At 43.5% G+C, this 72,089-nt stretch overlaps 2 protein-coding genes across 2 annotated transcripts; both read right to left on the bottom strand.

Moving 5' to 3' along the window:
• Positions 1-9,951: 9,951 nt before the first annotated feature.
• On the bottom strand, positions 9,952-44,200 carry GSTK1 (glutathione S-transferase kappa 1). The gene is made up of 8 exons (XM_073596244.1): positions 44,070-44,200; positions 33,840-33,921; positions 27,266-27,394; positions 22,759-22,859; positions 22,625-22,660; positions 20,362-20,478; positions 20,147-20,240; positions 9,952-10,300 (listed from the first exon to the last, which is right to left on the bottom strand). Exons 1-8 carry the CDS (start codon positions 44,136-44,138, stop codon positions 10,257-10,259), a joined length of 672 nt encoding a protein of 223 aa, XP_073452345.1. The 5' UTR covers positions 44,139-44,200; the 3' UTR covers positions 9,952-10,256.
• Positions 44,201-54,730: 10,530 nt separating this feature from the next.
• On the bottom strand, positions 54,731-55,792 carry LOC141106693 (taste receptor type 2 member 9-like). Its single transcript, XM_073597631.1, has one exon. The coding sequence runs from the start codon at positions 55,700-55,702 to the stop codon at positions 54,731-54,733; it is 972 nt and encodes a 323-aa protein (XP_073453732.1). The 5' UTR covers positions 55,703-55,792.
• Between the last annotated feature and the right edge of the window lie 16,297 nt (positions 55,793-72,089).

The following is a 72,089-nucleotide window of genomic DNA, read 5'->3' on the forward strand; positions in this document are numbered from 1 at the left end:
ACAAACATTCTTCAGGTATTTACAAATGAGAGCGGCTTTGGAGGTACAATTCAGGGTAGGTCCCCCAGCTTGGACAGATGCTGCATTGCTTCAGAGAGTGATTAAACCCGGGAAGATGAAGGGTTTTATTTCCGGAATATATGCGCAACTGTGCAAGGAAACTATTGTTAGATCAGAGCACCTCGGCTGCAGGGAGGGGTGGGAGAAGGATGTGGGGAAGTTAACAGATACACAATGGAGGGAAATTCTGGAGGTGGGACAGGAGGTTTCGGTTTCACCTGCACAGAGATTCTCTCACTTAATGTTGCTACACAGAGCATGCTACACCCCAAAAAAATTATTCCGTTTTGGTGTAAGACCTGACGCCAAATGCCCTAGGTGTGGGGAGGAGGGCGACCTGATACATATGGTATGGAGGTGCCCCAAACTAGTACGTTATTGGCTGGGGGTTGTGGGCTCTATTGGAGGCAAGTGGGGGATTTCCCTGGAGACAGACGTCAGACTCTGCGTTCTTGGATATAAGGCATGGAGCCTGGAGGAGGCAGCGGTTAAAATAGTGGTTTTGAGATGCCTCTACCAGGCTCGGAAGCTTATTATGCAGAGATGGCAATCAGCCCTTCCCCCGGCAGTTGACGAGTGGGTTAAAACAATAAACGACGTAATATGGAAGGCGAGAGCCCTATATATTAGAAGAGGGAATCTTAAAAAATTTGAAAGGATGTGGAACCCTTGGTTAGTAAGCGTAGGGTGTCAGGAATAAAAGGAAGGATCTGGCTCAGGGTGGGAGGAGAGTGAGGGGAAGCTGAGAGGGCTGGGGGAAAATAGTTACCTGTTGCCCTATTGTACCGTATGAAGCTTACCTGTTGGATAGGATATGTAGATATAAGGGGAGTGGGGTGGAACGGATGAGGGATACAAGGCCCCCTACTAGCGGAGTATGTCTACATGAATCTGCGGATGTTTTAATATGGTGTATGTAAAATTAAGAATTGTTAATAAAGATTATTTAAGAGAAAAAAAAATATATATCTACTATGATAATTTACAAGTCAAAAAATGTAACACCATGTGCTCAAAATTACCTATGTACTTTCCCTTTCATGCTCTTTATCTTTATTGAACTTGAGTCCAATGTCTGAATTTATTTAGGCGATTATAAACCTTAATTTTTTAATTTTTTAAAAATAAATAATAAACATGTTATACTTACCTGCTCTGTGCAATGGTTTTGCACAGAGCAGCCCCCATCCTCTTCTTCTGGGGTCCCCCATCGGCAGTCCTGGCTCCTCCTCTTTGGCGAGTGCACCCATAGGGAGCCACTTCCTATAGGGGCACTTGTGGGGGCTCGACCCCAAGCCAAGCTGCTTGTGTCCGTAAATAGGGACTCGCCCCTGCTCCCTTGTCACAGGATTTGCAGTGCTGGATCGAGATCAGGCTCATGTAAGTATGGGGGGAGGGGTGATCTTGAACACAGAAGTTTTTTTTTTTTTTACTTTAATGCGCAGAATGGGTAAGAATAAGGCTTTAAAGCCACTTTAAGTAATAACATCCTTGTCATGCTTCATTCCCAAAAATGAAGTGCCTGGAGAGAAAAAGTGGAAAAAACAAAGTATTCTTGCTGTTCATAGCAGCTAGGTTTAATGTTAACATACAGTTTTAAGAACATCATAAGGATGAAATTGACTGCTACTAACAAAAAGAATACATTTTTTGTACCTGTGCATTTTACCTTGATTTCGCTCCCTTGCTGCTCTGTCCAACTGCTGGGAGTGATAGGAAAGCCCTATGTGGGTTAAGAGTCATAGTTACACAGAGCTATGGACTCTCCATGTGACAGCACTGATTGGCCAAGTAGTGTCACATGTGCCTCTATACCTGGAACTACTGGATAATCCCTTTGGCTCCTGGCACAAAATGTGGTGGATGAACAAAGGAAAGTACATACTGTTGGACATACAGTAGGGGGATGTAAAAATAAGCACACCGTTTGCAACACCTGAATATGGGTGTAACATGTAACATGTTAAAAATGCACCTCTCCTGGACGTGTCCGGTAGTGCAAGCCTTTTGGTCTGGTCTGTTTAGCATGCTCTCTACTCTCTTCAATATGCCCCTTTCCAGCTGTTGCACTTCTAAATTTAAAACCTTTAGAATTGACACAGCATCAATTTAAACTCCTGCAGATCACAACAGCGGCCAAACAATTTTTTGCTAAAGCATGGAAGAACCCTACCCTCTGTATCCTTGCGGTTAAAAATAAGGTCACCTGAGTCATGATACATGCAAAAATAAAAGCAGTTATTACAAATAGAGTGGCTAAATACAAAGCCCTCTGGACACCGTGGGTAACATATTACCTCCCACCCAACTTCAACGAGTCCCTTTTGCTCCCATGATCAGCAACTTCATCGATTCTTATCAGTATGATAATTTAGGTCTCCTCTAGAGGCACCTGGGGTTTTCCTCCCCTCATTCTTCTTCTGACATTTTCTTTCCTTTTATTTCCTCCTACTCTCCTCTCCATACTGTCCTCTCTTTTGGTAGCCAACTGCCAATGGGAGTTTCCACCATTCATTTGAGAGATAACAACTTGTAGGCTCTTCTGCATTATAACCTACCAAAACTACCAAGACCTATTTCATGAATATGCTTAAGCCTAGCTTATGCATTTTCAATTGGTGTGAGCTTTGTTGGTATTGCATACCAATGTACGTCACATACTTTATCTAAGTACTTACTCTCGCTATGATTATATATATATAGCTACCACTGTGCTACTTATTTGTTCCCAGTCATTTTATGGACCATTGTCTGTATCATATATATCTTTCTTAATAAAATATCTGAACAAGAAAAATGCACCTCCCCTGATCCCCTTTTGACAGCGAGCGGGAGATCTTCTCCCCCCACTCACTATCACAATCTAAAAAAAAAAAACCCGGCTGTGTGGGGCTCCACCCACATCATTTATTCAGTGTCCGTGAATGGGAAAATTACAAGTATTGACAGCTTTGTGGCTGTTGGCTTGTAGTTCTCAATGAACTACCTGGGTGCTGTTGATCGCTCTAGGTAGTTCATTGAGCTTCCTGTCAGAGTGTGACTGTCTGCCCATATTGGAGGTACAGACAAATAGCTACACAGACAGTTTGCGGGACTGTGGGATAACACCTACGATCTGCTGATCATGGGCGCAATGCTTTGCAGGTTCCTAACAAAAAAATATAAAATGCATTTTTTTTTACCTGCAAAATTTAAATTTTTTTCTGTAAAGGGTGAATTTATCCTTTAACGCAAACCTGTCACTTTGTCCTTAAAGGACAAAGCACAAAGTCACTTTTTAAGTGCATACCTGCTCAAAGAAGAGGGAAAAGATTTACCTGTCTGCCGTTTCCCAGCCGCTGCAAGTATTTGACGGAATGGATGGGTCAAACACCTGTTTCCAACCAGACATCAGGGTAAACCATCTTGAAAGTTGGGGGGGGGGTGAAGTTATTTTATACACCCAGAAGTGTTATATACTTGCAGCAGTCGGGGACCAGTGAAGCACCGGCGTTTGAAGACACAGGTCACCTGAAAGAGAAGTATAGCACCTCCTCTTTAAACATTTATACTTTTGAATAGAAGTGACCCTGTGCTGATGGGGTCATTTTAGCTATCCATATTCACAAGGCCTTGTTATGTATTATTTCTGTAAAGCCTACCGACTTTCTGTCAGGATAGAAATAGAAGAGCTACCATTGCTGACTTACTATATTTTAGTGGCGCAATATCCATGACCCTCATCTTTATACTCCCTTTGCATGACAAAATGCAGGCCCTCGGTTTGACATTTAGCAAAGTGTTTTGCAATTGATGAGCCATATGTATTATCATATACCCTCTGCCATAGGGATCGTTTGTTTTTAAAATTCATTACATTTGCATGTCAATAAAAGAAATAAAATGTGTGACTATTTGAGGAATGTAAGGGGGTATGCCTATCCCCATTGGGTAGCCTTACATTGTTTGAATACATTTACAATAGCTACATGATCCACGGGGGAGACATTTACATGGGTCCCTCCTCTTTGATGCTGAGTAATGACTTGGGACCAGTCTATTATGTAAGGAGTACCCTTTCCGATAAATATTTGGGACCTCATCAATGAATCTAGAGATCACTGTATGATTCCTAAGAACATGCCAGTGTGTATTTAAAATCTTTCTACGTTGCAGAGCCTTATTCCAAATTGCATGGGTCTTATCAAGATAGAATTCACCAAGCCAAAGAGGGGCGACTTTGAGACGAGAGTATTGTAGAGTAAGGTTAAATAGATTTTAAGGTTAGAAGCCACTATAGCATTGCACCTAAAATTATAAAATGAGCTTTGTCCCTTTCTTGTAGCTATAATACGTTTTTTTGGAGAGGTAGTGAGCCCCAGTAAATTACACTGAATACAATCAATGTTGTAAGATGTATTCGATGTTATTGCAGATAGTGGAGAGATCTGTTATGTTAGCAAGTGAAGTAATCATACAAACAAATGCTGTAGCCAACACATATCACCAGTGTGGCGGTCCTAAAGAAGTGGCTAGTTTGCCGTTAAATGCGTAGATCCATTCGTTTTAATGGCTCTGAGAAAGCACTATGATTTGTAGGATATGTCTGTGATTTTAACTACACCTATATATGAATAAAAGTATATTTGCACTTTGTGTTTGCAAAATGTACTTTGTGAATGCAGAAGTCCTGTGTATATTGATACATTTAGTTTGAAATGATTTCTTTAGGATATCGACACTCATAGAAGATGGGGGTGTTCACCTTACAATTCTGTGAAAAAGTATTTGCCCCTTTCTGATTTTTTTTTTTTTTGCATATTTGTCACACTTAAATGATTTGGATCATCAAACAAATTTGATTACACAAAGATAACCCAAGTAAATACAAAATGCAGTTTTTAAATGATGGTTTAATTTATTAAGGTAAAAAGCTGTCCAAACCTGCCTGGCTTTATGTGAAAAAGTAATTGCCCCTAAACCTAATAACTGGTTGTGCCGCCCTTGGCGGTAACAACTGCAATCAAGCATTTGCGATAACTGGTAATGAGTCTTTCACATTGCTGTGGAACAATTTTGGCCCACTCTTCTTTGCAGAATTGTTTTATTTCAGCCACATTGGAGGATTTTCCAGCATGAACGGCCTGCATAAGGTCATGATACAGCATCTCAATTGGATTTAAGTCCAGGCTTTGACTAGGCCACTCTAGAACCTAAATTTTGCTTTGCTTGAACTATTTGGAGGTGGACTTGCTGTTGTGTTTCGGATCATTGTCCTGCTGCATAACCCAAGTGCACTTGAGCTTGAGGTCACAAACGTTAGGATTTTCTGATAGAGCTCAGAATTCATGGTTCCATCAATTATGGTGCAGTTGGGATGGAAAGTATTCAGACCCCCTTAAATTTTTTACTCTTTGTTATATTGCAGCCATTTGCTAAAATCATTTAAGTTCATTTTTTTTCCTCGTTAATGTACACACAGCACCCCATATTGACAGAAAAAACACAGAATTGTTGACATTTTTGCAGATTTATTAAAAAAGAAAAACTGAAATATCACATGGTCCTAAGTATTCAGACCCTTTGCTCAGTATTTAGTAGAAGCACCCTTCTGATCTAATACAGCCATGAGTCTTTTTGGGAAAGATGCAACAAGTGTTTTACACCTGGATTTGGGGATCCTCTGCCATTCCCCCCTGCAGATCCTCTGCAGTTCTGTCAGGTTGGATGGTAAACGTTGTTGGACAGCCATTTTTAGGTCTCTCCAAAGATGCTCAATTGAGTTTAAGTCAGGGCTCTGGCTCAGCCATTCAAGAATAGTCACGGAGTTGTTGTGAAGCCACTCCTTCATTATTTTAGCTGTGTGCTTAGGGTTATTGTCTTGTTGGAAGGTAAACCTTTGGCCCAGTTTGAGGTCCTGAGCACTCTGGAGAAGGTTTTCGTCCAGGATATCCCTATACTTGGCCGCATTAATCTTTCCCTCGATTGCAACCAGTCGTCCTGTCCCTGCAGCTGAAAAACACCCCCACAGCATGATGCTGCCACCACCATGCTTCACTGCTGGGACTGTATTGGACAGGTGATGAGCAGTGCCTGGTTTTCTCCACACATACCACTTAGAATTAAGGCCAAAAAAGTTCTATCTTGGTCTCATCAGACCAGAGAATCTTATTTCTCACCATCTTGGAGTCCTTCAGGTGTTTTTTTTTTTAGCAAACTCCATGCGGGCTTTCATGTGTCTTGCACTGAGGAGAGGCTTCCAATCGGGCCACTCTGCCATAAAGCCCTGACTGGTGGAGGGCTGCAGTGATGGTTGACTTTGTACAACTTTCTCCCATCTCCCTCAGCCACAGTGATCTTTGGGTTCTTCTTTACCTCTCTCACCAAGGCTCTTCTCCCCCGATAGCTCAGTTTGGCCGGACGGGCCAGCTCTAAGAATGGTTCTGGTCATCCCAAACGTCTTCCATTTAAGGATTATGGAGTCCATTGTGCTCTTAGGAACCTTAAGTGCAGCAGAAATTTTTTGTAACCTTGACCAGATCTGTGCCTTGCCACAATTCTGTCTCTGAGCTCTTCAGGCAGTTCCTTTGACCTCATGATTCTCATTTGCTCTGACATGCACTGTGAGCTGTAAGGTCTTATATAGACAGGTGTGTGGCTTTCCTAATCAAGTCCAATCAGTATAATCAAACACAGCTGGGCTCAAATGAAGGTGCAGAACCACCTCAAGGATGATCAGAAGAAATGGACAGCACCTGAGTTAAATAAATGAGTGTTACAGCAAAGGGTCTGAATACTTAGGACCATGTGATATTTCAGTTTTTTTAATAAATCTGTAAAAATGTCAACAATTCTGTGTTTTTCTGTCAATATGGGGTGCTGTGTGTACATCAATGAGGAAAAAAAATGAACTTAAATGATTTTAGCAAATGGCTGCAATATAACAAAGAATGAAAAATTTAAAAGGGGTCTGAATACTTTGCATTCCCACTGTAAGTCGTCCAGGTCTTGAAGCTGTAAAGCAGCCCCAGACCATCACACTGCTACCACCATGTCTGACTGTTGATGTTATTGTTATGAAATGCTGTATTAGTTTATGCCAAATGTAACGGGATGCACACCTTCCAAAAAGTTAAATTTTTGTCTCATCAGTCCACAGAATATTTGCCTAAAAGTCTTGCGGATAACCAAGATAAATGTGAGATGAGCTTTGTGTTCTTTTTGGTCAGCAGTGGTTTTGGCCTTGGAACTCTCCCATGGATGCCATTTTTGCCCAGTCTCTTTCTTATTGTTGAATCATGTACACTGATCTTACCCGAGGCAAGTGAGACCTACAGTTCTTTAGATGTTGTTCTGGGTACTTTTAGGACCTCCTGGATGAGTCGTTGTCATGCTCTTGGAGTAATTTTTGTAGGCCGACCACTCCTGGGAAGGTTCACCACTGTTCTGAGTTATCTCCATTTGTGGATAGTGGTTCTCCCTGAGGTTCACTGGAGTTTCAAAGCCTTATGCCGCGTACACATGGTCGGACTTTTCGTCTACAAAAGTCCGACGGACGCCGACGGACTAAAGCTGGCTGACAATCCGATCGTGTGTGGGCTTCCCCGGACTTTCAGCGGACTTTTGCAGCCTCAAATCTGACGGACTTTAGATTTGAAACATGCTTCAAATCTTTACGTCGTAACTACGCCGGACCCAGAAATCCGCTCGTCTGTGTGCTAGTCCGACGGACAAAAACCCACGCTAGGGCAGCTATTGGCTACTGGCTATCAACTTCCTTATTTTAGTCCGGTGTACGTCATCACGTACGAATCCGTCAGACTTTTGTGTGATCGTATGTAGGCAAGTCCGTTCGTAAGAAAGTCTGCCGCAAGTCCGCCAAAAGTCCGTCGAAAGTCTGTCGGACAGGCTGTCGGACTTTTGTAGACGAAAAGTCCGACCGTGTGTACGCGGCATTAGCAATGGCTTTGAAACCCTTTCTAGACCGATGCATGTACATTACTTTGTTTCTAATCTATTCTTGAATTTTTTTAGATTGTGGCATGATGTGTGGCCTTTTGTGATCTGTGATTTTGTGTACTTCACTGTCAGACAGCTTCTATTTATGTGATTTCTTGATTCAACAGGTCTGGCAGTAATCAGGCCTGGGTATGGCAAGTGAAATTTAACTCAGCTTTCCAAAAAAAAATTGTGGTTAATCACAGTTTATTCAATTGCAATTACTTTTTTTACATAGGGCAGGCAGGTTTGAGCAGCTTTTTTCCCTTAATAAATGAAATAATAATTTAAAAAAACTGCATCTTGGATTTACTCGGGTTATCTTTGTGTAATATTAAAATTTGTTTGATCATCCGAATCATTTAAGTGTGAGGAATATGCAAATAAAATAGAAAATCAGGAAGGGGGCAAATACTTTTTTCACAGCACTGTATATACTACTTTACAACTACTGGAAGTCTAATATTTATTAGGATTTTTCAGAAAAAAAAGTCAACACTGGAACTGATATATCTGGGGGAGGCTGCAGACAGTGCAACTGGGTATGCATGTCTGGAGGGGTGGTCTATGTTCAGACACTGTTGGTTTGCCCTAAATGGCCAAGGGGACACAACAAAATCCACAGTCACCTACAGGCTTGTATAACTGTATAAAGTTGTATAATCATATAACACTTTGAACAAAACCAAAAGGAAGTAACCAAACATTCAGTGGTATCTACAATGCGGAGAAAGGAGAACCACACATGGACGATGTCACTCGGCTCTAGGAAGTTTTTTGAGCTATACAGTGCAACATGTCTCCGCCTGCAGACTTCCTGACTCTAACATGTTTCACCCTTATGGGTTTCATCACGGAGAGTGTCTAGGTCTTCACTGAATTCATAAAGTGTATTCTATGATTAACCACTTAAAGACCAGCCTCGTTTTGGATTTTAGGTGTTTACATGTTTAAAACAGGTTTTTTTGCTAGAAAATTACTTAGAACCCCCAAACATTATAATTGTTTTTTTTTTTCTAACACTCTAGAGAATAAAATAGCGGTGATTGCAATACTTTTTTTTGCACCGTATTTGCGCAGCGGTCTTCTAAGCGCACTTTTTTTGGAAAAAATGCACTTTTTTGAATTAAAAAATAAGACAACAGTAAAGTTAGCCCAATTTTTTTTAATATTGTGAAATATAATGTTACGCCAAGTAAATTGATACCCATCATGTCACGCTTCAAAATTGCGCCCGCTCGTGGAATGGCGTCAAACTTTTACCCTTAAAAATCTCCATAGGCGACGTTTAAAAAATTCTTGCATGTTTTCCGTTACAGAGGAGGTCTAGAATTATTGCTCTCGCTCTACCAGTCGCGGCGATACCTCACATGTGTGGTTTGACCACTGTTTTCATATGCGGGCGCTACTCACGTATGCGTTCGCTTCTGCGCGCGAGCTCGTCGGGACAGGGCGATTTAAAAACATTTTTTTTATTATTATTTATTTTACTTTATTTTTTTTATTTTTTCACTGTTTTAAAAAAAAAAAAAAAATTGGATCACTTTTATTCCTATTACAAGGAATGTAAACATCCCTTGTAATAGAAAAAAGCATGACAGGTCCTCTTAAATATGAGATCTGTATATATACAGTGGCCGGTCGGTAAGTGGTTAAGCCCCAAATGTTGAAACGCGTTAGAGAGGTGTGGGGGGCATGTTGTAGCGTTTGAATAAAGATTCTAGTGCCCAGTGATATCATGATGCAGCCCTTCTTTCTCCGCATTGTATTTTCATGTATCCTAAACAGGCTCCCCGTGTGCCTGCAGTGTAACATGAGACAGCTAAAGCTTGGAGCAGTGTGCTTTTTATGATCTATATTCAATGGTATCTATTATATTTCAGAAAAGAAAAAAAAAAGACGCACACAATAAGGTCATTGCTTGTGTATTTTAATCAAAAAGAAAAACACACGAAAATGCAACAAAGTAATGGCACTTTTGGCTTGGGTTTTTGGCCCAGATCCCAGAATACATACAAAAATAGTTCAAGATCCAAAAACAACTTTGTATTAAAGAGGCATTTCCTTTTATTAATGGTAATTATATTTACTTGTTTACAATGTTTACAGCATTAGTAATTTAAATACAATTTTACAAGATATTGCCGCAGGGGGCACTCTATGATACATTGGTAACAGGTTAAGTGCTCTTGGATTTTGGTATGCTCTCTTTCTAGACATTACAAACGGGACTTCTGAGGCACTGGTCCATACCATTTTTCACCTAAAAATAAAGAACAGAAACATGCTGGATGAAAACCTTGTTTAAAGTGGTACTGAACCAAAACCCAAAAATCAAATACACTGCAGCTTATCAATCATTAAATGTGTGTGGCTGCATTCATTTTCTTTTTTAATCGCCTCCCACCCGTCGTGACACCGGGTGGGATCCTCTTCTTGTTCTGGGCCGACGTCATAGTGTGACCCCGATCTCAGCAAAGAGCCGATGAGGTGGTTCTTTACCCATGTGAATAGCCGTGTTCAATCACAGCTGATCACATGTAAACAAGGAGATGCCGCTGACCGGCTCTCCTCACCTCACACTGACAGAATGTGAGGCGAGGAGGGCCGATCAGCCGCATCTTCTCACAGGGGAGAGCTTTACAGATAAGCAGGGCACTGATCATCAGTCCAGCCTCAACAGTGACACAAGTCTGTGCCCATCAGTGACACAAGTCTGTGCCCATCAGTGACACAAGTCTGTGCTCATCAGTGACACAAGTCTGTGCCCATCAGTGACACAAGTCTGTGCCTATCATTGCTGCATATTTTTTTTTCAAAATTTTCAGTTTTTTTTCGTTTACTTAGCAAAAAATAAAACCCCCAGTGGTGATGCCACCAAAAGAAAGATCTATTTGTGGGGGGGGGGGGGGGAAGATAAAAAATACATTTGGGTACAGAGTTGCATGACTGCACAATTGTCATTCAAAGTGCGACATCACTGAAAGCTGAAAATTGGCCTGGGCAGGAAGAGGGGTAAAAGTGCCCAGTAGGCGAGCGGTTAAACTTTCTTCACTCTATTTTCACCTGGTGATCCAGTAGGTAACACACCCTCCTGTATTGTGCCCCCCCCCCCCCCACTCTGGATGTAGGAGCAACTGAGACACCTTTGGACAGCAGCATTGTTAATAAGGAGGGAGGGGAGAGTTATGATATACTAGCAGATTTAGATACACTAACAAATCAAAGCCAAACTCCAGCTAGCACAATATTTTTGTTCCTTTTGGGATAAAGGCTTTACATAAATAAATAAAAGCTGATCACTGTAAGCACCCCTGTCAGTGTTATATGGTTTGTCTCAGCCCTCTGCTACATCTGAAGGACAGCTTATTCTCTTGAAAAAGAGAAGACTTATTGGCATGATCCCCAGTTGAAAATAAAGGAAAGAAAGCCTAAAAAAGGAAAAAAATGCAACCATCTTATCTAAGAATATGTAAATTGCAATATAATAAATGATTGCTTGTAGAGCGGAGTTCCAGCCGTTTCTGTGTTTATTAAAAATCAGCAGCTACAAAAAGTGTAGCTGCTGACTTTCAATAAACACTCTCACCTGTCCCACGATCCAGCCGCCCGAAGCCTCGGTTCTCTCCCTCGCCTCTCCCTGGCACCAGCATCACAAGTGTGGGCACTGGGCTGTGACAGCTTGCGGCTTCACAGCCGGGTGCACACTGCGCATGCACGAGTCGCGTCCTGTATGGCCGGGCAATCTTCTGGGATTTGTGACATGTCCTAGAAGATTGCAGGGAGGGAGGGGGAGAGGAAAACTTCAAAACTGGGTACCTGCTCTCCCTGAAAAAATGACATGCCAAATGTGGAATGTCAGGGGGTCAGGAGTCCTTAAAACAGAAGTTCCACTTTTGGGTGGAACTCCGCTTTAAGTTTAATACTGCTTAAGGCCAGTTCATACCACATGCAGTCCAGTGCGTATTTTTCTGCATCAAAAACGCATGGAAATTAGGTTATAGGGTTTTCAATGGCATAGTTTACACTAGTACTTGCCGTTTCAGTGCGTTCCAGTAAAAAAAATAGAACAGGATGCATTTTTCCTGCACTGGAACGCTGTAAAACACATCAGAAATGCACCAAAAACGCACTGGAACACACATGTTCTTATTTAAGGTTAAGAAAAAGGAGAGGGAAAAATAGATTGGATTACAACAAAAACGCACTGGAACGCATCAAAAACGCGCATGCAGAAAAGCATCTGGAATGCATCCGGACTGCGTTTCTATGGTGTGAACTGGCCCTTAAAGCTGAACTCCAGCTGTCACTTTAAAATAGTTAATTTGGACCAAGCTAGTCCAAACAAATTATTACTTTTACTAACAGGTGTGCCCGCTCTGAGTGCTGTATAAACTGTAGCTAGCTACATATAATATACAGGACTGTGTTCTGGCAGCAGGACGAAGACTTCCCATCCAGGTCACAGCAGAACAGAGTCAGGCTGAGCATTGCTCAGCTATTCAGGGGTAGCTTTGTATTTTTATGAATGAATACTAGGCTTCCACTGATTGACTGACATTCAGATGCGGGCTAATGATGCCATGATGTGATGCTGGCATTTGCACTGCGTTTTACAATCTGTTTTGGGGTGTCGTTGAGATAACATTGACACCCGCAGCAGATTGCATGGGCGCCGTGTGATTGCAATGCAGGGCGGGAAACACACAGGATTTGCTGCGTTTCCCACATTGCATAACTGTGAACGAGGGCTGAATATCACTTTAAGAAAGCATTCAGTAGATACTGTAACCTGTATCAGATAGGAAGTAAGGAAAAATCTGCAACAGGGACAAAAGACAGAAATTTACATTCAACCTGGGGTTCAGCCATCCCCTACCCCAGCTCTCAAAATTTTCCACTCACTTACTTACATTTTGCAAGTGGGCTGCCTGGGAGCGGCGGGGGGGGGGGGGGGGGTGTGAGCACCACCGGCAGGTGGGGTTGCATGGGAGCTCTGCTCCCAGGGAGCACCCAGAGGAAGAGAGTGCCGGCCGGATCAGAGCGCCGAGGAACATCGCTGTAGCAGCTGTCATTTCAATTGCTGAGTGTTTCTGCCATTCGCCGTCTCTTGCAGCCCCGCCTCCTGGCACGGGGTCTTTGATAGACAGATCACCCGTCCAATTCTGGGATGTGTGACGTGTATCAAAGTCCCTGGGCCAGGAGGTGGGGCTGTATGTGATGGCGAACAGCGGGAACACACAGCAATTGAAATGAAAGGTATTGCAGTGATGTTCCTCGACACTCTGATGAACCGCCCAGCAATCCTCTTCCTCTCCTCTCTTCCCCTGAACAGGTAAGTTGCATTGAGGGGCGCAGGCAGGCTGCATTGAGGGGAGCAGGCAGGCTGCATTGAGGGGCGCAGGCAGGCTGCATTGATGGGCACAGGTGAAGCTGCATTGATGGGCACAGGTGAAGCTGCACTGATAAAGTTGTTGTTAAAGTGGAACTTCAGTCATTTTTTTCATTTTTGCATCTATTAAATCTTCTGTCCTTGTTGTTTTAACTTTGGATAGTAAAACATTTTTTTTTCTGCCAATAAAAACCTTATACAGCCCACTTCCTGTTTCTTGTCTGGTAAAAAGTCTAGGCTTATGACATGCATAGCTCTCTCTCTCACTCTCGTCAAAGTTTGCCAGGAAAGGGGGGGGTGGCGAGTCATACGAGGGTCAATGAGAGCTGCAGAGCTGGAGGTGTGCCTCTGTGCGTCTGTGTAAATTCAGGAAGTGAACAGGCAGCATCTTCAACTGCCCACAGTTAAAACTGATGAAGCCAGACTCAGTGGAGGGAGATTTCTGCAGCATACTTGGCAAGTACAGAATCAAAGTATATATAAAATAACATGCAAAGTGGTTGGAGGGAAGCTTCAGAATGGCAAATATGATTTTCATTACAAATTATGTGAGCAGACTGCAGTTCTTCTTTAAGATTTATTTTTATACATTAATTCTGCATAAAACATTTAGGTGTCATTTCATGAGATAATTTATGAAGGCGTGTTTAGGGGCAGGGTAGGGGTTGGGTTGGGCAACTGGTGGCGAGTAACTCTTACGGCCTGGCCAGTAGCTCAGGACTTGATAGTTTACTGGTAAAATCCTTTTCTTAACCACTTCCCGCCCGGCCGGATTGATGTCCGGGAAGTGGTTCTGTTATCCTGACTGGGCGTCATATGATGTCCAGCAGGATAACATGCCGGCACGCAGCGTGGCGTGTCAGTCTGACATGCCACATCTCCGATCGTGGTAAGAAGCCTCTGACAGCCTCTGACCACGTGATCAGCTGTGACCAATCACAGCTGATCATTGCGAGTACCAGGAAGTTTCGGTAAACGCCATTCCTCGGTTCGCGCTGACAGGGAGAGCCGATCGGCGGCTCTCCCTGTCAGAGGGGGTATGTGCTGATAATCAGTACACTGATTATCAGCACAGCCCCCATCAAATGTACCCATAAGCTGCCAATCAGTGCCCAGTCAGTGCCCCATCATAACCCCCTGCCAGTGCCCAATAAAGTGCCAATCAGTGCCCATCATAGTGCCAGTGTCCATCACAGTGCCAATCAGTGTCCAGCATTAACACCTGTCAGTACCTACTCAATCAGTGCTGCCCATCAGTGCCATCTATTAGTGTCCATCAGTGCCACCTGTCAGTACCCATCAGTGCCACCTATCAGTGCCCATAAGTGCCCACCAAATCTACATATCAGTGCCTCCTCATTAGTGCCTATCGGTGTCGCCTCATCAGTGCCGACTCATCAGTGCCCGTCATTGAAGGAGAGAAAAGAGGGGGGGTTTGGGACTCAAATGAGGCACAAATTGAAATGTGCCTCTATCCCTGTTGCGGAAAATTGTTGGACATGGCGGGACTTTGAATGAGGTCATGGACACGGTAAAGGAAACTAAGATAAATATACATGTTTATTGAAAAAATGAAATGCATAAAAACCCAGTCAAAAAAGAAATCACATAAAGAAAGACATTATAGTAAACATCATTTCATGGTGAATTGCAAACACATATGTATGTGCATATGCAATAAACGACAAGAACATATCAAACTTGGCGTCCCATAGTGGTCTCATTGATGGATAATACATACAAACATTTCATATATATACACACACAGATGTAAAATACAGCAGCACCGGTGGAGGGAATACAGGTAAAAATAGTGAAGTCAGTCAGTCAGTGAAGGAGAAAACAATTTTATAACAGAAACAAAGAAAAACTTTTTTTTTTCTTCAAAAATGTCGTTTTTTTTAGTTTGTTTAGCAAAAAAATAAAAACCGCAGAGGTGATTAAATACCACCAAAAGAAAGCTCTATTTGTGGGACGAAAGTGATGACAATTTAGTTTGGGTACAGTGTTGTATGACCGCGCAATTGTCATTCAAAGTGCGACAGCACTGGGCAGGAAGGGCCAAAGTGCCTGGTATTGAAGTGGTTAAAGTACACACAGGACACATGGTATATTCATCTCCATTACAACAGGGTTATGCTGTCACCTTTGCGTGATTGGACACTGGCAAAAAAAAAAAAAAAAAGACAGGAACTCCCCTCCTAGGCATAACCCCACTCCACGAGGCAAAGCTTCAGTTTTTGTAGCAAGCCATAAACCACAAAGGCAGACAAGTGGGATCCCTGTGTCCTGTGATGTACTCCAAAAAAAGGATTTTACAGGTAGACCAAAAATCTCTTTTTCTTTACCATACATCCCATGACACAGGGTAGTTTTGTCTCCATTATGATAGGGATGTCCCAAACCACTGAATAGGACGGGAGGGCAACACGGCAACAGGCCCCAAACAACCAAACCAAAAGAAGTTAGACCCTCATGCACCAGCCTTCAAAACTCACCAAATGTAGCGGCCTCAGCGGTGCAAACATCCACTTGGTATAACTATGTAAAATAATGAACCAAAGACCAGGTAGGACACTATACAAACTTGAGCAATCACTAAAAACAAGAAATAAGCTGACAAATCTATTGAGAAATTGTAGGTTTGGATGCTGCATGACCCTTCCTTGGGCCTTCTAGAAGCCCAAGAATTAAACCGACTGACAAATTTCAGCAGTCAATTTCAGGTAACGAGTAAAACCACGAACCACATTCCAAAAGCCTTATCCTTCATCACCCAAGGTTTGGGATGGAAGGACGGCAAGACAATGTCCTGGCTGAGATGGAACAAAGAAACCACTTTAGGCAAAAAAAGGATGGTTGAAGCTGGAGAACCACCTTGTCACAGTGCAGCACCAGGAACAGTTCCATGAAGGAAAGAGCAGTCAGTTCTGAAACTCTCCAAGCCAAAGGAATGGCAACCAGCAAAATAACCTGTGTAAGAAGGACCTAAGACACTAGCAGAAAAAAAAAAACTAAAATCGAAAGCCTTGTGTAGCTGGGCAGGGTTATGCCTTTGAGCAAATGCCCTGTCTTTTTTTGTCAGCATCTAATCACCTGAAGGTGGCAGCAGAACTATCATAATAGAGATGAAAATACACTGTGTTGCTGCTGTATGGTAAAACATTGTTAGCAGATCAGAAATAAAAAATTAAGTCTCCAACACTTCCCCACTCTGCAAAAAAAGAAATGTTTTGGATAGTCTAGGCCAGGGGTAGGCAACCTGGGGCCCTCCAGCTGTTGTGGAACTACATTTCCCATGAGGCATTGCAAGGCTGGCAGTTACAATTACTCCCAGAGGCATGATGGGACTTGTAGTTCTGAAACAGCTGGAGGCCCCCAGGTTGCCTACCCCTGGTCTAGGCATAGGAGAACCTAAAGATTAAACCATATTGTTCCCAAACAATGCAAAAGTTCTGCACCAACTCACTGTACAAAAAGATATAAATGAGCACACTGGGGCTATTGCTAACTGCAGCCTTTGGCCCTTGCTTGACTACACAATACTAAACTGCTGCACTTTACCTATTATGTTTAAAGAACAAGTACAGCCAAAGCTTGTTTGGCTGTTTTCTCCTGTGGATCACAGGAGTGCAGTCCGTTCTGCATTCCTGTGACCCATTTTCAAACAACAGCAGGCAGAAGCCCTCTGTCGTCTGACGTCACAGAGCCGGTCCAAATTAGGAAAAGATTGTGACCATATGGTCGGGATCTGCCCAGATGCCTGGACCGGCAGCTGACCCAGCCTTTTAACGAGCTGCTAAGAGACTGAGCCAGTCACTCCAGCCCCCCCCCCCAGTGATCCAGTGAATGCAGGATGGGCAGACTAGAGAGCCGCTGATTGACAGTCACCAGCTCAGGGAGCACTGAGAACTGTGTGATCAGCAGTCATTGATTGCTCAGTTCTCAGTCTTATAGCCGGCGGGGGATAAATACTGCATCCACCTACGTAGGCAGGGCCAGTGCCAGCATGGGGTGGCGCCAAAGCTAGGGGTTCCCCACGAGGTGCTTATCCTAGCGCTGGTGCTGCTCACACCTGTACACAGTTCAGCATACCGACAGGTGGCACAGCACAGCCCCGGCGACGTTAACTTCACCAGATTGCCTCTCCTGACTCGAGTCCCGGCGCTGCTACCGTACTCCTCCTAAGCAGAGGGCCCAGGAGGCATGCGAGTGGCACAGGTACTACCCCAGATGAATATCTCACCATACAATCTCTGTGGAAGGTAGGGCAAGCAAACTGCTTATGGTGTCAGAATCTGGCTGTGAATAAATTATTGTACCAGTCCTGCCCTTGAGCCATGCCCGCAGTCTCTGACTAACTATCTCTTGTGCCATGTCTGCAGCCTCTGTCCATCTCTTGTGCCATGCCTGCAGTCTGACCAACCATCTCATGCCATGCCAGCAGTCTCTGCCCATCTCTTGTGCCATGCCCGCAGTCTAACCAACCATCTCTTGTGCCAAGTCTGCAGTCTCTGCCCATCTCTTGTGCCAAGTTTGTAGTCTCTGCCCATCTCGTGCCATGTCTGCAGTCTCTGCCCATCTCTCTCTTGTGCCATGCCCACAGTCTCTGCCCATCTCTTGTGCCATGCCCACAGTCTCTGACTGTCTCTCTTGTGTCATGCCCGCAGTGTCTGCCCATCTCTTGTGCCATGCCTGCAGTTTCTGCCCATCTTTTGTGCCATGTCTGCATTCTCTGACCATCTCTAGTGCCATGCTTGCAGTCTGTGACCATCTCTTGTGCCATGGCCGAAGGCTCTAACCAGTCATCTCTTGTGCCATGTCTGCAGTATCTGCCCATCTCTCGTGCCATGCCCACAGGCTCTGCCCATCTTGTGCCATGCCCACAGTCTCTACCCATCTCGTGCCATGCCCACAGTCTCTACCCATCTCGTGTCGTGTCTGCAGTCTGACTGTCTCTCTCCCATGTCATGCCCACAGTGTCTGCCCATCTCTTGTGCCATGCCTGCAGTCTCTGACCAACCATCTCTTGTGCCATGCCCCCAGTCTCTGCCCATCTCTTGTGTCATGCCCGCAGTCTCTGCCCATCTCTTGTGCCATGCCTGCAGTCTCTGCCCATCTCTTGTGCCATGCCTGCAGTCTCTGCCCATCTCTTGTGCCATGCCTGCAGTCTCTGCCCATCTCTCTCGTGTTCCATGCCCACAGTCTCTACCCATCTCTTATGCCATGTCTTCAGTCTCTACCCATTTATTTCTTGTGCTATGCCCGCAGTGTCTGCCCATCTCTCGTGCCATGCCTGCATTTTCTGCCCATCTCTTGTGCCATGTCTGCATTCTCTGACCATTTCTTGTGCCATGCTCGCAGTCTCTGACCATCTCTTGTGCCATGCCCGCAGCCTCTGTCCATCTCTTGTGCCATGCCTGCAGTCTGACCAACCATCTCATGCCATGCCAGCAGTCTCTGCCCATCTCTTGTGCCATGCCCGGAGTCTAACCAACCATCTCTTGTGCCAAGTCTGCAGTCTCTGCCCATCTCTTGTGCCAAGTCTGTAGTCTCTGCCCATCTCGTGCCATGTCTGCAGTCTTTGCCCATCTCTCTTGTGCCATGCCCGCAGTCCCTGCCCATCTCTTGTGCCATGCCCACAGTCTCTGCCCATCTCTTGTGCCATGCCCACAGTCTCTGCCCATCTCTTGTGCCATGCCCACAGTCTCTGCCCATCTCTTGTGCCATGCCCACAGTCTCTGCCCATCTCTTGTGCCATGCCCACAGTCTCTGCCCATCTCTTGTGCCATGCCCACAGTCTCTGCCCATCTCTTGTGCCATGCCCATAGTCTCTGCCCATCTCTTGTGCCATGCCCACAGTCTCTGACTGTCTCTCTTGTGTCATGCCCGCAGTGTCTGCCCATCTCTTGTGCCATGCCTGCAGTTTCTGCCCATCTCTTGTGCCATGTCTGCATTCTCTGACCATCTCTAGTGCCATGCCCGCAGTCTGTGACCATCTCTTGTCAGTCTCTAACCAGTCATCTCTTGTGCCATGTCAGCAGTATCTGCCCATCTCTCTCGTGCCATGCCCACAGGCTCTGCCCATCTCGTGCCATGCCCACAGTCTCTACCCATCTCTTGTGTTGTGTCTGCAGTCTCTGACTGTCTCTCTCCCATGTCATGCCCACAGTGTCTGCCCATCTCTTGTGCCATGCCTGCAGTCTCTGACCAACCATCTCTTGTGCCACGCCCCCAGTCTCTGCCCATCTCTTGTGCCATGCCCGCAGTCTCTGCTCATCTCTCAAACCATGCCTACAGGGAGGGGGGTGGCAGGAGGATGGTTGTGGGGGGTGTTACCAAAATGCACCCTCGCCTAAGTAGACAGAAATCATTGCACCAGCCCTGTATGTAGGCAAGTATGATTTCTAAAAAAAAAAAAAACAACAAAAAAAAAAATCAACCTCAACTTCTCTTTTTTTAACAGCACAAACCCTCTTAAATAACTGCAAGTATATACCTGTCTGTGAAAGTACACAGATTATTAACTAGCAGGTTTAGCACTACGTTGCTAGTAAGAGATGTACATTTCTGAATGATCAGAAAAACTCTGCACTATTATATAAAAAGACACTGAATGTCTATTCTACAGAGAGACTGCCCGTTGGAAAAAAAAATGTGTTTAGTTTCACTTTAATAAAATGGAATAATATGTAAAAATATGTTTAGAAAACCCACCTAGATTGTGTGCTAAAAGTTCGAAGCGATCAGATCCAAAATACAGCTGTGGCTTTCCATTTATGTGAGCCACAATAGAAGGCATACCAAATATCTGCGAGGAAAACACAAAAATTAGGGAAAGGAATGAAAACAGATCTTGCTAGTTTTCTTGCATAAATGCTTCATTTCTGCTTCCTTGTAAGCAAAATCCAGCAGCTATTACTCAAGCTTACCCCATACTTTAATGCATTATCAGTAGTCTCCTTGAGTTTGTTCTTAACCTCTGGTGCAGATATGCTGGCCAAAACCTTTTTAGCAATGTCCTCCGACATGCCTGCTTTTTTAGCAGCCTAAAAGAAAAACCATACATTTTAAGTGTAAAACAAATGTGACCAAAACACCATGAAAAGTATAAGAATGCCCTGGGAGGAAATACAGCATGAACCCTTTAATTGCTTTGACCCTGCTTACATTTTTGGACTTCACGTGCAAAGCCAATTTTCAAATGTATTTTATATTCAGATGAAGCACAATATTACATAAGTTAAAATTTTCTAATCACTCCATAACTATACTATGAAAGAAAAAGGTTAATTGACAGAACTGAAGATTTTGGCTTATTAAAATATATTTTTTGAAGATACCCTGAAGTTGCTATCAGAACACACAATGGCGATCTGCCTATGTAAACAAGGCAGATCACCATTCTGCAAAGGGAACCCGGATCTCTGTTTTCCCCCAATCAGTACAACCCCCCACAGTTAGTAAGCACCCCCTAGGGACAGACTTAACCCTTTGACCGCCCCTGATGTTAACCCCTTCCCTGCCAGTGTCATTAGTGCAGTAACAGTGCATTTTTTTTTTAGCACTGATCACTGTATTGGTCCCCAAAAATTGTCAAAATTGTCAGATGTCCGCAATGTCGCAGTCCCGCTAAAAATCGCTGATATTACTAGTAAAAAAAATAAATAAAAATGCCATAAAAATATCGCATCATATGTAAACGCTATAACGTTTGCGCAAACCAATCAATACACTCATTGGTATTTTCTTTTCCAAAAATATGTAGCAGAATACATATTGGCCTAAATTGATGAAAAAATGATATTACTATTTTTATAGCAGAAAGTAAAAAATATATATATATTTTTTTAAATTGTCTGTCTTTTTTTTTCGTTTATAGCACAAAAAATAAATACCGTAGAGGTGATCAAATACCACCAAAAGAAATCTCTATTTTTGGGAAAAAAGGACATACATTTTGTTTGGGTACAGTATCGCATGACCGTGCAATTGTCAGTTAAAATAACACAGTGCTGTATCGCAAAAAATGGCCTGGTCATGAAGGGGGTATAACCTTCTGGTCCAGAAGTGGTTAATCAATGTGCAGTATGGTTGCCCTCAAATGGCCGGTTGTATCTGGGATGTACTACATACAGTGTGCAGGGTTCAGGATTGTACCATGTGCAGGGTTCAGGGGTACGCTACGCACAGAGTGCAGGGTTCTGGGGTATGCTATGCACAAAGTGAAGGATTCAAGGGTACGCTAGTGCAGGGTTTCAGAGGTACGCTACGCACAGAGTGCAGGGTTTCAGAGGTACGCTATGCACAGAGTGCAGGGTTTCAGAGGTACGCTACGCACAGAGTGCAGGGTTTGAGAGGTAAGCTACGCACAGAGTGCTGGGTTTCAGAGGTACACTACGCACAGAGTGCAGGGTTTCAGAGGTGCACTACGCACAGAGTGCAGGGTTTCAGAGGTGCACTACGCACAGAGTGCAGGGTTTCAGAGGTGCACTACGCACAGAGTGCAGGGTTTCAGAGGTACGCTACGCACAGAGTGCAGGGTTTCAGAGGTACGCTACGCACAGAGTGCAGGGTTTCAGAGGTACGCTATGCAAAGAGTGCAACACCAACACTTCCACTCCACCCAGCCCGGCTTTGGCAACTCCCTATGTAGATGGCTTTAGTTCCGCCCTGTATAGGCGCTCTCTCTACTACTTATGTATTTGGCTCTGTTATACCTCCCTGTGTATGTGGCTCTCTCTACTACCTATGTATTTGGCTCTGTTATACCTCCCTGTGTAAAGTGCATCACTGCATAAAGTCACCCACCAAACAGAACTGCCTAAACAAGGACTTCCATAGTAAAACCTCCTGGTACTCTTTAATCAAATTGCATATTTAAAAAGACAGAGCAAAATATGAAATGATGTTAACATAGCAGATCTTATATGATATTTTAGTGATTGGGTTTAGATCTACTTCATAATTCATAATCTGTACAAGCAATGATCGCCTCGATGTTTCACCCTGCTTGAGTAAACCGTGATTGGCATTGAATATCCATGGAAACAGAAGTTTCAGCTGTCAAACCAACGTCCTGACATTAGAATGTGATTTTCATACAGATAGTCACAGCACATTATAGCAGAGAAGTAATAATAGTACTAATACAAAAAAAAAAAAAAAATAGAAATACATATAATAAGTCATTACCTCCAGTATGCTCTCTGGTTCAGTAATATCTTTATCCTATAAAACAATAACATACTATAAGCATTGATACACCATACACATTATTATATGTCAATTACAGACAAACAAAAATAGGCACATGAAGCAGAACTGACCTCAGACCAGATCCGCACCCAAAGCTCCCTTGAAACTGGTTCTACGAATTCAGGATGCATCATCTGAACAGCCGTGACAAAGCGCATGGCTGAGAGACTTCCTGTAAGAAAAACAACAGGTACCTTATAGTATGGAGAAGCATGCGACTCATTTACCCTTCTAACATGGTATACTGCTGAGTGACTGGCACAGTCCATGGAAGGGACAATTCTCAGCCTTGTGTAAGTTCAAACTACAGCAGGCATGTCAAACACAAGTGGAAAAAAATGGGAAGATTTTTGTGAAATGATACTTCAAGGACAGTCTAGGGTGGCCACACTGCTCCTCCATAGATACAATGCAATGAGTGTGTTGCTACCCTAGGACAAAAAGTGTATTATTGGCAGAATTAACAGATGGCAATACATTTAACCAAAAGGAAAAAAAAAAGCTAATTAATGCAGAAACCATGCTTAATGCCTTCTCTGAGGAAAGGAAAAATGCTCCCCTGCATTGGGGCTGCCCCAAATTGCAAAGATTAAATGCTAATTTGGGGCCAGAGGCAGCAAAAATAAGTTGTTTGTACTAGATCTTGCTCCCCTATGTTCTGACAGTGGGCTGTCCCTCAGCGTCCTTATATCTAATGCAGGGTTATAGGCATTGTCTTGGTCTTGATGACTATAAAGCAGCCTTTTTCAGCCAGGGTGCCCAGAAACCCTGGGGTGCCTTCAGGTTTCTTCAAAGGTGCCTCTGCAAAATGCCTAAAAATTGGCCTAAAGTTTTATACACGCCAGCCGGTGGATGAAGCCTGCCTGTTAGTTACCCAAAGCCACAGGTTTTCCTTGTGCACCATGACCAATCTTCCAGCTGCTGGCATCCTAACAATCAATGACATCATCAATTCATAAGGAGGATGTTGGGCACCTGCACAGCATCCTAGTTTGCCTCTCCCCTGCTCCTCTCAGTCAGCACTGGGGTCATATTAGCTGAGTGAAGGAGAAGAGAAACATTGGAATACTAGTCAGAACCAGTAAGCAAATGTGTATTTGCTTTGGAAAAATAAATCACCTCTAATGTTTGGTGTCTGACCTGTGGATGTAAAACTATTCATCTAGTTTTTCACATTTTGGAATGCGGTGCAAATTTTTAAAGGGTATCCTTACTGAAAAAGGTTTGAGAAATACTGCCTATGAGGACCTGCGTCCACCAGAATGCAGAATAGAAGAGGCTGCAAGCACTGGCTTACAACCTGGAGGAAGCCTGCATGGACTGGCGATCAGGTCATTAAAACTGCTTTTTGGGGCCCCATAGAGCTAAACAAGAATTTTACTCTTGAAATGAAGGGGCAACCCCACTGTAAGGGAGCTTTTTTTTCCCTCCATGTTTGAGCTTTGAGTAATGGTGTCTAGAGACAAAATTCTACATGTTACCAAATGTGACAATATTCACTTTGAGCTTGTTGCCATCTACTGGACGAATCAATTATAGCAGCCATGTAACAAGCACGCTTACAGTTAACTGTACTTTTAATTAGTTCCTCCAACTAGGGATCGACCAATTATCGGTGCGGCGGATATTTACTGACCGATATTACTTCAAGGGGTTTTACCATGCATCACCCCGGTACCGTTCTTTAGAGCCAATAGTCGGTTTTATTGTAAAAACCGATGCGGGTCAGCAGCCGCTTGGCTGTAATTACAAGCAGCGGGAGGGGACGTTCCCCTCCCACCACTCGCCCGGGCTCTCCTGTACCAACGGGAGGCCCAAGCAACCAGCCAGCACGTCCGCCGGCTGGCCGAAGACCCGAACAAAGCTGATGCTTCGTTCGGGTCTCAGATCTAGTGACTCGGAAGCGATGTCATGACATCATTTCCTGGATTACTGGCATTTTAAAAGGCGCCAGTTTTAAAAAATAAAGTATTAAAAAACACCAATCTTGACATTTTGAATACTTTGAAGTGCAGAGGAGAGGTTTGGGGTCTTATAGACCCCCCCAATCTCTTCAAAAAGAGTACCTGTCACAAGGGATGTTTATGTTTCTTGTGACAGCAATAACAGTGATAAAATGATCCCCATATCTTTACATGTGAAAAGTCCAACTTTGGAAAGCAGACACTTTACCCTTACCGCGGACTCACCACCACTGCAAGAGTGAAAGGCTTGCCTAGTGGGATACAAATAAGCAGAAATACTTTTTCTGTTTTTTTCTCATCACATACAATAACGGATTAGCAGTCCTGCATCGATGGCACAGACCCGCCAACATCACAGGATGTCAGGGAGTGGAGAAGAGCGCTGGCTTTTGGGGTAATGTTGAATAAAGTCGATTTAACTGCTTATTTTAATCCCCTAGACTAAAAATTAAAAAATGGATTTAACCCTTGCAGTGGGGGGTAGGGCATAATGCAAGAGTCATTTTTACAGGGGAATTTAACACCCCTCTATAACTTGAGGCAGATTTATAAAGCAGTGAATATGACATTTACCAAACATTCACTGAAGGTAAATGTGTTTTAATATACAACAAATAATTTGCCACTAGTAAATGTTTGCCTAAAGTCACATTCACTGCTATTTGGAGGAGTGGTCAACTGGCACCGATGTGTCTCAGCTGGAAAAGCCCAGAAAAATTCCACCCAAAAACTGTGACCAGGAGGCAGGAGACTATTTTATTTGATGTAAAAATTGGATAAACTTTATAAAATTGGGTAACTGACCCTGCCACCAAATTATTAGTGCTACAAAAGGGGTGCTTGGACTCTTCCTACTGAAATCCATACCTCTGCACTTGGAAACAAATCTTTCACACCAATCTATGAAAATTATGTAATTGATGTATTGTGGCCCTTCAATAAAATCCTCAATTACATAAAATGTAATCTATACTTTAAAAATATGGAGGCTGTTACAGATGACCTTTTCAAAATACTAGCTGCTGGCTATCATGTTATGTTCTGACCTGGAACAAGTATGCAGACTAAATAGACAAAATAGGAAGGCAATTCCAAAATAAAAGTGTCTCCACTCGACAGTGCTGTAAATCCAAATGTCCACCACACCTCAGTGACGTGATTCCACTCCCTTGTGCATTTCAAACTCACCAGCTGTAAAGGCCTCCCACTCTCGTGTTTGGCCAAAATAAGCCTCAACCCACTCTTATAGGGGTTAAACAGCGACCACTGTTATCCACTGCTATATATTCCGGACCCTCTCCTTAGGATGATGTTTCACATAAAGGATGAGAAGAAATGCTCCAATAGTGTAGTACCGTTTTAAAAGGATTTATTCAAAACAAACGCTAATACACTCACATGGTAAATAAAATCAATGAGCAGATCGATACATAGCAGCCAGATATCACAGCGAAACATGCAGCAGACAGTGATTCAACAATGCATGGCCACGGCGGACCCAGGGAGTATGAACGCCGACGATCGCCTCACCAGCCCGCAGCAGACAGTCCTCCGTGCTCATACACTGACCCTCGCTCCGTGCCCGTCTCTCCTTCCTCCTTCACTCTCCCTTCTAACTCACGTACGAGATTGCCGTGTAGCCACGCCCCGACATGTTTCGTCACTGGGACCTAGTCATGGGGTTCCCCCATGACAATGCACCCAAACTAAATTTTTATAATTTTCTTCCCACAAATAGAGCTTTCTTTTGGTTGTATTTGATCACCACTGGGGTTTTTATTTTTTGCTAAACTAAAAAAGACCGACATTTTTGAAAAAAATAAAGTTTTTCTTAGTTTCGGTTATAAAAATTCTGTTTTCTCCATCACTGACAGGCACTGATGAGGCAGCACTGATATGTAGAATTGGTCGGCACTGATATGCAGCACTGTTGGGCACTGATAGGCAATGACAGGCGGCTGTGATGGGCAGCACTGATGAGGTACTGACAGGTGTTACTGCTGGGCGCTGATTGGCACTGACATCCGTTTCTGATGGGGCACTGACTAGCAGCTGATGGACACTTATTGGCAGCTGTGGTGGCACATCTGATGGGGCTGTGCTGATAATCAATGTGCTGATTATCAGTACAGACCCCCCCCCCCAATTTACTGGCACTTCCTGGTTCACGCGATTGGTGATTGGTCACAGCTGATCACATGGTAAGGTGCCTCCATACCATGATCAGAGATGCAGTGTGTTAGACTGATATGACATCCAGTCAGGATATCAGAACCACTGGCCGGCCATCATTCTGCTATAGGCCGGGCGGGAAGTGGGTAAAGAATGCACAGCACCTGCAGTGCATTGAGGTGAACTATTCCATAAGATTTAAAAGGAATACATTTGTCATGCATTTCTTTCAGCTTTAAACACCTAAAGCGCAGCAAAAATGGATCAGTGTGAAAGGACCTTAAGACCACATAGTGGGCACTAAAACCTCTGAATAACCATAGGTAACCTGATTATTTGCCATGCAAACAAAATTGCTGTATTTGATGCAGATTTTGTGCATTGATCGCCTATACGATTATTTCTCAGAAAAAGCACTGACCAAAATCGGCAAACGACTAACCTTTTCTAAACATTACATGAGCGAAGTCACTTGGCTCTTTCAGAGGAACCTCACAGAATTCAGCTTGTCTCACCAGATCATGGTGCATGTATATTCCTTTTTTGGGAACCATTGCAGGTGGAGAATTACCTATAAAAAAAAAGTTAAATAGATATATAATAATAAAATGTATATCTTATACACATAGTATTTTCACAGTTTTTGAATGATCTGACGTAACCATTACATGAAGTATTCACCTACAGTATCTCACAAAAGTGAGTACACCCCTCACATTTTTGTAAATATTTTATTATATCTTTTCATATGACAACACTGAAGAAATGACACTTTGCTACAATGTAAAGTAGTGAGTGTACAGCTTGCATAACAGTGTAAATTTGCTGTCCCCTCAAAATAACTCAACACACAGCCATTAATGTCTAAACCGCTGGCAACAAAAGTGAGTACACCCCTAAGTGAAAATGTCCAAATTGGGCCCAATTAGCCATTTTCCCTCCCCGGTGTCATGTGACTCAGAGTTACAAGGTCTCAGGTGTGAATGGGGAGCAGATGTGTTAAATTTGGTGTTATCGCTCTCACTCTCATACTGGTCAATGGAAGTTCAATATGGCACCTCATGGCAAAGAACTCTCTGAGATCTGAAAAAAGAATTGTTACTCTACATAAAGATGGCCTAGGCTATAAAAAGATTGCCAAGACCCTGAAACTGAGCTGCACCACGGTGGCCAAGACCATACCGCGGTTTAACAGGACAGAATCCACTCAGAACAGGCCTCGACATGGTCGACCAAAGAAGTTGAGTGCACGTGCTCGGCGTCATATCCAGAGGTTGTCTTTGGGAAATAGACGTATGAGTGCTGCCAGCATTGCTGCAGAGATGGAAGGGGTGGGGGTCAGCCTGTCAGTGCTCAGACCATGCGCCACACACTGCACCAAATTGGTCTGCATGGCTTTCTTCCCAGAAGGAAGCCTCTTCTAAAGAAGATGCACAAGAAAGTCTGCAAACAGTTTGCTGAAGACAAGCAGACGAAGGACATGATTACTGGAACCATGTCCTGTGGCTTGATGAGATCAAGATAAATGTATTTGGTTCAGATGGTGTCAAGCATGTGTGCCGGTAACCAGGTGAGGAGTACAAAGACAAGTGTGTCTTGCCTACAATCAAGCATGGTGGTAGAAGTGTCATGGTCTGGGGCTGTGCCAGGTGACCTGAGGCCAGGTAACAGATGCACACCGTTGGAGTCAGGAGTGCACCGTTAAGGTAGTGGACCTTACGGCTGACTGCTGCGGATGGCACTCTGGGTGGTTCAGGAAGGCAGGTCCACTTGAGCACCAACACGGACGCCACTGGGAGCTAGAGCAAAAGATTCCCCAGGGTGCGGAGTATAAAAACCAGCAGGTGTTCACCAGAGCCTTTAGTGGCGAGGATGGACTGCACTGCAATTGGCTCCAGGTTGCGGCCCCCAGGGTCACCCAGCTCACGCACACGGTAGGCTACTGGAGGATAGAGAGATAGAGAGGAAACAACAGACCGGGACAGCAAGGGATAGTCAGGAGATAAGCCAAAGGTTGGAGCAACGAGCAGACAGAGGTAGTCAAAGAACACACTAAAGGTCAGGGTATGAAGCAGACAAGGATAGTCAAGAACAAGCCAAGGACTTTAAACAAAATCAGCCATAGCGCACACAGCAGGAAGCCAAACACACAATATTGATCAGCAAGGCTGGCTTGCAGTGCACAGGTTAATATAGTGTTTCCAGTTAGAGGCTGGGGTGGAGCAATGCTTGAGGGAAGATTACTTAAGCAGACAGGTGTAAGAGTGCAGCCCTAAGGCTGATCCACAACCAGAGGTAAGCAGACAGACAGGGCATGAAAATATTACTGCAGATTCATGACAGGCTGCATAAGTGCTGCTAGCACTGGGGAGCTACAGTTCACTGAAGGAACCATGAATGGCAACATGTACTGTGACATACTGTAGCAGAGCATGATACCCTCCCTTTGGAGGGCAGGGCTGAGGATAAAGGTGATGGACTGGCCAAGCATGTCTCCAGACCTAAACCCTATTGAGTATCTGTGGGGCATCTTCAAACGGAAAGTGGAGGAGCGCAAGGTCTCTAACATCCACCAGCTCTGTGATGTCATCATGGAGGAGTGGAAGAGGACTCCAATGGCAACCTGTGAAGCTCTAGTGAACTCCATGCCCAAGAGGGTTAAGGCAATGCTGGAAAATAATGGTGGCCACACAAAATATTGACACTTTGGGCCCAATTTGGACATTTTCACTTACGGGTGTACTCACTTTTGTTGCCAGCGGTTAGACATTAATGGCTGTGTGTTATTATTTTGAGGGGACGGCGAATTTACACTGTTATACAAGCTGTACACTCACTACTTTACATTGTAGCAAATTGTAATTTTTTCAGTGTTGTCACATGAAAAGATATAATTAAATATTTACAAAAATGTGTACTCACTTTTGTGAGATACTGTATAAACTATATCACAACCAGGGTCAGGGCTGAAGAAATCGAAGGAGCTAGGTAATCAATGCACCATTAGACTTGGCAACCAAATGTTTTCCACCTTCACCTCCCAGCCAGGGTGACTTTGACCAGATCCATGTCAAGCACTTTTGAAAACTGAGCCAAACTGAACCAAAAGAGAAAAAAAAGCAGATCCAAAATCAAAAGCAGTGTTAGTACTGTTTATTGAAAGAAACATAACCTCAGATGAGGTCTCAGCAGGGAAACCTAACCAGTCAGCATTAGGCTACAACTGAATGTGGTTTTAACATTAAATATGAAAGGTGGAAAACCGCTAAAAGCTTTTTGCTATTGTCCAAATTAACTGACTTTCAAACTTTTTCTTTAATCTCTAACTAATGTTGCTTGTCTGTGTTTGATTTGCCAGCAGTTTGGGTGGACAAGCCAAAAATCAGCAAAAACACCAAGCCCAAATCTAACCTCCGCTGAAGTGCTGGGATTTGGGTGGGCTGTTGCTAAATGACAGATCTAGTTGCAGTAATGCTGCATGAAATCCTAGGTGACATCACTTGGAATTCCTGGAGGTAACATTTTAATTAAGGCAGCAGGGAATCTGTCATTTAGTGGCAGAAGCGTGGTGTGTACACTGTACACCTCAGTGGGCGATTGGTCATCGTGATGGACGTGGACTACCTAGCTGAATAACGTGACTGGTACTGACTACCTTTACTTCAGGGGACATTAAAAAACCTTTAATTTTTTAAAACCTGTATGTGTATATTTCGTATGTATGTGTTCATTTTCTTTTTAAACTTTGTGGGAATGGGTAAAGGGTACTATTGTACCTCTGTGCTCATTCCCCTGGGAGGAAGTGTCAATAGTGTCAACGAGTGAGTAGTCTTTTTTTTAACCACTCAACCTCCAGAGGATTTTACCCCCTTCATGACCAATCCATTTTTTGCTATTCGGTATTGTGCAACTTTAACTGGCAATTGCGCGGTCATGTAACACTGTGGAGATATTTGCCAGCACACCATGGATCGACTAGATCGACAAAGTGCACTGCTTTGTGTTGTGATTATGTAATAAAATCCGTTTGGATGTTGATCCATGGTGTGCTGGCAAATATCTCCATTGTGACTTTCCGAACCAGTTCCCAGGTGGTTGTTGCTGCAGCACCCAAATCTTTTAGAGCTTACCCAGGAACGTGTCCGATGGGAATATGGATTAAGTCATGTAACACTGTACGCAAATTACATTTTTATAATTTTTTTTCACACAAATAGAGCTTTCTTTTGGTGGTATTCGATCACCACTGGGTTTTTTTTTTTGCAATATAAATGAAAAAAAAGTTTTGCAGTCCATTTAACATGGTTTCCTATGGATGTAGTTCACATCTGTGCATTTTATGGAAAGGGCCAGGGACTTTTTTCTGGTTTTTGGTTCCATAGACTTCAATGGATAAAAAGCATGTATTTAAAAATGCAAAATGCACCTGCAATATGCAAACTGCAACCTGCTAATACACTGTCACTAAAATTGTAATGTAATGTAATGACACAGACTGTGAAAGGGTTAACACCTAGGGGCGATCAAGGGGTCAAATGTGTGCCTAACAATGTGTAATGTGTGTGTTATGTGGTGCTTGTACTAAGCACCCTTGCTGTTTTTTCTCTGCTTTGAGGGGAATAAAAAAAGAACAAAAAAAACAGCAAGATTGCCTGTCAGTGATCGGAGCGCTGTGTTAACAACACAGAGCTCCCTTCCATGAATGATGGAGGCGATTAGCAGGTCCCGGCGATCAATCATTAGTCGGGAGTTAGGGTATATTGGCGCTACCTATAAGCATAATATACTGGGATAGCCTAACAGTATATCCCCCCTTACTTAAAGTGATGAATCTATAAGGTGTGTGGGTGATCTAAATTCCCCTTATGGTATAAATAATACCCCAGCAGCCAATTATATGCCTACTAATCAAAAATTATAGTATATATGTAACACACGTCAAGTGTCGCACACCATAGAGGGTCCTACAGCGTCTAGAAAAAAAGCCAGAGGCTATATTCCACTGTGTGCATTTGCTAAAAATCATATATCAATGAGGTGATGTGCATATAGATTGCATATACTATATTCATACCATATGCGTTTTAGACATAACTTAAAATTGCATGCAAACAGAACAGCTAGTAAAACCATAGAGCATCCAGCAGTCAGATCTCCAATATATAGTATGACAGTCCATATACTGATGTTACTATGACAATATTCAGATTCCCAGTGGTGACTTAGGTGATGACTCAATTTGTCAGGTGACTCTCGTGCTCCCCCTATTGGTTGCCTACTCACCAGCTTTCAGAACCCCACCGGGGGTATAGCGCCTGTGGTGTAGTATGCTGGGTCACTTCACTTGCTGCTTCATCTGGTAGATATTGCTGTGATCAACTTCCCAGACCCCACGCCGGGGGAATGCTCCTATGTTGAAAAATGGGCCGTCTAGCTGTTGTATATTATGCTGGGTGACTCCTATATTTTTCAGTCCATAGAGGCGTTGCTTCCCCTGTCATATGGAAGGTCCTCCTCGAGGGGTGACAGCAATCCGGTTTCTCAGCGTTCGGCGGTGTTCATGCCTGTACGGGACACTGATTCCAAAGCCGGAAGTGAGGGGAACCTGGCTGCCTGGCGTGGAGCGCACGGAGGCAAATTAAGTCACCCAGTGGGTGGACCTTGGTGTAGGAAGGAAAGGGAAACTAGGCTACGCACTCGAAGCATACAGCGCCTTCTACTAGCCTATAGAAGGCGCTGTATGCTTAGAGTGCGTAGCCCAGTTTCCCTTTCCTTCCTACACCAAGGTCCGCCCACTGGGTGACTTCATTTGCCTCCTTGCGCTCCACGCCAGGCAGCCAGGTTCCCCTCACTTCCGGCTTTGGAATCAGTGTCCCGTACAGGCATGAACACCGCCGAACGCTGAGAAACCGGATTGCTGTCACCCCTCGAGGAGGACCTTCCATATGACAGGGGAAGCAACGCCTCTATGGATTGAAAAATATAGGAGTCACCCAGCACAATATACAACAGCTAGACGGCCCATTTTTCAACATAGGAGCATTCCCCCGGCGTGGGGTCTGGGAAGCTGATCACAGCAATATCTACCAGATGAAGCAGCAAGTGAAGTGACCCAGCATACTACACCACAGGCGCTATACCCCCGGTGGGGTTCTGAAAGCTGGTGAGTAGGCAACCAATAGGGGGAGCACGAGAGTCACCTGACAAATTGATTCATCACCTAAGTCACCACTGGGAATCTGAATATTGTCATAGTAACATCAGTATATGGACTGTCATAATATATATTGGAGATCTGACTGCTGGATGCTCTATGATTTTACTAGCTGTTCTGTTTGCATGCGATTTTAAGTTATGTCTAAAACGCATATGGTATGAATATAGTATATGCAATCTATATGCACATCACCTCATTAATATATGATTTTTAGCAAATGCACACAGTGGAATATAGCCTCTGGCTTTTTTTCTAGACGCTGTAGGACCCTCTATGGTGTGCGACACTTGACGTGTGTTACATATATACTACAATTTTTGATTAGTAGGCATAGAATTGGCTGCTGGGGTATTATTTATACCATAAGGGGAATTTAGATAACCCACACACCTTATAGATTCATCACTTTAAGTAAGGGGGGATATACTGTTAGGCTATCCCAGTATATTATGCTTATAGGTAGCGCCAATATACCCTAACTCTTTACTTTTATATACTGTGCAAAGAACCTTATAGGGACTTTGTGGAAAGGGAGGCAGCAACCTGTGCTTTCTGACCTTATAGCCAGTCCCTAAAGCGCAGTTTTGTCACTATTTAATCATTAGTCTGGACCCGCTGATCGGCTTGAACTGTATCAAATCACAGCACAGCCGAGGAGGCAGGCCCCCACGCCCCCTACCCGAAAGTGCTGATCATGTACCAGATACGTGATCCAGCGCAGAGCCCTCCTGCAGCAGTATATCTGTGTGGGGCAGTCGGCAAGCGGTTAAAGTACTTTGCTCAGCACTGATTTGCATACCTGTTGCATTCATTATTCCTCCGAGGAATCCAGGCCGAAGCTGAACATCTACATTCCATATATTTCTATATCGGCACATGATCTAATATAAAGAGAAATGTAACATTTATTTCATGCATACGTATATCTTATCACATACCCATACATATCTGATGTCTAAATAACATCTTTATGCTTTGTTTCACAAATGCATTTTTTTCTGTAAAACGCTGCACTGTGTAGGAAGTTAGTCCAGCCAGGCCTCAAACACACTTTTTGGCCCCTGTGCATTAAATCCCAGACAGGCTAAAAATACACCACGGCTGGACATTATACCGAGAGGTACTTGTGTTTAGGGCCCTGTGTGTTCAGGGACATGTGCCCCAAACACATATATGGCTGTGACAGACTGTAGGTAGTGGGGCTGGATGCTGCACCTGTGCCTCCTAGAAGTAGAAAATGCAGAAATTTGCTGCACAGGGGCCAAACACCTAGCGTGCATCACTGTTAAAAACAAACAAAACAACAAAAATAAAAAATACACTACGGGGCTTTTTTTCAGCTGGAACTCCATTCCGGGGACCTACGGGAGCCCTCTCCTCTCTAAACTTTCATTTAGCATAGAAGCCAGTAGAGGAAGTTTCTTACACAGCTGACTTCCTTTACCGACTTCTCTGTACTAGTGATGGGCATCCAGGGCTTCTGCCCTGGTCAGTGCCTCGGGTCCTCGAGCAGCAATTTCATCTGCCCGTTTTGATTTGGAAGGCAGCTTCTGGCCTGGTTCACACTGGTGCGACATGTGCTCCAACTTTAAGAGCATGTCACATAACATGTAAAAATCAATGTTTTCATATGAGAGCCATCCTAACTGGTCTGACTTGTGTCGGTCCGACTTTGGAAAAGTTTCCTGCACTAATTTGGTCTGACTTCTGTATTATATCAGCCCATAGAATTGAATGGAAGTCACAGCCAAGTCGAATCCTCATCTTAATTGATGTGATTTGGATCCAACATTAAAGAAAGATTACACAGGCAATTCTTGAAGTTGCGTCAAAGTTGCACGACTGCGACTTTCATGTCGGGGCAGTGTGAACCCGGCCTCTGTCCCCAGAAGGGAAGTGAATTTGTGCAGAGAGAACAACTGGGAAAGTGGGGGGATTTTAGCAGAGAGGTGAACTGGGAAAGGGAGACATTTGAGGGGAGAACTGCAGAAGGCAAGCTGTGCAAAATGAGAATTTGTGGAGGTGAGAGCTGTGGGGGAAGCTGGGGGTGCAAAATGAAATATGGGGGGGGGGGGGGGGGTGGCAGAGGTAAGAGCTCTGTATTGGGGGGAGCTTTAGATGGGGGTGCAGAAGTGAAATGTGGAAGGCGGGCAGAGATAATATGGATGGGGGTGCAGAGGTGAGTTGTGGAATGGGGGTGTAAACTTTGGCTGGAGGGGTGCAGAGGCTAGATGTTGACAGGGCGGCACAGGTGAATTGCGGATTGGAGGGTGCTAAGGTTAGTTGTGGACGGGGGGTGCTAACGTGAACTGTGGATAGGGGTGCAGAGGTAATCTGTCGATGGGGGATGCAGAGGTAAGCAAAGAGATGTGCAGACATGAGCATTTAATGGTTACTTTGGAAGAGAGGGAAACTTGAGGGAAGAGGGATTTTTGCTTGGGGAAGACCAGGGAAATTTGCTGGGGGACAGTAAAGCATACAGAGTTCAGTGTCCAAGAGTATGGAATGTCGCAGCATGTAGGTTTTGTAACATACTTTGTACATTACATACTTAGAACCGCTATATTCTCTATGCTGTGCTGTATGTTACAACGCCTCTGGATGGTACTCCTTAATGCTATACTCTGTACAATGGGTTTTGCATTGCATATTCCTGAGCTCTGCATTCTGTATGCTGGACTGCATAATAAATATACTTTACTACTGCATTATGAGTAATGTTACATATCCCTGACTCTGTACACAAGGGCTAACCCTTCTAGATTGTAAGCTCTAACAAGCAGGTCCCTCCGATTCCTCCTGTATTGAATTGTATTGTAACTGTACTGTCTGCCCCCATGTTGTAAAGCACTGCGCAAATGGTTGGTGCTATATAAATCCTGTATAATAATAATAATATGATGCTTCACATTGAATGTAAGTGTTTATTTTTTTTATTATTTTTATTTTTTTTTATGCGCCCCATGTGATACACACTTCTCACCACTGCACAATACACATTCCTGAACCTTGTGTGTTACACATCCCTGAACTATGCACCTTGTGCAATACACAGTTCTAATTCCTAACTTATGATTTTTTGGCACCACTATTTCTTTCCTCTAAGAAAGGTGTGGCCAGGGATGGGGTTGTGGGTGGGGAATTGGACTGCACTTCTTCTCTGAGAAAAAAAAGCCCTGCTCACAACTTTTCCTCCTGCAAGGTAATGTTATGCCCTGTACACACGATCGGACATTGATTGGACATTCCGACAACAAAATCCATGGATTTTTCCCGACGGATGTTGCTCAAACCTGTCTTGCATACACACGGTCACACAAAGTTGTCGGAAAATCCGATCGTTCTGAACGTGGTGACCTAAAACACGGGACTATAAACGGGGCAGTAGCCAATACCTTTCATCTCTTTAGTCTGAGCATGCGTGGCACTTTGTGCGCTGGATTTGTGTACACATGATCGGAATTTCCGACAACGGATTTTGTTGTCGGAAAATTTTATAGCAAGCTCTCAAACTTTGTGTGTCGGAAATTCCGATGGAAAATGTGTGATGGAGCCCACACACGGTCGGAATTTCCCACAACAAGGTCCTATCACACATTTTTCATCGGAAAATCCTATCGTGTGTACAGGGCATAACAGTTAATACATTTTGTTAAAAGGCAGTAACACCCAGGAGCCAACTGAATTTGAAGTACTGTTTATGTTTGCTTATTGTTATGTGTTTTGTATTATTATTATTTTATTTTTTTAACAGTAGTAGAGTTTAGTATCAAAACAACTCATATCAGGTTATGTTATTTTTATTCTGCGTGTTTGTGCCAAGCTGAACTATTTTTACATACCTCTTCTCAGAGGACATAGAACCAGTGTCTTTCTTGCGCACAGTTCTATAGGGCTGATATTGTATGTGTGGTACAAAGTTCATAGGGATAATATTAGTTGATTACAAAGAAGACTGATCCATTCACATTCAGAGTTAATAGCCCACAGCAATCAATCAAACCTCTTCTAGTTAAAAGAAAAGGCTGATTGCTGTGGGTTACTGCTAGGTCCTTTTTGAATAAGCAATTTGTAACATGCGCTGAGCACATACAGTATATCCCCCACACATCCCATGGAGAGTAGAACGCTAGTGCCCATTCACACAACAAAAATGCCCTCCATATCCGTTCCTGAACACGTTTCTGCATGGTCATTTTTAACACTTTTTCAATGCGTTTTACCGCATTCCAGTACAGTTCTGTGCAGGAAAAATAGCATTTCTAAAACTGAAAAGCAGTGGAACGTACTGTACTGGTGTGAACTATGCCATTGGAACCCATATAACCTACTAGCACAAGCAGCTGTGACGGTTATCACTCAGAGTATGCATGTTTTGGGAGACATTTAAATTAGGGATCGGCCGATTATAGGTGAGGCCGATATTCACTTTTTTTGAAGTATCGGTCACAAACGTACCCGATATTACTGATATTGTTTCAAGGGGTTTCTCCGTTCTTTAGAGCAGACGGTAGGCTTTATTGGAATAACAACCGATGCGGCTCAGCAGCCTCTTGGCTGTTATTACAAGCAGCTGTAGGGGATGCCCCCCCCTCCTGCCCGGGCTCTCCCGTTCCACCGGGATGCCCGAGCAACCAGCTGGCACATCCGACAGCTGGCCGAAGACCCGAACAAAGCCGATGCTTCGTTCGGGTCTCAGATCTAGTAACCCGGAAGCGATTTCATGACATCACTTTCCAGATTACTGGCATCTTAAAGGCGCCAGTTTTAAAAAATATAAAGTATTCAAAAACGCTGATCTTGACGTTTTGAATACTTTCAAGTGCAAAGGAGGGGTTTGGGGTCATATAGACCCTGATCCCCCCATAAAGAGTACCTGTCACCACTTATTACTGTCACAAGGGATGTTTACATTCCTTGTGACAGCAATAACAGTGATAAAAAAAAATTAAAAAAAATAAAATTTAAAACGTTTTCTTTTTAAATGTACAGAATATCGGCATACAATATCAGTTATCGGCCTGAGAGGTGGCCGAAATATCTGTATGGTATCGGCACCGAAAAAACGATATTGGTCGATCCCCAATTTAACTCAGTCTGTTTAGTTCCACTTTAAAGCGGAACTTTACACATAACAACTTTATAAAAATAAATGTTTTTTAGCAAGGAACATACATTCCAAATTATTAGTTATGCTACCAAAATTAGTGTGTGCTCTAAATTGCCTCCAGCATTGCTCCTGTTTCTTCTTGCTGGAGGCCGCCATTTTGCTAAAGCCGTAAATCATAAAGAGGAACTAAACCCATCGATTTGGTTTAAAAAAATAGGAATTGCTAATTCATATTTGCTTGTGTCCTCAGCCTGATCAGATATGCAGCACCATGGCAGTTGCACAGAAGCAGCTTCTTTGGCTGTTAAGAATAGGATGGTTTAATTCTGCTTTAACAATGTCAGCAGATCGGCCTCTACAAATTCTGCAGTGCCTAAAAAATAGAGAGCAACTGAGCATGTGCAGAGCAGGGTGAGATGGTGTATTACTGGATTTTAACCACTTGCTGAACAGCCGCCGCAGTTGTACTGCGGCAGAATGGCAGGGCTGGGCGCAACGACGTTATGTAACGTCGCTTTGCCCTGTGACCACTAGGGGGCGCGCGCCCCCCCCCCCCGTGCCGTTGCGAGTACACGGCGGTCTTGATCACCGCCAGGCTCCCGCGATCACCGCTGAGACGCGGAGAACCCGGAACTGTGTGTGTAAACACACAGTTTCCGGTTCTCTGAGGGGAGAATTGACAGATCATCTGTTCATACAGATTGTCCAACGTGTCCGCCATAATGTCGCATTCACGATAAAAATCGAAGATCTCCGCCATTAATAATAAAAATGCCATAAACCGATCCCCTATTTTGTAGACACTATAACTTTTGCGCAAACCAATCAATATACGCTTATTGCGTTTTTTTTTTTTTTTTTTACCAAAAATATGTAGAAGAATACGTATCGGCCTAAATTGAGGAAAATTTTTTTTTTTTTTTTTTATATATATATTTTTGGGGGATATTTATTATAGCAAAAAGTACAAAATAGTGCGTTTTTTTCTAAATTGTCGCTCTTTTTTTGTTTATAGCGCAAAAAATAAAAACCACAGAGGTGATCAAATACCACCAAAAGAAAGCTCTATTTGTGGGGAAAAAAAGGACGTCAATTTTGTTTGGGTGCAACATCGCACGACCGCGCAATTGTCGGTTAAATCGACGCAGTGCCGAATCGCAAAAAGTGCTCTGGTCAGGAAGGGGGTAAAATCTTCCGGGGCTGAAGCGGTTAAACAGCATACTCACTTATTTTTAATGTTTTACAAAGCTATACCTGCAAAAGGGGCCAGCCTGAAGTGATCTAGTGGGACTTAATTTTCTGACTAAAGTTCCACTTTAACAGAAACTGTTATACAGTGTGAGAATTCCTCTATGGAAGCTGTTGTCTTTTACTTCTAGGCTGTATACCACTACTTGTAAGACACTAAAACATAACCCGTTTCTGATCTTAGCAGGTTTTTCAAGTTGCAGAAATGAACAGCAGGGGAAGCGTATGGCTGAGCTGCAAAATGTTGTCATTCAGATCTGTTTTTTTTTTCCTCTGTATAATTAATATTTCTTTACCTGTATTAAAGTGACAAGTAAACTCTGGTTAAAAAAAAAAAAAATCTTTTCAAGTATGTATTCTTAACTCAAAAAAGTCCCTTCTATTGCTCTCAGCCTCCTCCAAATCTACAAATTGCCTTTTTTTGCTGCTGTGATGTGACTTCCTGTTAGAGGGTGGCTACGTTCATTCTCCATAGTCCCGCTGTATGTAGGAAGGCAGACACCCTCTCTTACCTCACTGGACTATGGACCATGGGATGAGCACTGTACATAACCCAAACAAATGTGCATTTCTCCTAGAGGATATGTATGGATTATTTGTGGAGAATATGGATACGTTTTAGTGACATTATACTGTTTAGTGCTTAGAATAAGCCATGCACACTGAGTTAAATAGGCAGATAAGAATGACCTTTGTACAGTGAGGGAAAAAAGAATTTGATCTCCTGCTGATTTTGTACTTTTGTCCACTGACAAAGAAATGATCAGTCTAGAATTTTAATGGTAGGTTTATTTTAACTGTGAGAGACAGAATAAGAACAAAAATATCCAAAAAAACGCATTTAAAAAAGTTATAAAATTGATTTGCATTTTAAATCAGTGAAATTAGTATTTGATCCCCTATCAATCAGCAAGATTTCTGGCTCCCAGGTGTCTTCTATACAGGTAATGAGCTGAGATTAGGAGCACTCTCTTAACCGCATGCCGACCAGCCGCCGTCATTATACGGCGGCAGGTCGGCTCTCCTGCACGAATCGCCATAGCTGTAAGGCAGCTGCATGAGCGTGCCTGCAGGGCGGGCAGACTCTATGTCCGCCGGCGACTTGTGATCGCCTGTTAGAGGCAGAACGGGGAACTGCCTTTGTAAACAAGGCGATTCCCCGTTCTGACAGGTGACAGTGATCGGGAACAGTGATCTCTGTGGTGTCCCTGGCAGCCCACCCCCCCTACAGTTAGAACACACATAGAACATATTTTGGATATGTATTATAGCAAAAAGTAAAAAAAAAAAACTTTTTTTTCTTTTCAAATTTTTCGCTAATGAACATCTGAATGATTCAGAGGAGAACTGGGTGAAAATGTTGCGTTCAGATGAGACCAAGATCGAGCTCTTTGGCATCAACTCAACTCGCCATGTTTGGAGGAGGAGGAATGCTGCCTATGACCCCCAAGAACACCATCCCCACCGTCAAACATGGAGGTGGAAACATTATGCTTTGGGGGTGTTTTTCTGCTAAGGGGACAGGACAACTTCACCGCATCAAAGAGACAATGGACGGGGTCATGTACCATCAAATCTTTAGTGAGAACCTCCTTCCCTCAGCCAGGGCATTGACAATGGTTGTGGATGGGTATTCCAGCATGACAATGACCCAAAACACACAGCCAAGGCAATGAAGCAGTAGCTCAAGAAGAAGCACATTAAGATCTTGGAGTGGCCTAGCCAGTCTCCAGACCTTAATCCCATAGAAAATATGTGGAGGGAGCTGAAGGTTCGAGTTGCCAAACGTCAGCCTCGAAACCTTAATGGCTTGGAGAGGATCTGCAAAGAGGAATGGGACAAAATCCCTCCTGAGATGTGTGCAAACCTGGAGCCAACTATAAGAAATGTCTGACCTCTTATTCCCAACAAGGGTTTCGCCACCAAGTACCAAGTCATGATTTGTGAAGGGCTCAAATACTTATTTCATTCATTAAAAAGCAAATCGATTTATAACTTTTTTGAAATGCATTTTTCTGGATGTTTTTGTTCTGTGTCAGTGGGAAAAGGTACAAAATCAGCAGGGGATCAAATACTTTTTTCCCTCACTGTATATACTTTGTATAGAACTTTGTGCTGTAACAAGACTGTTCATACTGCAGTCCGCTGATCAGCTCAGATTCATCCTATTACTTTAGACTGACTAGTAATATCAGGTTTCTCTATAGGTGTAACCTCCTCAATAGCATGAACCCACTTTACATTGTTCAAAGCCCTAAACATATACAAGCATTTCAAGTGTTACTAAACCCACAACAGTAAAATCAGTCTGTATATGCAGTAAAGCATGCTTGTTATACTCACTGTGGAACCTAAAGGGTTAATCCTCTGCATTGTGTAAAAAGGCTGTTTGATCCTGTCTTCTCTGATCCTCCCCTTCTTCCACAGTCCCCAATCCATCTGCTGACAGTACAGAGCCTTGGGGGCACTCTGCACATGCTCAGTTTGGTGTGTATTGCTAGAGAGGTTTTTGTTTTCTTAGGAGGGTGCATGTGATAAGTACAGGGCATTCAGCACAAACCAGACAGAGGGTCAAGGGTCATGCAGCCACAACACAAACATTTACATGCAGCCACCAGATTCCAGAGGCAAGAATCAGTCAGTCCTTGCAGCCGGAATGATCAGGGTAGGGTATGTGATTAAGTAGGCTTGGTGGCTGCTGCTAAACTAAAGACAGGCTGACAGCGGCCACCGCTATTTGCATACAGCTGCACGCAGAGATGTCTGAGCCTGAATGTCGCCGGCTGCATCTTTCCCTAATTACGTAATCGCTCTGCATGTGGCTACATGCCAATAGCGGTGGCTGCTGTCAGCCTGTCATTTGTGTGGATAGGCTGCTGCTATTCACATGCCTCGGTCTTTCTGGCACAAGAACCCGCCGATTCTTGCTGCTGGAATTCTGAGGCTGCAAGTAAACTGCCGTGTGAAAGCGGCTTTACCCCTCACACTGACTGCGGCTCTGAAATCATGCGACTATCTGAAATCACACAAATTTCAAAGCTACATGTCAGTGTAACTTCGGGTGCGACTTGGGAGACATCTGTGTGGCTTCATGCACAGATGTCTATGCAAGTTGCACCCGAAATCGGCAAAAGTAGTGCAGGAACTACTTTTTCAAATCGATGCGGCTCCGCAAAGTCAGCATTGCATCAATTTGAATGCTCGCAATAGGGTGGACCTGTCAAATCGCATGAAAAGCCGCTCCAATGTGAACGAGGGCTTATAGTAGAAGCCAATGTCGCACTGTGCCCCACCTTCCTATGTGTTGTGTAAAGGTGACCATACACTGTAGATCTACCATCAATAATGTAGTAGAAGGGTCTGCCTGATTGGACAGAAACCGAAATTTAGGTCTGTCCTCGTATTATATAGTTTGGTAAATCTTTAATTGAAGTTGTACAGAGATTGTATAGTGTATGACCAGCATTAGGGGGGTAGCAGTAGGGTTGCCGCCTCATCCCTTTAGACCCGAACACATATTAATTAGACAGGTTCTGTGGCTGATTAAGGTGATAATTAAACTCAGTTGGTGCCTTATCTGCATTAAATTAGCCTCAGAACCTGTGTAATTCATATGTGTTCAGGTTTAAAGGAATGAGGTGGCAACCCTAGGTAGCAGTCAGCATTTGATAGAAAAAAAAAGAGACAGAGCAGACTAAAGCTAGCAATGCACTATACAATCTGATTGTACAATCTCCTTTAGATTTTTCCAAATATACAACACAACACCAAACAAGCAATCCTTTCAGTCTCTTTCCAATCAGGCAGGCCCATGCACTATATACAATAACTGATGGGAAATCTGGTTGATCTACCATCAATTATGTAGTGGATTAGATACGGGATTGGTAAGATTAGGTAGGTGCTCATATTACACAATTCTGACAAATCTAAATGTAGGTGACCCTAAATGAGATTGTACAACCGGATTGTTTAGTTTACAGTCAGCCTAATGGTGGTCATAAACATAACGATCGGATTGAAGGATTCTTTACAATATGATCTGATCTATGCATTATCAAAAAGACACATACTGTATCATCGATCGATCGATCGATTTTAAACCAATTGGAATTAATCTGATCAGTCTGGATGGGAATTCCAATCAGTGGACAGCAGAGTGATCAATATGATGATTAAGTATATGGGGCATCAAACAATCTTTTCAATCTCCCAAATTGGACAGAAAATCTTTTAAAGTCATATTTTTTTTTTTTTTTGAAAAGCATGTGGAGTGCAAAACACACCCAAAAACTTCCACTCGGTGCTAAAAAAAAAGTGCACACACATGGAGTGACACACAAAAACGTGCAAGTCTGATTGTATATAGAATGAATACAGTGCAGAGGAAGGTGGAGGGGTCTGTCCTACACTGTGACTGCTTACTATTGTCCTGGGTCATACCAACTAATACTGCATGGGGGGGTATTAAAGGAAAAACATGACAGCTGATGCCCCACAATGTAACAGAATACATTATAAGAGCAGAACCTCCTCCCTCCTCCTCCTATACTGTCACTGAGCAGTCTGCTCCCCCCTCTGCTCTCATTACATAGTACAGCCATATACAGAGATACCACTGCAGGAACACACAGCTGACTTGTAATGGGAACTCTCCTTGCAGGCTCTCACCTCAAACCCCAACCAGGAATATGGGGAGACCACATCATAGAAAAGCTCCAGCACCCTCCGCTTAGACATGTCTGCTCCCTCTGAATACAGTACACACGCCGCACAGCATTGTGGGAAAGGACAAAGTTTATGCTTCTGGTTATTGTTTGACCTTGTGCATGCCGCCATCTGCTGGTGACTGTAGTGAGTGCAGCAGGGAAGACTACATGCAGGCTCTCTCTATACCCCACTTGCTGACGAGGCCTTTTCTGGAACTTTTTGTTTACAAGTCTCATATTTGTTTGTTAGAAAATTACTTAGAACCCCCAAACATTATATATTTTTTTTTTAAGCAAAGACCCTACAGAATAAAATGTCGATCATTGCAATATTTTATGTGGCACTGTATTTGCATTTGCGCAGTGGTCTTTAAAACTAATTTTTTGGGGAAAAAAATACTCTTTAACCGCTTCAGCCCCGGAAGGCTTTACCCACTTCCTGACCAGAGGCCTTTTTGCGGTTCGGCACTGCGGCGCTTTAACTGACAATTGTGCAGTCGTGCGACGTTGCACACAAACAAAATTAACGTCCCTTTTTTCCCACAAATAGAGCTTTCTTTTGGTGGTATTTGATCACCCCTGCGGCTTTTATTTTCATAAACAAAAAAAGAGCGACAATTTTGAAAAAAAAACAATATTTTTTACTTTTTGCTATAATAAATATCCCCCAAAAATATATTAAAAAACTATTTTTTTTCTCAGTTTAGGCCGATATGTATTCTACATATTTTTGGTAAAAAAAATCGCAATAAGCGTATATTGATTGGTTTGTGCAAAAGTTATAGCGTCTACAAAATAGGGAATAGATTTATAGCATTTTTATTATTAATTTTTTTTAATAGTAATGGCGGCGATCTGCAATTTTTATCGTGACTGTGACATTATGGCGGACACATCGGACACTTTTGACACCATTTTGGGACCATTGTCATTTATACAGTGATCAGTGCTATAAAAATGCACTGATTACTGTATAAATGACAGTGTCAGGGAAGGGGTTAAACACTAGGGGCGATCAAGGGGTTAGGTGTGTCCTAGGTAGGTGTTCTAACTGTGGGGGGGTGGGATTTCACTGACATGACAGCGATCACTGCTCATGATGACAGGGAGCAGTAGATCTCTGTCATGTCACTAGGCAGAATGGGGAAATGCCTTGTTTACATCTCCCCGTTCTGCCTCTCCACACTGCAATCGCGGGCTGCCGGTGAACATCGAGTTCCCGAGACCCGCGGACCCGATAGGCGGCAAATTTAAAGGGACGTACAGGTACGCCCACTTGCCTGCCTGTGCCATTATGCCAACGTACATCTATGTGTGGCGATCGGCAAGCGGTTAATGAAAAAAAAACATAATAGTTACCCCAATTTTTTTGTATAATGTGAAAGATGATGTTACGCTGAGTAAATAGATACCTAACATGCCATGCTTTAAAATTGTGCACACTTGTTGAATGGCAACAAACTACAGTGCTTAAAAATCTCCATAGGCGACACTTTAACATTTTTTTACAGGTTACCTGTTTAGAGTTACAGTGGAGATCTAGCACTAGAATTTTTGCTCTCGCTCTAACGATCGTGGCATTACCTTACATGTGTAGTTTGAACACCGTTTACATATGCGGGTGTGACTTACATATGCGTTCGCTTCTGAGCGCGAGCACAGAGGCACGGGGCACTTTAAATTTTTTTTCTTTTTCTTATTTATTTTACTTTTTATTTTTGCACTGTTCCTTTATTTATTTATTTTTTATATAATTTGTAATAGAAATAAGCATGACATGCCCTCTTTAAAAGGGATCTAGGATCAAAAAGACAAGCAAAAGAAAAAAATTTTTTTGACAATTTGACTTTAAAATTTTTTTTTTCTTTAAGCCGAGAACTAGAAGTGACGTTAGAGGTCACCCTGGTCCTGCAAGGGTATAGAGCCTGCCTAGCCATCAGTAGCATTGCATTGGTTACGGGCTTACCGATGGATCCGGTAAGCTCAGAAATTACCAGGAAGAGATGGGAGGGGGCACCTCTTACCTCTTACATATGCGTTCGCTTCTGAGGGATGGGGTGCTTTATATATATATATATATATATATATATATATATATTTTTTTTTTTTTTTCCTTTTTAGTTTCCTTTTTATTTTTACACTGTCCCTTTATTTATTTATCTTTTGATAATTTGTAATTATCAAAATAGGCATGACGTGTCCTCTTTATTAAGAGGTCTGGGGTCAAAAAAACAAGCAAAAGAAAAAAAAAAGTTAAAACTGACTTTAACCACTTGCTGACCAGCTCACGTACATTTACTGTGGCAGGTTGGCAGCGCTGCGCGAATCGCTGTACATGTACGGCGGCTTGCGCAGTGGCAGGCTTGCGCTCTTACTCCCGATGCACGCTGCGGGAGCGTGCCCGCAGGTCGCTGGTGGACTCGATGTCCACCAGCGACCTGCGATCGCCTGGTACAGAGGCAGAACGGGGATCCGCCAGTGTAAACAAGCGGATCCTCATTCTGACAGGGGATATGTCAGAGATCTTCTGTTCCCAGTGATCGGGAACAGTGATCTCTGTCATGTCCCAGTAAGCCCATCCCCCTCACAGTTCAAACACACCTAGGGAGAACACTTAAACCCTTGATCCCCCCCCTAATGTTAAAGGGGTTGTAAAGGTTCACTTTTTTTTTTTTAAATAACAAACATGCCATACTTACCTCCACTATGCAGCTCGTTTTGCACACAGTGGCCCCGATCCATGTCTTCTGGGGTCCCTCGGCGGCTGTCTTGGCTCCTCCCCGCATCAGCTAATCCCCTCTGGGAAGCTCTCTCCCAGGAGGTTAGGTTGCGGGCGTGCTCCCGAGTCCTGTATCCGGCGTCTATAAGCCGCCGACTACAGGACTTGGCCCCGCCCCCCGGCCCTCGCGTCATTGGAGTTGATTGACAGCAGCGAGAGCCAATGGCTGTGCTGCTATCAATCTATCCAATGAAGAGCAGAGAACAGCCGACATCAACGTATTCTTGACAAGGGACTTTCAAGGGCTCAAGTAAGTAAACGGGGGGGCTGGGGGGCCTGCAATCGCCCAATGTTTTTTTACCTTAATGCATAGGAGGCATTAAGGTGAAAAAACATGAACCTTTAAAAACCCCTTTAGCCTTCCCTGCCAGTGTAATTTTTACATTGATCAATGCATTTTTATAGCACTGATCAATGTAATAATATCACTGGTCCCCAAAAAGTGTCATTTGGGGTCAGATTTGTCCACTGCAATGTCGAAGTCCCGCTAAAAATCGCAGATCGCCGCCATTACTCGTAAAAAGAATAAAAAATAAATAAAAGTCCCTAAATCTATCCCATAGTTTGTAGACGCAATAACTTTTGTGCAAACCAATCAATATACGCCTATTGAGATTTTTTTTTTTTTTACCAAAAATATGTAGAAGAATACATATTGGCCTAAACTGATGAATAAACGTGTTTTTTAATATATATATTTTTTTATATATATTATAGCAAAAAGTAAAAAACATTTTTAAAATTGTCGCTATTTATTTGTTTATAGCGCAAAAAATAAAAACAGCAGAGGTGATCCAATACCACCAAAAGAAAACTCTATTTGTGGGAAAAAAAAGACATCAATTTTGTTTGGGTACAGCGTCACACGACCACGCAATTGCCAGTTAAAGCGATGCAGCGCCGTATCGCAAAAAATGGCCTGGTCAATAAGGGGGCAAATCCTTCCGGGTCTTAAATGGTTAACAAAATAAAAAATCTTTAAGCCCGAGAACTAGAAGTGACGTCAAAGGTCACACTGGTCCTCCAAGGGCATAGAGTCAAGTGGGGGCTATCTTGCCCTCACTCGACTTCCTGCCTAGCCATCAGCTGCATAGCATCGGTTACGGACTTACCGATGGCCCCGGTAAGCTCAGAAAGTGACCAGGAACCTGCGGGAGGGGGGCACCTCTCACGCCACCTCTAAAAGTGATCCCACGGTGAATGAGCCCACGGGACCACTTTTATCAGACGTCAAATCGCCCACAGATAAAACCACTTGACCTCTGGAAGGTTTTACCCCCTTCATGACAAGAATATGTTTTGCTATTCATCACTGTGATACTTTAACTGGCAATTGCTCGGTCATACAACGTTGTACCCAAATTAAATTTATATCCTTTTCACACAAATAGAGCTTTCTTTTGGTGGTATTTGATCACACTTGAGTTTTTTTTCTTTTATTATTATTTTTTTTTTATATACAAAGTTGTGTAACTTTACTGACCTATTTCTCACAATCATTATGGGTATTCCTGGAATTACACTCCAAAACACATTCTGCTACTTCACCTGAGTATGGGGATACCACGTGTGTGAGACTTTTTAGGAACCTAGCTGCGTACGGGGGGGACAAAATCCAATGAGCACCTTCAGGCTTTTAAATGGCACAACTTAGGCCCCAAATGCCAGGATAGTACAGACACCCACCAAATGACCCCCTTTTTGTCAAGTAGACACTGCAAGGTATTTGGCAAGATGCATGGTGAGTATTTTGCAGATCTCATTTTTGTTACAAGGTTTTAAAAAAAGAAAAAAAAATACATTTTAATTTTCAAAACAGCATCTTTTGTAATTGGTGGTTTATGATCTTCATCAAGGTTCAGCCACCCCTTTGTTTTATCTCTGAGTGGTTCCCATGTTACAAAAAAAAGTGCTCAGAGACATAAAATGTTATTGATGTCTCTTTATAAGAGAGCTGTTTTGCTTAATGCAATATTGTCCAAGTGTATTTGGTTTTCTGAAAACGTAATAAATTGTGGTGTTTATTATGAACATCTTTGAATCTAGAGGTTTATACGCTATTTAGACATTGGTTTGTGGTGTGCAAAGTAGAGACATAGTATGCAGAATTAATTACCACATTAAAATTGTGATTTGTTTATGCAAAATAACCTAGAAACACCTGCTAAAATTTCCCACAACACAGAACACCAAATGTATATTAGTGGGATAACTAAAACGACATCCTGTCTCGCAGTTAATCTTTTATGCAAACTCAGAGCATTCACTGCACTGCTCTTTATTTTGTGAAAGCGTGACAATGAAAGACCACGTTTTGCTTTGAAAAGATGCTGCTGATATATGTGATTTACAATGAAAATATATTTCCATTGTCTGGTTAAACTTAATGGGGAAAAAAATGAAAACAAAACAAAATAAAATGAGTAATTTGGGGGGGGGGGGGGATCAATGGAGTGACATACTAAAACTTGTATGATACAGTTTCATATATACATATAATATATATATACATAATATATATATATATATATATATATATATATATAGTCAGGTCCATAAATATTGGGACATTGACAAAATTATAATCTTTTTGGCTCTATACACCACCACATTGGATTTGAAATGAAACGAACAAGATGTGCTTTAACTGCAGAATTTCAGCTTTAACTTGAGGGTATTTACATCCAAATCAGGTGAATGGTGTAGGAATTACAATAGTTTGTATATGTATATATGTATATATTTATTTTTGTGTGTGTGTGTGTGTGTGTGTGTATATATATATATATATATATATATATATATATATATATATATATATATATATATATATATAATGAGTTGGGGATAGGTAGCGGGTAAAATGCTCCCTAGGGTGAGCAACCTTTTCAAGCAGATACCAGTCCAGTAGTTTATTTCAGAGTTCACCAACCTTCATTCTAAGACCTTATTCACACTTGGCACTTTGGAATCATGAGCGTAATCACTGAGATTCTGCTCGCTATTCTAAATGGCAATCAGTGCAAAACGCGCAACATGCATTTGGGTGCCATTCATTCTAAATGGCACCCCAAACACTGTTAGAAAATCAGTAAACACATAAATACGAATTCATAAGTTACATAGTTACATAGTAGGTGAGGTTGAAAGAAGACACAAGTCCATCAAGTCCAACCTATGTGTGTGATTATATGTCAGTATTAAATTGTATATCCCTGTATGTTGTGGTTGTTCAGGTGCTTATCTAATAGTTTTTTGAAACTATAGATGCTCCCCACTGAAACCACTGCCTGTGGAAGGGAAATCCACATCCTTGCTGCTCTTACAGTAAAGAACCCTCTACGCAGTTTGAGGTTAAACCTCTTTTCTTCTCATTTTAATGAGTGGCCACGTGTCAGTAACAGTGTTCAGTGACAGTGAATAAAACAATACAATACAAGTCCTGCAGTATAAAAGTATATTAATCCATTGCTAAATGTATATATTTCAGACACCCCAAAAGTGCAAAAATTAAACAAATAATATATTTAATTATTGAAAATACAAAAAAAATGCTGCAGTGCACAAAGAATTATAAAGCCCAAAATGTATTCTGTTCATAAATCATCTCAGACTGGTGCTAGTGAAGTAGTTCAACCATTGCTGGTGTACTCCAAAGTGCTTCAAAACCTCCAGCAATATAAACTTTAGATCATAGGAGGTCAATACAGCATGGTTGGATTGAACCCACAAGCACAGCAGCCTCTGCCTAGGATATACTACTGTCACTCCACACCATTAGATGGCTCCGGCACACTTTCAGGTGCTTCAATACCTCATCAGCTTGGTCAAAAAAGCATGCCACTTAAAGCGAAAAAATACAACTTCCATGGCCCAGTATCAAGTTAAATCAATTGGTTTATTAACACATTCAATATTGGGCACTTTTAGCCCCTTCTTGCCCTGACCAATTTTCAGCTTTCAGTGCTGTCGCACTTTGAATGACAATTGCGTGGTCATGCAACACTGTACCTAAACTATATTTTTATCATTTTTTTCCCACAAACAGAGCTTTCTTTTGGTGGTATTTAATCACTACTGGATTTTTAACTTTTTGCTAAAAAAACGAAAAAAGCCTGAAAATTTTGAAAACAAAACTAGTTTTTCTTCATTTCTGTTATAAACTTTGCAAATAAATAATTGTTCTTCATACATTTAGGGCGAAGTGTATTCTGCTACATTTCTTTGAAAACAACCCAAATCAGTGTATATTATCTAATAAGGACATGTGTGTTCCAGTAAGTTTTTGGTGCGTTTAGGTGCGCGCTGGTGTGTTCCAGTGCATTTCTGATGCGTTTTACAGCGTTTTAGTACAGTCCAGTGCAGGAAAAATTAACATGTTCTACTTTTTTTTGTGGAACTGGAACGCACTGGAACTGCAAGCACTGGTGTGAACTATGCCATTGGAAACCATATAACCTACTTTCCACGCGTTTTTTATGCAGAAAAAAAACATACTGGACTGTATGTGGTGTGAACTGGTCCTTAGACTGTAGGAATGTTATAGAGTCCACAAACGATAGTATATATCTGAAAATGTATCAATTCTGATGTACTGATGGCCTATCTCATTTCTTGAGGCCCGAAAACAGCAGGACAGTACAACGACCTCCAAATGTAATGTAAAGCAAAAAGCTCTGTGCTATCAGGTGTCTAGACATTAAGCATTGTGCACAGCTACTGTTTTATGTGGTTATTTGTTTTACTGTTTGCGCAGATGTACATTTTTGTTGTACAAATACCTCCAAATGACCCCCTTTTTGGAAAATAGACAGTCCAGGATATTTAGTAAGAAAAAGAGGTCTCTGACAGAGAGTAGTACTAAGCAGAGGGTGTGCCACATCCCAAAAATCCAAAAAGACCAAAACATTCCCCTAGGGTGGGACTTTTGAGGCACTACCATCAATGATGCAATGTAAGTAAAAAATATATAATTTTATTACAAAATTCAAAAGTACAACAAAAAATATATACAAAAATACAAATCAAACACAAACAATATATACAATGGGATACATCAAAAAGCAAGGACATGTAACTTGGACACAACTGCATCACACTGAGAGGAAAACCAAAAGTGGAAATGTAATAAGTCTCACTGAACCGACGCGTTTCGGGGAATCCTTCATCAGGGTTCATTAAGTGAGAGTTACCATCTGGATGTGGGGGAAATGTTATCTGTTTTTTGTGTGTGATGTTAATGTTTCTTTTTAATTTTGTAATTTCTTAGATGGTAACTCTCACTTAATGAACCCTGATGAAGGATTCCCCGAAACGCGTTGGTTCAGTGAGACTTATTACATTTCCACTTTTGATTTTCCTCTCAATGTGATGCAGTTGTGTCCAAGTTACATGTCCTTGCTTTTTGATGTATCCCATTGTATATATTGTTTGTGTTTGATTTGTATTTTTGTATATATTTTTTGTTGTACTTTTGAATTTTGTAATAAAATTATATATTTTTTACTTACATTGCATCATTGATGGTAGTGCCTCAAAAGTCCCACCCTTTAGTAAGAGGCATGTTGAGTTTTTTGTCATAAGTTGTAATTTTTTTTCATAATTTTTTGGAAAATAGTTAATAAGTTGATTACATTTTTTTTACATACGGTCACCAGTGCAGGACAGCATTATCATATAACTGGTGTGATGTGATCAGGGACACTAGTGACAGTACAAAAAAATAAAAATAAAATTTCTTTTGATTTTTTTATTACATTTTTTTTTTTTTTTTACAATTTTTTTTAACACACAGTGACCACAGCAATATAATATTACCATAGTAACATTGTACTACTCTAGGGAAATGATTTTTTTTTTTTACACATTATGATTGTTTATAGCAGTAAATTACATTGCTATAAGCAAGCATTTTACTGAATGAAACTGATTTATTCAGTTTGTTTTGTTTTAATTAGCCGTGATTGGCCAGCGCTACTCACATGGTAGAGATGGGCTGTGATTATCCCTGTCTGTACCATGTGATCACACTGACCAATCACAGCTAGCAACACAATTGTACACAATGGATGGCATGAAAGGAAGCCATCCATTGTTTACAACTGTCATGTGACCTGCTGTGATTGGTCACAGCGATCACATGGTACCGTCAGCAAGCCGGTACACTGATCAGTCATCGGATGTGTCTGGTGGACGCAGCCGGTGACAGATCAAACTGCTGCATGGCGTGAACTGGAAGCACGTCTTATGATGTCCACCCGGATCGACGAGAGGTCCGCCCAGCTATTATTTTGTTATAGCCTGGGTGGGAACTGGTTAAAAGGATCTACTCACAAGGCATACGATTATTCAGTGTGATACATCCAAAAGAATGGTGGTGGGCCTGCAGCTTTTCCAGTGTCACAAGAAAGCTCCACCCTACGCGTTTTATGTGAAAACACGTCTTCAGGGGACCGTAATGTTATTACCTAGAAATCTTAGCATCCAATTATATTTTGTACTTTTAGGAATGCATCCTCTTTTTTAAAAACAATCAGCAGAGCTGGCCAGAACTGATTTCTAAGGGGTCTAGTCCACATTTTCACAGCTTTTACTGTGACGAAGCATGTGGAGGTTAAATCTTTTATACTACAGGTATAAAAAAGATTAGGAGACAGTTGTAAACATGGTAATGTAAAGGTAATGTCCTTGACTCCCATTTACCTGTAATACCATTTGTACTTTGTTCCATAGATAAAGGAACACACTCAAAACACCTTTATCTCACATCAAACTTGTGAAAAAATTAAAACAACTTTCAACAAAATAATATTCATCTCTCTATTAATTTGCTTAACAGAACAATTTAATCGAATATATCAATATCTTTATTAAGATAGTTATGTTTTAAATTTAAATGTATACATGCATATGCAGAAACACATAGAGAATGCTTTATTTGACTAGCATGGAAACAAATTCATGTTCTGAAGCTGAGGTATGAAAGCAAAGCAGTAAAGTCAGGAACACTTTAAATTCTATCCACATTCAGAAGGTTATGTATATTATCTAATCTGTGTGACTAAAAATTCCCCTTGAGCCTTCCACCCTTAACTTTTATGAATTAGCACCAAGATACTATAAGTAAGCAAATATACAAGTATCACAGTTCACAGTATTAAGAAAAAAAGGGAGCTACTGTATATATCATACGACTTAGGAGTAGAAGCACCCAACACTGGCAGTTGAACATGACAAACAAATCAGATGGATACAGATTTTTGATATCTCACTCAACCAGATAGCGAAGAGGCTAAATTGGCAGTCTCTCTGTGATGTCTGCAATCGTATATTTATGCTGCCCAAGTTGGACTACATCTTCCATCACTGCTGTTCGAGATTAGCTGGTGTCCTTAAATATTGCAAAGACTAATATCTAATCTTCAAAATAATCAAATGTATTTAAAGGTATAATAAAACCTAAATTTAGATCTTGAAATTGATTAATTACATGATAAATTGCCATAGAAACTCCTAAAAACAAAGTGCTAAGCCAGCCTCTATCAAAATGAAAGCAATGATCCTAAAACTATATTAGCATAAACATAGAAAAACATATAGAATATGAAATGTGTCTAGATGGTGGTAGCATTAAGCAGGCTATACATGAGTCAAAAAACAAACAAAATTTCATGTCTAATTGTTGATGGGAGACTCATTCAAGAAAAAAGATTGAAAAAGAAATGCGCATGAGCCAAATGAAAGCAAAATGCAAATGAAGGAAAAAATGTGGGTTTTGCAGGGCAATTTCTAAAACAATGATGGCACAATCGTATGAAAAATTGAATGACACATTTGATTTTCGTTCAACAGATCGTTTGTTTTTCAATTCTTGTATGGCTTGCTTTAGTTTCAGCACAGTCAGTACTGGACTTCAAACCCAAGAGATGTTTGATAGCGTTAGACAGTTTTCTGTTTCCTGTGATTAATATAATAGAATTTATGGTTGGAAAAGTTGAAATCATTATAAAACAAAGAGAAAACATCAAGGTGCCTATTTCCGTAGTTTCATTGAATATGGCATTAAGCGCTCCATAAAAAGCTAAGTAAAGTATAAGAAGAAAGGTAACAGTCCTAGCAGCAGACAGGTGAGAACTGACTTTTGCATTGCTGAATCCTTCTCTGGTTTGTTGGAGTCGTTTCATGTGCCTGCATAAAGAGATGACAATTGTCCCAGCTGTAATGAAGACAATGGTGAACGCAATGGAGGAAAACAGCATGAATACCTGAAACAGGCAATGGCAACTGCTCTTAATATTGTAAGACGTGGGATGTGTGACATTCCCAGAATAGGTGGCATTTGTTAAGGCCATATATAAGTAAAGATCCCAATAGGCAGGCAACCCAACTGTCCAAGACATAACAATTGATAGTGCCAACAGACAAGTTACTATCACTTTAAGTCTTGCCTGGAGTTTGTAGAAAAATGTCCCATTGACATTAACAATCTTCACACAATAGTAAAAGCACAGACAGGTGGAACACCAGAGACTGGAGAATGCCAACGAAGACATAACTGTTGCCAGAGCATTGACTGCCCTATTCTGGAAATAAAATGTCACAAACATGAAGAAGCAGACCTCATTAATTAGAATTGTTCCTTGGAGGGCTATGTTGGATATGACAATGCAGTTGATGATCACATCACAGGGGCTGATCTTCCGAGTCTTCCACCAGTTTACAAAGTGGACAATCAGAATAAACATGTTTCCTGTTACACCTGACAAAAATAAAAAACAGTGAATAACCACTGCCAAAATAGGGTTTAAATCCGACATTCTGAATCAAGAAAAAACAAGGCCTCAGTCTTCACAAGCTTGATGAGTTATGATTATGGTTCCTGATAGTTATCGTTTGGACAGCCTATCTTGATTAATTCATGTTATAAATTAATTCTTAAATTTGATATATTATTGCATTGGTTGTAAGATGATCACTGGCTTCATTGCTAAAGAAAACAGCAGCTTTAGTTTAAATATATTCAGTATCCATCTGTCCTTTACAAATGAAGAGTTCAGTGCTCTTATTATTCATCTGTGACCAGCGATGGACAAGGTTCTGTATTACCCTGTCGCTGCATCCTTTTTTCACTTTCATAATTCAAAAAAAAATTAGGACTTGTCATTTATTCATTTTGTTTTACCATCCATGGACAAACAAATCAACATGGAGACAAGGAGATACAGTATTTGCAAGTCAATACAGCATTTGTCAGTTTGCTTCCTCTTCTTCTGTTTGACATATACAAACAATGTGGCTTGTCCATCTTTGACTTTTTTCCAATACTGAATGCACAGATTCTACATCTTTCTGACAAGTTTGATAGTGGATGTCAATTAGTTTCCTGCCCACCCAGCAAACAAAGTGGATTTCCAAAGCTTCTGGTATATATGAGTGAGCTTTCTATACAAGATAAAGCAACATTTTAAAAGGAACTGTAATATTCTTCTCATAGTAAGTGACTGTCAAAAAATATTTGCTCAGCACTCAGTAAAGGCATTCTCATATCAAAAAGCTTAGGTAGCACTCCCAGTAGAGTATTTCCTGCAACCAGATCTAAAGATGAAATTGGTTCCAGTAGCCATGCAAGTGAGGTCATGAATAGGGATGAGCCGAACACCCTCCTGTTTGGTTCGCAGCAGAACACGCGAACAGGCAAAATATTCGGCAGAACACAAAGTTAAAGTCTATGGGACACGAACATGAATAATCAAAAGTGCTCATTTTAAAGGCTTATATGCAAGTTATTGTCATAAAAAGTGTTTGGGGACCCAGGTCCTTCCCCAGGGGACATGTATCAATGCAAATTTTTTTTTTTTCGGGAGCAGTGATTTTTTTTAATGCTTAAAGTGAAACAATAAAAATGAAATATTCCTTTAAATATCGTACCTGGGGGGTGTCTATAGTATGCCTGTAAAGTGGCGCATTTTTCCTGTGTTTAGAACATTACCACAGCAAAATGATATTTTTAAAGGAAAAATTGTCATTTAAAACTGATCGCGGCTGTAATGAATTGTCGGATCCCGGCAATATAGATAAAACTCACTGAAAAAAGAGCATGGGATCCCCTCCCAGTCCATTACCAGGCCCTTTGGGTCTGGTATGAATATTAAGGGGAATCCCGAACCAAAATTTAAAAAAAAAAATGCGTGGGAGTCCCCCTAAAATCCATACCAGGCCCTTCGGGTCTGATATGGAAATTAAGGGGAACCCTGCGCCGAAATAAAAAAAATGGTGTTGGGCCCCCCCAAAAGCCATACCAGACCCTTAGCTGAGCACACAACCTGGCAGGCCACAGGAAAAGAGGGGGGACGAGAGAGCACCCCCCGAACCGTACCAGGCCACATGCCCTCAACATGGGGAGGGTGCTTTGGAGTAGCCCCCCAAAGCACCTTGTCCTCATGTTGATGGGGACAAGGGCCTCATCCCCACAACCCTTGCCCGGTGGTTGTGGGGGTCTGCGGGCGGGGGGCTTATCGGAATCTGGAAGCCAACCTTTAACAAGGGGAACCACAGATCCCGGCCTCCCCCCTGTGTGAAATGGTAACGGGTACAAGTACCCCTACTACTTCATAAAACATGTAAACGGTTGACCTCTGCCCCCCCTCTGACACCATGGGGAAGCCATGGGGAAGTCCTGTGGCGTCAGAGGGGGGAGGGGTCACTGGGTAGCCCCGCCCTCAGTTATAAAAGAGCTGTCACAAGCTAAGACGCATCAGATGCGGGAGCCTTCCATGGAGGCGGGTCGGTGGCGGATTTTTTTTTCTTTTTCAGACCGGGCGGCGTGAGAGAAGAAGGTGAGTGGACATCGTGGCACATTTTTATTTTTTAATGAAGGACTTGTCCCAAGCTGTGTTTTGTCCTTTTTAACATTTTTGACACTTTTTTGTGAAATGGTAGGGGTACTTGTACCCCTACCATTTCACACAGGGGAGGCTGGGATCTGGGGGTCCCCTTGTTAAAGGGGGTTTCCAGATTCCGATAAGCCCCCCACCCGCAGACCCCCACAACCACCGGGCAAAAGTTGTGGGGATGAGGCCCTTGTCCCCATCAACATGGGGGCAAGGTGCTTTGGGGGGCTACCCCAAAGCACCCTCCCAATGTTGAGGGCATGTGGCCTGGTACAGTACAGGAGGGGGGCCCCCACTCTTTTCCTGAGGCCTGCCAGGTTGCGTGCTCGTATAAGGGCTGGTATGGATTTTGGGGGGGACCCCTACGCCATTTTAAAAAATAATTTGGTGCAGGGTTCCCCTTAATTTCCATATCAGACCCTAAGGGCCTGCTATGGATTTTAGGGGGACCCCACGTAATTTTTTTTTAAATTTTGGTTCGGGGTTGCCCTTAATATTCATACCAGACCTAAAGGGCCTGGTAATGGACTGGGGAGGGACCCATGCTCTTTTTTCAATGAGTTTTATCTATATTGCTGAGACCGGACAATTCATAACAACCGCGATCAGTTTTAAATGACTTTTTTCCTTTAGAAATGTCATTTTGCTGCAGTACTGTTCTAAACACGGGAAAAATGCGTCACTTTACAGGAATACTATAGACACCCCCCAGGCACAATATTTAAAGGAATATTTCATGTTTATTGTTTCACTTTATGCATTAAAAAAATCACTGCTCCCGAAAAAATGGCCGTTTTTAAAAAGAATTTTTGCATTGATACATGTCCCCTGGGGCAGGACCCGGGTCCTCATACACTTTTTATGACAATAACTTGCATATAAGCCTTTAAAATGAGCACTTTTTCATGTTAGTGTCCCATAGACTTTAACGATGTTCCGGCGGCTTTCGAATTTGCCCCAAACGCTGCATATTGTTCGGTGTTCGCAGAACATCCAAACAACCAAAGTTCAGCCCAAACTTATGCTCGGGCCGAACCGTTCGCCCATCCCTAGTCATGAAGGCATGAAACCTTCCCATATGGATTGGCAGTATGAGCTCATAACCGGCCTAGAGCAAAAAGCAGATTTCATTGTTGCAAGCTCAGACTTTTTAATTTGCTATGGTAAAGCTGGGCTCTGGAGAGCAAAGGTCTACTGGTGTGCGATGGTCAGAGATACTGAAACAATTCAGGAAATGGTCATGCAAGGGGCTTCCAGATGAGCAAAAAAGCATGAACTTCCTCCATGTGGCAAAGAAGGAATGTTTTTGCTTATCATTTGAGGTAGTTCTGCTACATAGTGCATGAAACTCTGTAACCAAGTGGATGTTTTCCCTGTAGTTAAACGGTGTCTGTTAATGGATTTCTATGTTTATCGCACCCCCTATGGAGCCTCAAGTAGAAAGGGATCCCCCACCCTCAGGGCTGGACTGGGACAAAAATTTGGCCCTGGACTTCATCCAGACCAGTCCACTTTACTCCAAACACCTGGTGCTGGCGCTTACATCGCCTGCCACCAGATGCAGTGTGTCACTTGCCACGGCACTTGTCAGCAGAGGCAGCTTGTCACTTGCCACGTCGCCTGCCACCAGATGCCGCATGTCACTTGCCACGTTACCTTCCACCAGATGCAGAACGCTCCGTTGTTACGTCACTTGTCAGCAGAGGCAGCTTGTCACTTGCCACGTCGCCTGCCACCAGATGCTGCATGTCACTTGCCATGTTGCCTGTCCCTAGGTGCCGCATGTCACTTGCCACCATCGCCTGCCACCAGATGCAGCTTGTCAATTGCCATGTCGCCTGCCACCAGATGCCGCATGTCACTTGCCACGTTACCTGCCACCAGATGCCTCATATCACTTGCCCCGTCATCTGTCACCTGCCAAGTCACTTGTCACCAGATGCAGTGCTACTACAGGACTTGATGGGCACCTCCAACCCAGCTCTGTACTCCCCCCCAACATGACAGGGGAGAAGAGAGAGATACACAGTGCCAAATGTAGCATTAAAACAACTTTTATTCCACTTAAAGAATGTTACTGACAAAGTTAGTAGGGTGAAAGGCATTAAGACACTGTGCAAGAGTCCAGGCTTGTCATCAATCTGAATTAGGAGTCTCCACCGGGAACCGATCGGGCCAGTAGATGCAGAGCGCATCGGTGTGTACTACTACTTCCTGGTAGTGGTGGAACGCATGATGGGGTGAACGTGATGTCATCATCCAGAAATGATGCAAGATGTGGGAGGTGACGCATCCTTCAGGCCATCATTCCTCCGCCACCAGGAAGTAGTAGTACACACCGATGCGCTCTGCATCTACTGGCCCGATCGGTTCCCGGTGGCGGCTCCTAATTCAAATTGATGACAAGCCTGGACTCTTGCACAGTGTTTCAATGCCTTTTACCCTACTAACTTTGTCAGTAACGTTCTTTAAGTGGAATAAAAGTTGTTTTAATGCTACATTTGGCGCTGTGTATCTCTCTCTCCTCCCCTGTATCTGAAACTGGCCCACTGAGCCATCGGCCCACTGGGAATCTCCCGGTAGTCCCGATGGCCAGTCCATCCCTGCCCACCCTGCACAGCCAGGCACACCACATTTTCACAGCACACTTTGAGGCAAGGAACAATCCAGTGCTTTGTTTTTTTCTATTTTTATTAGTGGATCTAATTTGGATAGGGAGAAGGGTAATATGGGATGCCCACTTGACTTTAGTAGAGCTTTTAGGTATAAACTTCTTCTGTACAGCTATTTACACTCCTCAGCTTCCTCCAGCACAACCCTAGCTTGAAGCACTACAACTCCCAGAACCAGCTGACACTGTTAGTTTGGTAGCAAATGCCCTTTACAGGCAGAGACTGTGGATCCCTTGTTTGTGTAGGAAAATCCTAATGCCCAGCTGTCCTTCTGTGGCTACTGATCCCAGCACCACCTCTTCAGGCACTGCCAGCCCACCTGGCTGCAGCTTTCCCTTTCTCCAGCCCTCTTGGCTAAACTTCCACAGTCCTCCCGGACTGACTTTGAATCCATCTCAGACTGCTCTCATCCAGTCCTTTCAGGCTGTCTCTCAGTCTTCCCCGACTGCAACACTCACCAGCCCACCTGGCTGTCTTCCTCCCTGGAGATTTGACCAGCAGTGTTCTCCTCCTGCTGTCCTTCTCCTGCTCTCATGCCTCACTTCTGCACCTGAGCTCCCAGACTCGAAGTCACCCCCCAGACTAGGGGGTTACCTTCAAGGGTCTCTAACAGCCTCCTAACACTCCATCTTCAGCTTCCACCCAAACTCCACTGCCCCAGTTGGGCTGACCCAGAGTATTTGAGGGGGCCTGCCCCATGCCAACCCATCTGTTGGGGAATGGTCATGGCCCTCGTGAATAATCCAGGCAGTTCCTCCTCCTCACCTCCACTCCCATTCTTCTGGAAGTTTCCAGCAAGTTGCAGAAGTAGGGGGGGGTCTGCCTGCCTGTTAGTTATCCAGCCCTCCCTGAGTTATTCAACCTGACCCCCCCCAAAAAAACACATAGGCTTGGCTTGTAGCCAAGCCTAAACAATGATCCTACACTAAGAGCCCTTTCACACTGAGGCGTTTTTCAGGTGCTTTTGGGCTAAAAATAGCGCCTGAAAAACGGCTCCCCTGCAGGCTCAATGTGAAAGCTGGAGGGCTTTCACACTGGGGTGATGCGCTGGCAGGACGTTAAAATAACTCCTGCAAGCAGCATCTTTGGAGGGGTGAAAGAGCGGTGTATACACCGCTCCTACCCATTGAAATGAATGGGCAGCGCCACCGAACCGCCGGCAAAGCGCCGCTGAAGCGACACTTTGCGGGTCATTTTAACCCTTTTTCGGCTGCTAGCGGGGGGTAAAAGCACCCCGCTAGCGGCTGAAAACCCCCGCAAAGACGACGGTAAAGTGCCGCTAAAAATAGCGGCGCTTTACCGCCGATGGGGCCGACGCCCCAGTGTGAAAGCGGCCTAACAAAAACCTATTCTAGCAAACTAAAGGGAGCACACCCGTTCTCCTCTGAGCCTGCTAATTTTTCCACCTTAGAGCATTCTAATTTTGTAAATACTCAACCATTAATGTTGTATCCTGCAAAGTGAAAGATGTATAGCTTATTGTAATAGTTAAAGTAGAACTATAGGCAAAACTTTTTTTTCATTTTGGATAGCTTAAGGGAGGGTTATAACCCCTGTAAGGTTTATTTTTTGCCATCTTTGTCCCATTAGGGAGATTTCCCTTCACTTCCTGTGCCATAGCCAAACAAGAAGTGAGAGGAAATCTCTGCAAATTAAGGGAATCTCTTGGGGACCCCCTAGGTCACCAGAACTAGTGTTCCTATTGGAAAACTTCCCTCCTATTACTTTTCTGGGGACAACCCAAAATGTGGGTTTTTCTTTTACATTCACTTTCAATGATAATGGTAAACAGGAGAAATTAAATGGGTGAATCTTCCTAATGGGGGCACAGACAACTATAAAAACTGACAAGTGTTCTAATACCTCTCCCCTGCATCCAAAACTAAAAAAAAAGCTTTGCCTTATTAGTTTTATGTAGCGAAACCCCCGAAGGAGCTACTTTTGTTTGTTCTGTCCGTTACTCTGCCTCTCAACCCCAGCCCCTCTGGCGCACCTAGCAATGTGATTAATGGAATAACACAGTAATAACACACAGACACAGTTCTGCTCTCTCAAGTTTACTTGGACCAAGGAAAGGTTTAAAGTGATATTGGTCAGCCAAGTCATGTATAAGTAGCCAGGACTTGGTTGAAACTATTTCTGTTAAAGCAATAAATGGCAATTAGCAACAACAAAAGTAACACCAGTGAGTACAGTGTTAAACGGTAATAAGCAAATCTTTAATCAAGCTAAGAACATTTGTAGATAATAATATCACTAAAGGGGAACCCCGGGCCAACTTATAATACCTCAAAGTCTATTGGGAATAATCAGGGCTTTTTTTCAGCTGGAACTTGGTGGAACTCAGTTCCACCACCTCTGGCTCAGGCCCTCTGCTCCCTGCTCACCACTATTACTTGTAAACATTAAAGTCCAGCTTCTGTGTTTACAAGGGACAGCTTGTATCTTAATGGCTCCCACAGATCTGATCTCCTGAGTGGACAAGGAAGAAACAGGTGCAAAGCAGATCCAAACTCCCCCACTGGATCATCTCCCTACAAGTGAGAGAAGAGCTACCTACAGTGTGTGAGGAGGTACTACAGCCAACAGGGTGTTTCAGTTTAATACAACAACACAAGTAAGACAAATGGAAAATGGTGGAGCTTTTAAGGTGGGAGGGAGAAGATGGGGGCAGTGGAAGGGGGGTTGCATGCAGAGGTCAGAGCTGAAGAGGGGTGAAAGTGAGATGTGGATGGGGGATGCAGAGGTAAGCAGGTGCGGAAGAAGGCTAAATTCTGCACACTGTGTTTAGTGCACCCCTGAACTCTGCACACTGTGTGTGTGGTGCACCCCTGAACTCTGCACACTGTATGTGATGCACCCCTGAACTCTGCACACTGTGTGTGTTGCACCCCTGAACTCTTCACACTGTGTGTAGTGCACCCCTGAACTCTGCATGTAGCACACCCTGGAACTCTGAACTCTGTGTGTAACATTCCCCTCCCCCCGAGGTTTTGGAGGGGTCATGGTTGAGTTCCTGCACCTATTTTCTGAGAAAAAATAATACTGGGAATACTGGGAATAATACACTATAGGTATCAGTGGCATGTCCCCTTGAAGAGCAGTAAATAAGTGTCCTAAGAGTGAGGCCTCACACTATCTTCACCGGCACGTTGGAGCTCTAAGAACAAGGGTCCTTTGATGTAACAGAGTGATAAGGAACAGGGTAAGATAGCTGTCTTGTGATATAACACTCTTCTACTCAATCCGGGTAACAGATGTCTTTCCACAGTGTTCAAATGTGTAATTTATAAAAGGCAATGATATTCCCGGGCAAGAGCCCCCTCACCAATCCTGTACACATTTAGCGATCCTCTGAAGAGCGATCAAACGATTCTCCTAATCGCAGATGTGTTGCAATGGCATTCAGTCTGCTGACCTGGTGAATCGGCCGATTCTGTGGCATACATCGTTGCTGCACAGCGTCCTTCTGAAAGCAGATGGCATCCTGACCTTCTGGATTGGAGCTGTAGGCTGTGTGCCCCTTGGTAGGCTGCAATCCCTTCACACAGCAACAGGATGGTGTTCTCACAATGGGATCCAGGAAACAACCACGCTTGGGCCTTGTCTGCAGATCATTCTCCCATCATCCTCTGCTTTTATTGCAATGCAGGCTGGGTTTTGTAATTCTGTGCCTTTAAAAATCAGTGAACAGCTTTGTGCTGGGACTTCATATTTCAGACTACTTTTCAGCTGCTGCTTGTTAAAGCCCCATTCATTGGTTCCTGTAACTGCTCCTACAATTGGCTTCCTTCCTCCTGCCAATAAGATTAGAGGGGAGGAACAGACTAGCCTCTGTGTGTGTGTGTGAGGAGAGGAGGGGGGGTGAAAAGCCCATGCAGCTGCTAGCAGGCAGCTCTCTCCTACGTGGATTCAATCAGCTTGGAGAGGTACCTGCTACACACTCCCCCCACCAAAGAACCTTTGGTCCCCAAAGGAAGTAAAAAAAGTCTGTGACCTGTTACATGCTTTTTTATATACAAGCGGAGAAAGCAAGTTAGTGTGCACAGGAAATCAGACAGTTTGCATCTGCATAAAAACCTGGCAGAGGACCTCCCACCAATTAGCATAGATGGGGAGGTTGTCCTGCCTACAGGCCACCTGAGTTGGTATAGCCCAGCTAGATGTGCCAGGGGGTGAGTTGGGGTTGTCCTCCGCCAAATGCCTGGTGGAAGGACCAGGAGCCTCACGAGTCCCTTTTGAAGTAAGAACAACTTCCTCAGAGCATTCACCCAGAGCATATCAGTCTCTTAGGTAGGTGAATAGCTCTTCGCTCTCTCTGTTCTTTAAGCTCTGGAGTTACAACCGCACTAGTCTCTGCTTCATCCACAGCTTTTTCTTCTTCCTGCATATCAGCCTCAGCTTCTTCTTCATCAATAGAAAGAGAATCCTCGGGTCCTGCTGCCGACAGGGAAGATTGAGGGTCTCCCGACCCCTCAGAAGGTGGACTTTGAGGCACAAACTCAGGAGCCTCTGGTCTGAAATCCTAATGTCTGTCACCTTGGGAGGAGACAAAGGGGGGTGGCAGGCCCTGGCATTTGAGATGGCAACAACCAGTCTATTCCCATCTCTTCATCTTTGCTGTCCTCATCGTCTACAGCAAGGGGTACAGATTGAGATCTAGTGACTGGTCGGGATCTCTGAGAGGCCGTGGGTGTGGACTGTGAATCTGGCTGTGGTGGCAAACTAACTACCTCTGACAGAGGCAACAGATGGTTGCAGTGCCAAGTCTTTAGCGGGCCTGTGCTCCCCTCTGGCCGTATTTGATACACTGGTTGTCCTGGCAGCTGCTTGCAAATGACATAGGGCTGCGACTTCCAGCGGTCAGCTAACTTCTGCTTTCCAGGGACACCCATATTCCTCAGCAGCACTCTGCCACCTGGTTGCAAGTCCTGCACTCATATCCTGATGTCAACGTTTATTTTGTTCCTCTGTCCTCGGGCATCTGAGGCAGCTTGGGCCTTGTCATAGGTGTTCTTCAGACTTCTCCGTAAGCGGTCCACATACCCTCTGTGGGAGGTTGTTGAGGTATGGTCTAAGGATGTGCCAAAGGCCAAGTCTACTGGCAGCTGGGCCTCCCGTCCAAACATCAGACGATAGGAGGAGTATCCTGTGGCATCGCTTGCGGTGCTGTTATAAGCATGCACAATAGTGGCTATATGCTTGCTCCAGTGCTGCTTTTGTTCCGAACTCAAAGTCCCAAGCATATCCAGGAGGGTTAGCTTGAACCTCTCTGGCTGAGGATCCCCTTGATGATGGTATGGGGTGGTTCTGGACTTCCTAATGCCTACCAGGTCTAAAAATCTTGATGAGGCTGCTTTCAAAGCCTCTCCCTTGATCAGAGTGGATATGTTGGAGCAGGCCATAGTGTATAAAGAACTAAAGAACTTCTCCACTAAGATCTTGGCCACTGTGCATGCCTGTTGATCCTTTGTGGGAACTGCCTGGGCATACCGAGTGAAGTAGTCAGTCACTACCAGGATATTTCCCTGTCCACTCAGATCAGGCTCCAAGCAAAGAAAGTCAATGCACACCAGCTCCATGAGTTCCTGACTCTGAACATGGCCCATTGGGGCAGCTCGGTGACGCAAATTTTTTCTTTGGATACATCTGATGCAGGAGTGGCAATAGCCCTCGACTTTAGCCCGCATGCAGGGCCAGTAGAATCGGTCCCTCACCAGGTGGAAAGTCCTCTCGGGCCCTAGGTGGCCAATGGTTGTCGTGAAGGGAAGTTAATACTGTCTCCCTATAGTTTTCCGGTAGAAATAACTGCCATTTTTCTTCGAGATCATCAGAGGGGCCCCTTCGGTAGACCACCCCTTGATGCAGCTGCAAATGATCTTACTCTCAGTGCAGTAGACGGGCCTCCTTCGGGGAGTCAGTGAAGAGCATGTCAGGGCGTTGGCTCTCCAAGGCCTTCAATGCCAAGCTACAGAGAGGATCTTCCAACTGGTCCCTTCACAAGTCCTTCTTAGAAAGCTTTGGTAGACCTTCATTTCCGACTTGGGTGACATTGCAATAACATTTGGGGACACCAGCAGCTGAAACTCCAATGTCTTCGGCCCTGGATCCTCCTTCAGCTTGGGGTTCTGCTCCTTGACATAAGGCTCGTACCCCTTCAGGTGTCAGCCGGCCCATTCTTCTGAGAGGTCCCTGGAGCAATGGGGCCTTCTTGACAGAGCATCCGCATCTTTGTTCCCAACCCCGGTCGATACTTCAGGCTGAAAGTAAACCACAATAGGGCAGCCAACCATCTGTGACCTGTGGCGTCCAACTTGGCAGTGGTGAGGATGTCGGATGTAGGTGAGAGGATTATTGTCGGTCTTATAGATAATCCCACAGTTTATCCACTACTGCCCACTTCAAGGCCAGAAACTCGAGGTGTGTGTGGGGTAGTTCTTCTCGGTGGGTGCCAAGCTCTGACTCACATATGCAACAGGCCGTAGGTGGCTGTCATGATCTTGATACAGCACCCTGCCTAACCCATCTTGACTGGCGTCAACGTGTAGTTCATATGGCTTGGTTGTATCTGCATAGGCCAGGACTGGAGCAGTTGTTAGGCTCCATTTCAGCTGCCTAAAGGCCTCTTCACATTGGGCAGTCCACTGTTCCTGAATGGACACTCTGGGTTTTCTAATCCCTCCAGCTGGTCTGACAGGCTTTGTCAGGTCATCGTCTTCCTCTTCGCTTTTCAGTAGCTCATTGAGTGGGCAAGCTATTTTAGCAAATTCCTTGACGAATCTTCTGTAATAGGAACAGAATACAAAAATCCCCCTTACCCACTGCTCCCTCTTTTTTCCTGTACTCCAGCTCTTCTCTTCAATCAGCTGCACCCCCTATTTTTAGCCCTGCAGTCACTTACAGAACTTCAGTGGCTAAACCAAAGAAGGAACGGAAGTTTTTCCCATACAATCCTGCCATTATCCCAGCCTGCTTCCACACTAGCCGATCTGCTCCAACCTGCTTCCATACCAGCCGATCCACTCCAGCCTGCCTCCAGGCCAGCCGATCCACTCCAGCCTGCCTCCATGACAGCCGATCCGCTCCAGTCTGCCTCCACGCCAGCTGATCCGCCCCAGCTCGCCTCCACGCCATCCGATCTGCTCCAGCCCGCCTCCACGCAAGCCGATCCGCTCCAGCCCGCCTCCACGCCAGCCGATCCGCTCCAACCTGCCTCCATGATTCCCATTTGGGTTAGGCTAGCCTCTGATGGTCCTGTTCCTAATGACCCCCCTAACCCTGCCAACCCTCTGCCTACTATCCAGCCTGATTTGTCCAGTACCTGCTGTCCGGCCTGATACTCCAGTGTTTGCAGTCCAGCCTGATGTTGCAGTGCCCATGGTCCAGCCTGATGTTCTGGTGCTCACGGTCCAGCCTGATGTTCTGGTGCCCATGGTCCAGCCTGCTGAGCCAGTGCTCGTTTCCCATTCTGCTGAGCCGGTGCCGGTTTCTAATTCTGCTGAGCCTGTGCCCGTTCCCCAGCCTGCCGAGCCGGTGCCCTTTACCCAGCCTACTGGGCCGGTGCCCATCACCCAGCCTGTTGAGCCGGTGCCCGTTACCCAGCCTGCCGAGCCGGTGCCCTTTACCCAGCCTACTGGGCCGGTGCCCGTCACCCAGCCTGTTGAGCCGGTGCCCGTTCCCCAGCCTGCCGAGCCAGTGCCCTTTACCCAGCCTACTGGGCCGGTGCCCGTCACCCAGCCTGTTGAGCCAGTGCCCGTTAGCCAGCCTGCTGGGCCAGTGCCCATTACCCAGCCTACTGGGCCGGTGCCCGATACCCAGCCTGTTGAGCCGGTGCTACACATCACACATACATACCGCAGTCACCATTTACAGACTCTAATAATTGAAGAAAATGGTAGATTTTGGAATGGAGGCTGGACTTGAATAATAGATCAAAAATAAAAATGAATGATATTCATAAGACAAGCTCCTAGTAGTTAGGGTCCCTTCAATCATTGGCCATAAGCGTGGTATACTGAGTAGGTGGATGGATGAATGGAGTGTACTGATGATAATTGATAAAGTGTGGCAGTACATCGAGGTCTGTCAGATGTGGAAACACAGACCAACTTAGTAAATAAGCAGGATTACAGCAAATGTAACAAACAGCTGGACTTGAGTGTTCAAAGATTTGTGAGATACAGCGGGGCTAAGGCATTAGATGAATGAATATGCAGGTAACAGCAGGGGAGTGCTAAAGGCTGAAAGAGCGCATATGTACACACTTAATGAATGGATCAAAGCTTCTCTCACCAGCTGGGCGATAGACGTCGTCCTCCTATAGCGTGACTCTACCCCTGAAGATTTGTGGCTAAGAGCACCAGTCCATGTTTAGCCAATGGCTAAGTTGCTGCCAAATAGTAGATTCCTCGCTGTGTATTCATAACCTCACATAACATCCCGCAACCATCCAGAGAGAAAACGCCGGCCGTCAGCTGTTCACCCACTGTTCGTTCCTTGCTGACACTCAGTTCAAGAAGTGCGCGGCTCCTGGGTGACGTGCTGACGTCATGCTGCTGACGCGTTTCACCAGCCAATAGATGCTGGTTTCTTCAGAGCAGGGAGGAGTCTGTGGGATGGATTTAAATAGGCAAAAATAATGGTGTAGTTACTATTTCATACCGCTAGATGTCCTCCGGATCACCTCTCGTTACGAACATTCAGCATGGACACTTAAAGAGTGCAATGGCCTTATATAATCATAGACAAGTATTTTAAAATATATTTTAACACGGCAAAAGGTGGAGAAGGGTGAGCCCTCATCATCAAGGATGGCAATATTTTAGAAAAGGGAGGAAAGAAAAGGAAAAGAGACAAGGGGGGGGCAGATCCAAACCACCTAAGATAGAATGCACAGGCATCAAATATAAATTGATTGAGTAGGAGGTATAGGTTAGGTAAAGGCAGAAGCAGAAGAACAGTATTTTATAAGAAGTATATACCAAAGTTAATTACTTCTCTAAGAAAGGCTGTAGGCTGCATTCGGTATTTAACCCTTTAGAGACCATAGAGTCCAGGTAGTATGTCCACATTTTTTCTTTTTGGAGAAGAATTGTATCAAAGTCTCCACGTCTGGGGGGCTAGTTTAGCACATAAATTCCCTTAACAGTCAGGCCTTTAGGATCACCATTGTGAAGCGTAGCAAAGTGCAAGGGGATCAGACGATCATCATCCTTCTTCTTAATACCCCCGATGTGCTCGCTGATCCTAATGCGGAGTGATTGTTTAGTCTTGCCAATATAGATTTTATTGCACGGGCAAGTGAGCATATAGATAACTCTTGTAGTTGAACAGTTAATAAACTGTTTAATTTTATAGTTCTTACCTCTGCATGGATTGGCGAACACATCGGTCTGGTGTATATACTTGCAGATGTTGCAGTGTCCACAAGCGTGTATACCAGGGGGAGGTTTAGACCTAGTGAGCCAATTCTCATTAATCGTCGTATACTCCGAATGGACCAAAGAGTCATCCAGGTTGTGTGCACTTCTGGCCGTAAGTAGGGTTTTGGGCTCACCAGATTAGTGATTAACAAGGCTGACTTTAAAATGTGCCAATGCCTCTCGAGGATCTCCTGGACCATAGTCCATTGGAAACCAAATCTAGTAATGATCCTAGGGAAGTTCTGCTCAGTAATCTTCAACTGCTGGGTTTTGGATGTAATAAGAAGATCTTCACGTTTTCTCATCATTGCCTTCTTTTTGGCTTTTTTAAGGGAATGATGAGAATATCCTCTCTGTCTAAATCGATGGTACATATCTCGTGCCTCTTTCTTGAATTGTTCATCCTCAGAGCAGTTCCGCCTTATTCGCAGAAACTGTCCTGTGGGTATCCCATTAATTAGTGGCTTAGGGTGATGGCTCTGTGCCAAGAGAAGAGTATTGGCAGCTGTCTCTTTGCGAAAAGTACTAGTAGTAATTCTGCATCCCGATCTACTGATTTGCAGATCGAGAAAAGGAAGTGTCTCGGTATGGCAGGAGTAGGTCAGCTGTATGTTCCTTTCATTAATGTTCAGTTGAGACATAAAGTCCATAAGTTGTTCTTCTGAGCCCGCCCATACCATAAGAACATCATCGATGTACCTCAGCCACAGCAAACAGTGGCCGAGGCACATCGAGGACTTGTAGACAACGTCCTCCTCCCAGAGGCCCAGGTGGAGGCACGCATAAGATGGAGCCCAGGGTGCCCCCATACTGGTGCCTCTCACCTGTTGATAGTATTTGCCCAGAAATTGAAAGAAGTTATTATTCAGCATGAATTCAAGTAATTCATGTATTCAGCATGAATTCAAGTAATTTTGGGCACCCAGCAGGTGATAGTGCGGGTCCAAAAAGGACATAGTGGCGACAATGCCCCACTGGTGGGGGATAGATGTGTATAGACTCTCCACATCAATCCCCACTAGCAAAGCTCCTTCAGGGAGGGAGAATTGCGATAGTTTTGCAAGTACATCTCTGCCATCTCTGACAAAGGATGGCAACGTGTTCACAAGGTCTTTAATCATTAAGTCCACTTATTTCACGACTTTTTCTAAGGGGCCTTTAATGGGCAAAACAATCGGCCTACCAGAGGGGCTGGTTAGGGATTTGTGCAATTTAGGTATTTTGTAAAAAGTTGGAATAGTAATATCCTCCGCTCTAAGAAAAGAATATTCCTTTTTAGTAAGGAGGCCAGTCTCCATACCTAGCTTGAGTTTATTGTTTAGTGTGTTAATTAGGGTGGGAAAAGGTGTCGAGGAAGGTTTTTTATAAGAAGAATTATCACCAAGTAACCTTAGTGTTTCTTGCTCATAAAGCTTTTCACTTAATAAGACCACGTTGCCACCTTTATCACTCTTCTTAATCACTAGGTTTGTTGCATTCTCCAATTCCCGTAAAGCCTTTCTCTCAGCATGAGTTAGGTTGTTAGGCCCTGTCCAATTCCAGTTCACCCTCCCAAGGTCCTGTTTTACCTGGTCCAAAAATACTTGGAGCCATTTATGTTTAGATAGGGTAGGCATTTTGGTCGATCTAATTTTGAGATTCAGGTCAGGTCAGGTCTTCTGAGTGGGTAGCTTACATCCACTTCAGAATCACTATCGACATTCTCATCCAGTAGGGATAAGAGATTATCGATGGCTTCCCTTTCATCTTTATCTAGACTTGCTTCTGAAGTTTGCTGACCATCTAGGCTTCTAGTATGCCATAATTTAAAAAGGACTTTCCTTAGGAAGAGGCTAATATCTTTGAAAACTTCAAACTCATTCATGGGAGACGTGGGAGAGAACGAGAGTCCTTTCTTTAAGAGTTGGATATGGTCGTCATTAAGTTGAAATTCAGGCAGATTAACAACAGTAAGGTCCACAGAGGAAGCACCAATGGATTTATTCAGCGTCTCCTCTGGCTCCTTAGTCTCCCACTCCTTCGATTATTAGTCGAGTCCCTGTCTTTTCCTCTTCCTTCTATGTTTCCTTTGCCTCCTTCTTTTAACAGTCTTTTGTCCATTATCTGTTTCGGGTCCTCTATAGACACTTTGCCCTCTAGCTCCTCTACTAAACTGTACAATGCCCGCAATCGTACATTTCCGGTCGAATGTTCCGCCTACAAGCTATGGTAGAATTCTGA

The sequence above is a fragment of the Aquarana catesbeiana genome, linkage group LG08 (assembly GCF_042186555.1).
Source record: "Aquarana catesbeiana isolate 2022-GZ linkage group LG08, ASM4218655v1, whole genome shotgun sequence".
Classification (NCBI taxonomy): Eukaryota; Metazoa; Chordata; class Amphibia; order Anura; family Ranidae; genus Aquarana; species Aquarana catesbeiana.

Bases quoted from the DNA above. Each gene is read 5' to 3' on its own strand.
- GSTK1 (XM_073596244.1), bottom strand. From the start codon at position 44,138: ATGTCTAAGCGGAGGGTGCTGGAGCTTTTCTATGATGTGGTCTCCCCA. The intron at 27,395-33,839 runs GTATGCAAATCA...TTTTTTTTATAG, and splicing joins AGGAATAATGAATGCAACAG to GTAATTCTCCACCTGCAATG. The intron at 20,479-22,624 runs GTAATGACTTAT...TTTTTCTTTTAG, and splicing joins AACCAGAGAGCATACTGGAG to GCTGCTAAAAAAGCAGGCAT.
- LOC141106693 (XM_073597631.1), bottom strand. From the start codon at position 55,702: ATGTCGGATTTAAACCCTATTTTGGCAGTGGTTATTCACTGTTTTTTA.